The following is a 72,089-nucleotide window of genomic DNA, read 5'->3' on the forward strand; positions in this document are numbered from 1 at the left end:
TCAAGTTCACAGTCTACACTTACCGGACTGTTATTTTAAGCACATTATTTAGCCTCTCTGAGCCTTATATTCCTCATTAGTAAGTTGGAAATTGTTCATTCCTATCTTCCCAAAGGCAAAACTGTAAGAGAAGCATCCAATCTAGTGTCTAGCATACAGTAAGAGCTTCATAATGTTAAATTCTTTTTCTTCTCTGAGAACTTTACGTTCTCAACAAGTGTAATGTTTAATGTTATGGGTCAACTTGACCTAGCTGAGATGTACCTAGAAATGTGGTCAAACAGACTTCTAGGTGGATCTATGAGGTAGAGCTTACCCCCTTTTATGTGAAAAGCCCTCATCCAATCAGATGGTGATCTCAATAGAATAGAAAGACTGATGCCCAGAGATCAGGGGGAACTCCCCTTGCCTTTCTGGGTCTTTGCTGACTTTCACCCTCCAGTCTCCAGCCTGCTACCTGGGAACCAGGACTGCACTGTGGCTCTGCTGGCTTGCCAGCTGCAGTTCCTGGGACTTCCTATCTAGCCTGTTAGTTTTGTCTGTCTGGAGGTCCTGGACTAATGTAGCGAATCTACCAAAGGTGATGTCTGGAAGTCAGAGCCATTCCAATCTGAAGGTACTGGATCCCCTTTAATTAACACTACTACACATTAGGGTTATCTAAAACTAGTGAATATTTCAGGAAAACAAAAATAGATTGATAGTGAGCCTTGAATTTGAATAGAAATTTGACAAAATTTTGGGAAAGATTTCCTTCATAAACCTAAAGAATAGCCTGAGACCCAGCATGGAGGTAGGAGGGGAAGGCAGACAGTTATGTCCAATTGGAGGGTTAATAGCTATAATATGCAATGTTCATTGGCCACTTATTAAATGAAGCTGGAACAAATCAGAGATGGTGCAACCGCTTATGAAATGCCAGATATAGGTCAGATCAGAGGTATATAGATGAGGAGACACTTGAGTCGGTTTCTGATCTGGGGACAAACACACCCTCTTCTTTGACTATTCATTAGTTGGTGTGGACAAAGAAGCTATTTTAAAAGAAAAATACTGTGACTTGAGTCTGATGCAGTGGTATATGCCTCTAATCCCAGCAGGTTTCGAGGCTGGGCAGGAGGATTGCAAGTTCAAAGTCAGCCTCAGCAACTTAGGGAGGCCCTAAGCAACTCAGCAAGACTCTGGTTCAAAATAAAAAAAAATGAAAAGGGCTGGGGATGTGGCCTCATAGTTAAGCACCCCTGGATTCAATCCCTGATACCAGGAGAAAAAAAAAATCCTGCGACTTGAATGAAAAGGAAGTCTATTCTTCTCTCCATCCATTGCCCAAAAGCAACTTGTAACAGTCCAGGGAGTATTTTGTCATTCTTTATATTTGTAGACCTTGTAGTCTCCGAATACACAGTGTTTATTATTTAGGTATCATGTTTCCTTAGTGAAGGAGACTAGACCAGGTGAGGTCCTACCTTTTCCTTTTAAGATCCTGACCGGGAAATGGCACATGTCAACCAACATGATACTGCTCAGAATTTTGTCCCATGGCCACACTTCTCTGCAGGGACATGTGCTATGCTAAAACTCAACGACTTTGGCATTAGTAGACAGCAGAGCCTGTGAGATATTTTGCAGTTTATTACAAGCTCCTAAATATAACGTGTACCTTCCACATGGAGGAGATCACATCCTTCGTCATTAGATACACACATTTCATCCGTGGCCTCTGTAAACTGCTAATTCCTATCTGCTCCACAGCCTAACACTGGACTTGGCACATCACACAGAGGATGAGAAAAGCCACTCACATGGCGTGCTGTTTAGGTGCTGGGCCATTATGTATAAAATGGAGCACATGCTATGAGTGTTCCGATAGACACACACATGCACACACACACACACACACACACACACGTTTTCCTTATAGTTGGGGATGAATATAGAAAAAGACACTTGGAGAAAGTGGATCTGCTTATGTTTTTCTGTTTGCTTTTTTTGTTCTGCTTTCTTTTATTTTTGTGCCTCTCTTTTTTCTCTCCCTCTGGTTCTTGAAATGGCTGTGCTCTGATGGGTGGCATGACCCAGTCCCTGAGGGTATGCGGATCACCAACATGGATTAGGACAGACAGAGGGATGGGCCTGGATGCCTCCTCCATCTGTTTGAACTAGTTAAACTTGAAAGGACGATGCTGTCCTTTGAGAACTCCATGTACCTTGGACCACTCTGAAGGCTGCTGGTCTGTAGAGAGGATGCTCAGTAGCAAGGCTTAGAGGTCCTTGGAGAGTCTCCAAGACCATACTGGAGGGACCACTCAAGATGCTGGGGACCATAGAGAAGAAATGAGCATCCAGGGTGGTGGCCCACACCTGTAATTCAAGTGGCTTCGAGAGTGGCTTCAGAACCAACCTCAGCAACAGTGAGCCACTAGGCAACTCAGTGAGACCCTGTCTCTAACTAAAACGCAAAATAGGGCTGGGGATGTGGCTCAGTGGCGGAGTGTCCCTGAGTTCAATCCCTGTACCACATCCCCCCCCCCCAAAAAAAAGAAAGAAAATAGAAGAAATGAGCAGCTAATAGGAATGAATAAATCTTGTCAGGTCACTTCTCAACCTAAAACCCTGGGAAGCTTACTGGTGCTCTCGATCTAAGGTCCAAAGCCCTTGCCTGGCTCCCAGTCTCCCCCACAGCCTGCATGGCTACTTCTTTAGCCACGTGCAAGATTTCTTTCCCCAGGCCTTTGGGAATGTCCACACTGGCCTTCTGTAGTCCTTCAGATGTGATTGACTCTCTTGCCCGAGGAATTTTGTGCAAATGGTTCTTCCATCTGGGGCAGCTTTCTTCCTCCACCTTTTCTCCCAGTTGGCTCCAGAATGTTCTTCCCTGCCCCTCAACATTAGCCAGAGCCCCATGACGGCACCCTTCATTTGCCCTTGGTGTTTACCACCTTCAACGGCTTGCCCCCTGCATTTTCTTCATTGGACTATACGTTGTTCCTTTAAGGCAGGCCCCCAATCTGTCTCATTCATCCTGGGAACCACCATCCTGTTCTTCTGACAGATGACACCAGCCCTTTGAGAAATGTCTCCATGCTTTTGAAGATAATTCTCTGAGCTGGTTGGGTGGTGCTACCAAAAAAATATGAGAATCCAATGTGCTCTTCCTGCTTGGTCTCTTCCAAATCCATCTGGGAAGCCAGAGGTGTGAAGGGCAGACAGACATCATTGATGGGGATCCTGGAGGAGGAATCAGCCAGGGAGCCAGGCCAGGACTCTTGCTGTGAAATAGGAACATTTTCAAGGGAAATGACCCTCTGTTGGAACTCCTCAGTTCCAAGGTGGTCATCCCCACTCTGATTGTTATGTAGTGACAATAATTCGCCTGTGGAAAACATGTAGTCCCCCGAGGTAGCTCTACTCTTGCAATTAAATTCCAACTGAAATCCTGACAATGCTCAGTTGGACTCAAACCAGAGCGCGACACTTCCCCAGCCTTACACTGGAACCTGCAGTCACACCAGCAAAGCCACCCGAATGGCGACAAGACGTCAGTACTTTCTGAGAAAGAGGGATTGGGATTTTAGAACCCCTGAAACTGTAGACTTGGGGGAAATCATTCTGTTGAAATCAGCCTGTATATATGTCAAATTGGATTTAGTCTTCAGGGTTCTGTCATTTATTCAAATTTTCTCTAAGTCATTTATTCATTCAGTTACTATATGCTGCCTTTGGGGCCAGTCATCAAAGTGTTGAAATTCTTTCTACTCACAAGAAGTCTGTCTACTTTGACAGACAGACATGGGAAAATAAGTACCACCATGTACTGGCAGAATGACAGTGTATTTACAGTTTCCAAATGCAAATGATACACCCATCACTGAGGGGAAAATGTATCCTGAACAGTCGGGGGCAACCCTGGAAGGACCAATCCTGCTCTTACTGTACCTCTGGCATCTACTATAGCTGGAGACTCTCAGTTTCTCACATGCTCCATATTTCAGTGCTGCATGGAACCATCCTCTATTCTAAACTAGCAAGCCCCAAAGGCATCATTCCACTAATTTTAGCAAATCTGTTACTTTTTTTTTTAAGTGCTTTACCTAAAACCTTGGTATTATTAGTGTTTTCAGAGTTCTTAGCAAAATATCAAATGATGCTCAAGGAAATGGTTTGCATTGCACCACTTTATGGGAATATTCTATTCAGTCTGTAGCCTTAGTGCTTGCATATCAAAGAATCTATACATAAAGTTTCAACTTATCCTCCATAACATGAGGCATTTAGGTTTAGTTGATCAAAAATTAAATTCTAGCTACATTACTAGGAATTACATTATAATAATAAATTTAGGAAGCATTAGCTCATTTGCATAATCCTATCCATATGACCACATGACTGGGGCATGGATAAACACATGTGTTAGGGAGAAACCTATATTATGGAATAGTGCAGGAGCTGTTGGAAAGATGTTCTGTCTTTTGAGGGGCTGCAGGGTTTGGTATGACGTTGGAAAGACATAGGCCTATCTATTATTGTAAGCAGAATTCCTACCACCACATGCAGATCAATGTCAAAGGCAAACTGAAGAAGAAAGTTGATTTTTAATGTAAATTTGAGCACCTCTAGCAATCCCTACCTAAAGCTACCTACCACTGGTCTTCCATAAAGTGAGCCCCAAATTATTTTTTTTTGTGTGTTCAATTCTACAAGTTAGGTTGCATGTCAATTGCAAACAAGAAACTTAACCAGTTCATTACCACAAAAGGGAGAAAGTAGGAAGAAAGCTGACCATAAGACAAGTATAAGCAACTCCATATTTATTCATACACTTTTCTTCCCAGAGAGAAAGCATACAAACAGGAATTCCATTTTAACAAATACCGTCCTCTGGCTTTATATCCTGAATTTCTATGTCCAAGGTTTGGACCATCACACCTAGTAATTAAATTTTTTTCCCTGAGAATATCAGTGCTGTGTCTTTAGCCACAGCATATCTTACCCTACCAAAATTCCAGAGAAAACAGGACTCTGAGAGTCCCTTTGGTGGTAGAAGAGGCAGAAAACTTAGATAGAATTCCTGAGAAAAAAGTTACAGAGTCAACCAGGCTGCTAATTCATTTTTACCTGGTTGTAAACTATTGTCACTTCAAAGTCTCCAGACATTCTAGAAGGGAAATTTATTTTATTGCACACCAAGGTAAACTAGCAGAGTGCTAGGCACGAAGCATATTTGCTTTTGCTAACTGCCATCTTGACATCTCTGTTTCCAGGAAAATGCAGAGCTAAAAGGTAAAGGCAGCCTATTCCCAGCGGCATATGGGAAAGAAGGAGGGAAACTCAGATAGGAACAATGAGGGGGGAAAGTGGTCATCACGTTATGTGTCCAGTCAGGCTTGCAAATGCTTCTCAAAGTGCTGTGATATCACAACAGCCATGGCCACTCACAAGTAGGGGCAGGGAAAGACTTAGAGGATTATCACCAAGAACCCCACGACAATCAAGTCAACAAAGCATACGACCCATGCCTATCAGTGTATCCAGTCTGGCACAGAGGAGAAGATCAGCTCGAACAGAGGGGTGACTTCCAGCTGCCCCTCCTGGGTTGTAAGACAGCAGTTCTGGGAAAGGGCCAGCTTGCCAAGAATGATCATTCTGGTTCTGTTGTCTTTACCCACCCATCCCCCCTACAATGGCACAATGGAATGCTGTGTTCCCTACTGAGGACTTCCCTTTTTTAAAAATAAACAAGCAAAAGTTTCCCTAATCTGTCCCCCATTCAGTGGTAGAAGGAGGCAGCTGCCTGAGCTGGGAGGAGTGGGAAAGGAAGCAGGCCAGGGAGCCAGACGTCAGGCAGGGCGTGCAGACCACTGAAGGCGGAAATTTGACAGGAAGGCTGAGCATCAGAAGGTGGTGGCACCCGCAGAGACGTCAATCTGCATATGTAAGGGTCCCAATTCTCTTTTATTTTTTCTTGGGGTACTTGTGATAGGCTTCTTCCAGGTCTTTCAAGAAGTTGGGAACTCCATTCTGCAAGGGAAAAGAGACGGTCATTTCCACGTCTTTCTGGTGATCAAGCAGGGTTCTTTGAGATGTGGCAAAAGGTGAACTATGGTGGCAAAGAGCCAATAAAGCCCCGCTCCGGTGTGAGCCCAGCATTGTCACAGATAATGACGAAAGGCCAGACCCAGAGCACAGATAAAACTAGATGATAGAAACCACTGTTAGAAGACACAGCCTTACATTTGGACTTTTGCTAATAAAAAAAAAAATCATCATTTCTTGAAAAGAAGAAGGAAAACCCAGGAAATGGAATTGGGCGAGGCCAAAGGAGTCAGGGAAAGGACTTGCGTCATAGCATTCGAAAACAGTAAGGCACTGGGGTCTGAGGGCAGGACGTGCTGTTTTGTTAATGTTGGGAATTGTGCAAGACTTTTCTTGACCATCATCTGCTCCGTGGGTAAGGAATATGCATCTCCGGTTTTAAAAAAGGAACAAATTCACAGATTTTATAAATAAAATAAGACAGTCAATAGCAAAGCCAAGATTCAAAATCACAACTATTGGACTTCCAAAGTAGACAGGCGGCTTTTCTCGCCCCCCTCACAGAAAAAAAAAAAATTAAAAAATAGCAACAATGACCAAACCACTGGTGTCTTTCAGGCCTGGTCACCTCTGGTCATCTCCAAGACCTGTCTACCCTTCATAAGCAGATACTAGGTCCCAAAGCACCATTGTTCCTAGAGGCGGCAGTTTTTGTCCAGAGGTTCCAGAATGTGATCCTGGCAGGGTCTGGGGCCACACAGCATTCCAAGCTCCCAGTTCTTTGTCTTCTGTCCCAGCCTGTGTCCTGGTTATTGGCAATTTCAGGCCTATCCGGAGTCACTGAACCAAGGTCTTCATAAAAGAGCCTCATTACGCCTGAGACAATGTGTCTCTTCAGCCTGACAGCTCCGTGCGCTGAGTCAACATCTGTCAAACACACTTCCCCCTCCAGTCTCCTGGGAACTCACCCTGGCTACCCAGTTAATGAGCCAAGACGGAATCAGGCCTCCTGGGTTATCGAAGTAGTACATGAAAACTAGAGGGGAAAAGAAAGCACAGTTCAGAACGTGAGAGAGACACTGGAAAAATACAGCAATGAGACCCTGCAAAGCTTACCTCTTCGTATCCAGGCCCAGAGAGAGCAGACGTGGCATCAAATTGCCATGGACTTCTCTCCACCAACCTGCCTTGAGGCATTTCTATATAAAATCACTTTTGGGGGGAGCGTGGTTGGGGGGTGAGGGGGTGGGGGGCATTCCTGGGGATTGAACTCAGGGGCACTTAACCACTGAGCCACATCCCCAGCCCAATTTTGTATTTTATTTAGAGACAGGGTCTCACTGAGTTGCTTAGTGTCTCGCTTTTGCTGAGGCTGGCTTTGAACTTGTGATTTCCCCTGCCTCAGCCTCCAGAGCCGCTGGGATTACAGGCTCCTGGCTAGAAGCATTTTTGAAAACATAGCCATAGGCGTGTTTTGCTTCTATTTATTAAACACCCAGCAAGTGATAGACATTGGGATATAGTCTCTTGTTTAATTACCCTAACAGCCCTAAGAAACTGACAAAATTAACCCCACTTCAGAAATGATGAAATGAAGATTCAGGAAAGTTAGGTGACAAATCTAACAAGCATCAGAAGTACTGCTCAGATTTTGCCGGAGACACAGGCCATGTTCATTCAGGTATGGTGGGTGCCATGTGACCCTCTCTGTGGGCTCTTCCCTGGGGGTGGTGAGGGGGGGGCAGGTCCTGAGTTGCTGGGCTTGTGCTGAGCAGGAGCCACATTCTCCAAAACCTTTCTGTCAGTCCTCTTGCTCAGTCTCGGGCCCAGCATATGCATTCCCAGGATCAGCCTATGGAGAATTTCTGAACCTTCTGGTTTATTTTAGTGTTCAGATCTCATAGGGACAGCGAAGAATGAGTCGGGTCAGGTCTCAACACCCACCACATGCTCTAGCCAAGTGTGGCTGGTGAATGAAGCCCTGGTCTGCTCTGCTCCTGTGCCCATCCCCTGACCTCTGGGGACAAGCTTCATGCACCTGAGGGGACTGTCCACCACCCAGCCTTCATGAGGGCAGTCCGGGCTTTACCTCTGCTGCCCGCTTTGCCGTCGCTCTCAATTGCTAGGCTCTGCTGGTACTGGTTCACCCGGATCACACCAGACCTTTCCGGAAACTGACTGCTGGAGGTGCTCTTGGCCAGGATCACGTAGATCTTCCGCCCTTCCATATCCAGCTCCCTGAGCTCCCGGATGTAGACATACTGCATCCACTGTCAAGGCACCCCATCAACGCCAGGGTTCAGGCAGGCAGGAGGAGAGCTCCCCAACCTGGGAGCGAGGGGACGTGATTCTGTGCCTTCCACTGGGTGCTCACTCCCTTCCGGTTCCTCACTTACCTGCCCTGTCTCCCTACCTGTGCTGCAAGATTGCATCTCATGCCACATACGATTCCCATTTGAGAGCATGCATTACCTTCCTGTGAATAACTCCATGGTGCTTTTAAAGACACCAGGAATCAATTTCTCCTTTCTCCCAGAAGGCACTAGGAGAGGGCAGAGGATTGGTCACTTATCAGCTGTGTGCTCCCAGGTAAGTTATTCAACCTCTCTGAAACTTAGTTTCTGTATTTAGGGGGAAAAAAAGGAGTTGTATTGCCCACCAGTTAGGCTTGGTGGGGGCGTTAGAGAAAATCGGAGCAGAATAAGCACTCTATAAACAATGGTATCGTTCCTTTTTCTGTTCTCACCCAAGCAATAATTACAGATCACTATGCATAGAAGACCTCAAGTAGTGTTAAAAATAGTGGCCATAAGAAGACACTAGAATACGTGATATTTAATAGGTAGATGTCTCCCTGGGTTAACATGGTTCACCAAGAATATCCAATGCATTCATCCCCATAAACATCGACGGAACAACCACTCGGTCTCTGGCCCTATTCCAGGGAAGGTAATTACATCCTAAGAAACGAACCTCACTGCTTCCTGTAATAAACATCACGTAGTCCACGTATATGGTAGAATGTCACAAACATCACGTATTCTACATATGCCACATCAAGGGTGACCTCGCAAAGACTCTGGGAGTATGTGGCCTGAGGATCCCTGTATTATAGTTTACAAAACTGAGTCTCAGAGAGGTGAAGGCATTTGCCCAAGGTCCCACAGTCCGGCTGGAGTGACAGGATCTGAACCTGCACTCAGATCTTGCTCCAGCACCTCTTGAGAATCTCAACGCGGGATGGGCCTCCGATCTTGAATGAGTTAACTCTACTTTGAAATAACGGAAATTGGGGTGTCAAACCAGAAAGAATTAAAAGCCTTCGGCAATCGGCACTATTGCATTTACTAAGCACACCTGCCGTGCCCCATGCCACCTCCGCACCTCTGTGGCACCCAGGCCCTCGAGTTGGACCATGCATGGTCCCCACTCCCTAGGTACCAAGCAGTGATGCACATCACTGTTTCCAGGAGAGATGGCAGTGCCCTGGCTCTGGCTTTCTTCCAAGCCTTTTATTTTTTCCTCACAACAAATATTGTTTTGCTCTCTCCACGACTTTCTCAGCTGTGGAACAGATGGCATCTGACACCTCATTGAGAAAAACTACCTTGATAAGATTGATTGAAATCCAGCTCCAGCATGCCATACGACCTGTGACCACCAGTTCGCTGAGGCCCAGAGAAGTAAAGGGACTTTCCTAAGCTCACACAGCAAACCAGGGAATGCTCTCCACAGCACAGTTCTCTGTTCTCAACCCAAACCAGGGAAACATATAGACATCTACAAAGTCTCATTGTGGGGTTATGTGGCATTGGAAAGTCATTGGAAATAGACTTCCAGGAGCTCCACGTGTCCACTGCTGAGAATACCATCTAAAGTGTCACTGTGAGGTCAGAGAGGTAAGACTGTCCCGTAGGCAAGATCACCGCTCCTGCGTACGGATGATCCTACACACCAAGCTTGCCTCAGCCACAAACTAGTTGTATGAACCTGGCAAAGTTCCGAACTTCTCTTTCCTCAGTTTTCTTGACTGTGAAATGGGGATGATGACTCATCTTGCACTTCCTTTGCCAGGATTATAGGAAACTGTGTAAAATCTAAAGGATCAAGTAACAATTTACTGAAATGTGAACCATGCGACTACAAACTAGAAGTAGAGGGATACGGTGCCAAGACAGAAACTCCTAAGGTGTCTTATCTACTGGGGGGGGGGCAGGGTCGACACACAGGCTTAAGACACATACACACACACACACACCCTCCTCCCCATCTCTACAGAATAATTATTTAGGAATACACAGATTTACAAGATGTCAGAACTGGGAAAGGTTCCTGTGACCACCTAGTTCACCAATCTTTTTTTAATTCCACAAGACTTTTGCTTAAAAGATCTTCTATGGAAATACAGCGTGAGAGACGCTGAGCTGTGGTGACTGAAGAGGGCAGTGAAGGGATCGACTCCTCGCCCGTCCATCATCCCACGGCCATCCTGCTGGCCAGGAGAATCTCCACCCCACCCTCCCAGGCTGGCCCTGAGGTGGCTTCTTACACCCTCGAGATGCCAGACAAACTCCCCTCATTCTGCAATTGCTGCATTTCATAAACAAGGATATTTAGGGGAAGAAGCATGTCCCTAAGTGTCCAGAGCCAACAGCCAGGCGGTGGTGTCACGGTGGGGTCAACTGAGCAGGACAGCAGAACAGGGAGAGTTGGAAATGAAGAGCCTGAGTCCCAGCACCTCCGTCAGCTCAGCTCTCTGGGTCCCACCTCCTCCTCCATTAAATCCAGGGGCCTGGGTTAGCACTCTTTATACAGCGTTCCTTCCAGACCCCCCCCCCCCCCAGTGCTGTGGCTCAGCAATGTCCAGCCCTCTACAACATCCCTGGAAAGCGTAATCTGCCCTCCCGTGCCCACAATCACAGAAGTGTAATTGTGCGGTCAGGCCTAGAAATCACACCCTGAGGTCTCTGAAAGCCACAGGAAAAAGCAGCAGCTCCAGCAGATGTACCCGTGAGACTCAAAGACGATGCTGTTTGCACGGAATGGAAAATCAGCCCCAGCACCCCCCCCCCACCCCCCCCCCACCCCCCGCGCACAAGCCAAGGGCGCAGACACACGAAGCAGGGGTAAGGAACCGAGCGCTTTGTAAAAGGATACGTCTCTGTTGTACATGGGGAAGGGGTACGCCACTTGCCAGTACACCAAGGTCTCTCCATCGCATTCCTTTTCATAGAGTTCTAAGGGAGAACAGAAGACGTTAATGCATCTGGAAACTTCTTTGGCTTCGAGTAACAAAATGCCTAGGTGGCTTCGTAGTGTAGATGGACCACTAACTCCTAAGATGTAGAATTAAAAAAAAAAAAAAAAAAAAAAACGAGGAGATTCATTCCCACTGAAAGCTTGCTGCCCAGGGACAGTCTAGAGGGTAAAAAAAAAAAATCAGTGACCCAGAAAGAGACCCACACACCTCATCCATCCTACAGCACCAACGACCTTCTGGCAGAGGGAACGATGGAACAGAATCAGGTATTCAGAAAGAAAATGGGATCGGTTTTCAGATCGGGGTAACCACCAGATGTCACTAGAGCACCAAGATTTTCACCTTTGAGTCTTTTCTTCCTCTTTAAGCTAGCTTGACAACAGCTTGGCTGGGACTGAGGGGTCACCCAATGCAGCATGCGCAGGTGGGACATGAAAGTTCCACAGTGTCACCCTAAACAGCCAGAAAGTGGCCGAACAGTGTTTATTCTAGGTTTCCTGCTTCTCCCCCATATTTCTTTACACTCTGCTGCAGCAACCTAATTCTCTCCTCCTGCTACTGTGGGAGGGAGAAAGCACAGAGCAGATGGCACACGCCCCTCCACCCAGGCTGTGCAGGGGGTTCTAGCTCCCCACCTAGAGAAAGAGCCCCTGAGGCTGAGGAAGAGCCCAAGACAGCCCTGGAGGAGACGCTGAGCGGGCAGGGTGAGCTGGTGAAAGGAACCTATTAGAAGCACACCCTGGATTCTGGGGCTTGCCAGCTCACTAATGTCGCAGGAAGTCGCAGGGGATCCTGGAAGGAAGGGAGGTGTGTTGTTTTTGCACACTCAGCCTTGGTCCTCTTTCTCAAACCAGCATCTCCATCTCCACCATCTTCTGGGGTTTCAATCACCTGTCCCTACTCCTCTACTGTGGGTTTTAAGCAGGATTTATTCTGTAGTAGCTTCAGGGCTGGGAACATGGATAAGAGGTAGCCCCAGGGTGTACCTAGCCAGGGTCTTAGTTCCGGCAGGTTCAGTAACTTGACACTGGAGCAAGTTTAGGCCCTAAGGGGTTCAGTAAGACTTTCAGGTGCTCATACAATATCCAGGAGGACCAGAGTGGCATTTAGGACCCCAGGATTATTCAATCAAGGCCAACTGCTCCTTCTACTGGACCCACCACTATAGCACAGGCTGTGGATGCTAGGTGGGTAGCAGGTGTCAGAAGCTCTTAGGTGTCAGGTGTCTTGGCTGTCACTGAAAAGGCATAGTTTTTTCCTGCTGCCTGCTTCCTCACTTGGTTCCTTTCCATACTAAATCAACAAGTATGTCTCGTTGGCAGAGTCTGTATCACATGGCTGCATCGTGGCTGCTGGGAGGCGGGACCCCTAGGGCAGAGTGTCAACGTGCTGACTAGGATAGGGGGATCACAATGCCCCTTAAATAGGAAGGCAGTCTGAAAACACTAAGTTTTCATTTTATGATGAATGTCCACAGGATGTGAGCAGGTGCTTCACGCTCAGCTGCTGATGGCCAGTGCTGGCACTGTGGCTTCTGTCCTAAGAAAGTGGAATTCTCTCTCCTCTGGGGTTATTATACCACAAGGATGTAATAACCTACCTCTGGAAGACATTTTTACCATGACCAGAGAATCTACCTGAGAACTAGGATCAACACACAGGCAAACATGACCTAGAGAGGGAGAAGGAAACATTCTGATAAAATGACTGAAGTTCTCCAAAGCAGCTGTCCTCGAAGCTACAAAGCCTGGAGCTTTTTAACACCATAAACCAAAAAATTCCTCTCTCTTTTTTTATACTGTCTGTACTTGGCCTTTTTGTTACTTGCCACCAGGAATCCTGGCTGGAGACTTCATGCTCTTGGCTAGCTCTGTAGGCCTATTCCACTACGACCAAGACAGCAAAGGCCACTCCTGGCTCTGAGTGGCAGGTGGATCCCATGGTTAATGCTTTTCATAACTCTGCATCTCAACAGGGCAAAAATCTCAGCAATGTGGCCCTGTAGTCCTGCTAGGCCCTTGGGGATCTGGACCCTCTACTGGCCCAGGGTGCTGGGAGCCATCCTGTACTCAGCAGTAGTAGTAGAGTCTGGGCAGGGTCTGCTGTTCTAATGAACCCAGCACACCAGGTGCTAGTGGCTTCTGAACATGCTGCTTCATGCTATTCTAACCTGACATGTGCTCTTCCTGGACCTAGAATGCCCCACACCTCTCCACCCCTTGCTCTCTGACCTCCTCAGCTGTATATATTCTCACCTGTGTAGAAATCTTCTATTCAACTTCTATAACAAAACCAGGACCCCATGCCCTCCAAGGCGCCTCTCTGGGCCACTTAGATACATGGGACAGTTACACAACCTAACAGGCAGAGCAAAGCAGCCCAGGGAGTCAACCACAGAGTGAACCCCAAACTCTGTCAGGAGCAAGGGCAAGGGATAGAAAGGGCAGCTTTCAGGCCCGCATTTAAAAGACTTTTGTGCCAAAATTTAAAAGGAAGCAAAACACAGTAGAAATCAAACCTGTTCGTTTCTACAAGCTAGAAAAAAAAATGAGAATAGATTCTACGTTCTAATAACTTAAAGTAGGCATCACTCACCGCTAACATACTGGTCCCACTGTTTTCTGTAGCCTAAGTCCATATAGACTTCTTTGAGTAGAGCTGGGGAGCAATCCTTCAGAACACCAAAGATTTTATACTTATAAAGCCAAGTACTCTGTAAAAACAGAACAGGTAGAAACAAGCTATTGGTACCAATATTGAGAAAATGCTGGATTCCATCGGTGGATGGGCTTCATGCCACATCAGGCACCAACCTCCTCTGGGGTCTTGGTGACATATGATGAGCACTATCGGTGGGAATCGGTGTCATTGCTAGCCAGGACATTTAAGTAGGATATACAAAGGCTATGTGGTAAGTGGGGCCATGGTGGGATGTCTGTTGTCAGGTGGCCGAGCAAGGCCTTGTGAGGGGTTATATAAACAGGACATCTTGCTCTCAGTGCTAAGAGAAGTAGCTGGCCATGGGGGAAGGGGCCCATTCCTGGTGGGAGGAAGGCCTTCAAATTGATGGGTTGGCAGGCTTACAGAGCTTAGGGTCTGAAGAACTCTAGAAAAAGAGTGATGGAAGCTAAGGTTAGAAAAGTTGTGAGGGAATCGCAGCTTCTTGGAGGTTTGAGGCAACAGGATTGCAAGTTCAAGGCCAACCTCAGCAATTTAAGGAGGCCCTCAGCAACTCAGCAAGATCCTGTCTCAAAATGAAAAACAAAATGGGCTGGGGATATGGTCCAGTGGTGGAGAACCCATGGGTTCAATCCCCAGTACCAGGAAAAAGGAAAAGAAGAAAAAAAAAGAGGAGGAAATGAGGAGAGGGGAAAGGAAAGGAGGGGAGAGGAGGGGAGGGGAGGGATAGGAGGAGAGGGGATGGAGAAGGAGAGGGAAGAGGAGAGGGAGGGGAGTAGAGGGGAGGGGAGTAGAGGAGAGGGGAGAAGAGTGGAGGGGAGTTATGGGGTGTACTCCAAAGGACTTCGTAAGGGGTGTAGAAAATGAATGGTTACCTTTAGACAGGGGAATGACCAGATCTAATTAGAAATACAGGTTAGAAATGACCATATCTAATTACTGTTCTAAATTCTTGCTAATTAAGAGAAAATAGAACATAAAAGAACAATGAGATTGCTTTAAAGACCAGTAAATACGCTCCAGGTAAGAGATGAGGGCAACTTGAACTGGGAGGTAATAGCAGTGATGGAGCGAGCCATAGGGGACTTGGGGATGTATTTTGGAGGTTGCTGACAGATTGACTGTGGGAGAAGGGAAACAAGCAATGATCAACTGAGACCCTCTGCTCCATTTTCCAAGGTGGAGAAAATCTGGAGACAGATGATCTGTGGGTTTATGGAGACAGTTGAATTGTACCTCAGGCAGATTGATTTGACGCTTATCAGATGTCATGTCATGCAGACACCTAGAGTTCCAGGCAGGGGCCATATGGATAAGTACCATGGGGCACAATAAAACCTAGCACATTTTTTAAGCCATTAATGGACTATTTATTTATTTATTTATATGTGGTGCTGAGGATTGAACCCAGGGCATCACACATGCCAGACAAGTGCTCTACCACTGAGCCACAACCCCAGTCCCAAACCTAGCACATTTTCAAAATCAATCCCAAGACATAATTTTTCAACAACTGCTTCTTTTTGATTGTATATAAAGGACTGAAAAGGGGAAGAAACATCTGCTTCAAATCTTACTTGTTCCTTTTGTTAAAAAAAAAAAAAAGACCATTTCTAAGGCTGGGGATATAGCTTAATTGGTAGGGTGCTTGCCTCTCATGTATAAGGCCCTAGGTTTGATCCCCAGCACCACAAAAAAAATCTAAATTCCAAGTAAAACATAAGTGTTCCCTAATTTTCACTTTAAGTCGCATCTTCCTCTGCGAGGGTTCTGGGCTCGAGTTGACACATTTCACTCTGAACAACAGCAGCTTACAATTCTTGACCTTCATCTTACCGTAAGGCTTACTTGTTAATAGTTCAGAAATGGTTCAGATTAATTTCAACACAATCACAGGCAAAGAAATGAGTAAAAATGAAGCTCTAAGGTAAGCTCTTATTTCCAAGTGCTAAGGACATGCTAAGGATTCGTGAATGCAGCCATCTCCTTAACACAATACCAGGGGCTTATATGAAGTCAAGGGATAAATACAGCAAATCTTCTAGAGATCCTAAAGCTTTACAGATCTCCAGCTCAGGTGGCATAACCCAGAACTAAACACCTCCCAGTTTAGAAATCTCAGATATATGTGAAAGTGCCTGGCAAGACATGCAAAGTAAAATTCAAGAAGAATCCCAAAGAACCTTACAGCTCTATGAGTATGTGGCTTTATACCAACAGTTTCCATCAAGCAAATGACAACCACAAATATCTGAAGCCCTTACATCCCACAGCGACAATGCCCTGACTCAAGGAACAGTCTGATGAAAGGCCTCAGGAGAAACATCTTCTCCCATTTGCTCCTCTGCGCAACACGCATGCACATCCACCCATCCATGCCCCCCACACACACACACATAATGGTGAGGGTAAACACCTACTCACACATAGACACCCATCAGCATGTTTTATCCAGAGGCTATGACAAAACACAGGTCAAGAATACCAGGGTCTCAGCAGGGTGCATTGGGCACACGCCTGTAATCCCAGCAGCTCTGGAGGCTAAGGCAGGAGGATCGCGAGTTCAAAGCCAGCCTCAGTAAAATGGAGATGCTAAGCAACTCAGTGAGACCCTGTCTCTGATAAAATACAAAAAGGGGGCTGGGGATGTGGCTCAGTGGTTGAGTGACCCTGAGTTCAATTCCCCCATACAAAAAGGGAACACTGGAGTCTCATTGTCTACACCATCTGAGAGCAAAAGGGACTCTTACAGGTCAAGACACCAAACTGCGCAGGCTGACACGACTTCACTCTGATATCTGCAAGCATGGAGACAAACGTTTTCCTTCAACGGGTCCCTTCCCTTCCTGTGTGTGCTGCAGGCTCCACGACCTCAGTCCCCCCGTGTCACCAAAGAGAACAGAAAGCCCCCGAGGAAGAGAAAAATGGAGCAAACGTGACTTCTGAGAACACAGAAGAATGAACTATTGTGACAGCTTCCTTTTAAGGCTCCCTTCGTGGCAGAACTGAGGAATGACAGAACTGCAGAGGAACAATATGCTGCGTGACACCTTTCCTGGTCCATCAATGCAACATTCTCCTCCCGGCCAGCAGCCACCACCTCCTTGGGCCCAAGCACTTTCTCGCTTATCATTTTTCCTAAATGACATCTCAACAAACATCCTCATTTTTATTTCATCTTTTGAAAAATAAAGTGAATTTTTAAATTATTATAAAATAATTCATGATAGGAAAATTTGAAGATCCTATAAAGATTTTTGGAAAGTGACACATAACCCCAGAAGCCATAAATGCCTACTGATGCTGTTTAACATACAATATTTTTTAAAGTGAATAAATACTTTTCTAAGTGACCAAATACAAATAACATGATACAAACAGTGTTTTTTTTTATTTGTAATTTGATATTATGTTGAGGCGATGGACTGTTCACACAGAAATTAATTATTCTCTAAAGATACTTCCGTTGCCATATATTTTTATGCAAATAAATGTTTCCAGAATAATCGAGCTTACAGAATATAGTTGGCTCGGGTTTCTAATTTTTCCATTAGGAAAGTTTTCTTGAGGTGAAAATATTTCAGGGTGAGTTAATATTTCCAGGGTGTTTATACTTTTTCTAACTTTTAAAAACATCTCTATCAAGAATGTCCTTTCACCAGGAGCAAAAGAGCCTCTCCTCAGGTTTGGGGACCACTGTTTGTACAAATGATCTGAGATGCAAAAGCATAAGTGTTAGCTTTATTTAGGCAAAGTCTGTGTTACTGATGTGCAAGAGTCCTCTAAAATTACAGGTATAAATCTTTTACAATATTTGTTTTAGATATTTTTCCAAGCTAATTATCATTTCAATATATGATTCCATATAACCTTACCCGAAAGACCCTGTTTTCCTGAAGCCCCTCCCCAAACCATTGTTATCTGGAGCAAAACATACTGGATACTTTTTTTAACACCCCATTTATAAGCCATTTGGTTTCTTACACTTCAAATAATAAGAGGTTTTTTGGTGGTAAAGTACTAAGAGAACTTCTATGACAATGTGCACAACTTCCCTAGTTTCTTGTGCAGGTAGTGGTAGCCATGTGACACCTTCTTCCTGTTTTAAACATGGACATGATGTTTGAAACTGCAGCGACTCTTCTGTGACCAAGAGGCAATGAACATAAGAAAGCAGAGTAGACAGACTCAAAGAATCGCTGGCATCACTGATTGGCTAAACCCAAAACAGCAACTATAGGTCTTTGAACTATTTGTGAGGTGAGCAAACAAAAACTTCTCTTTGTCTAAATTATTATTTGTCCAGTTTTTCATTATTTGCAACTTAAAGCAATCCTAATTGATACAAATGATCCTTACTGGCAATGTGGAATTTTATTTGAAGTTTGGGAATTTGAAAAACAGTGAAGGTTAAGAGATCACCCTATTCTTTTTGGTCTGCAAAACAGTTTACTTCAGAGAACCCTCTTTCCCCACATGACTTAGATCACAGATGCCCCACCTGTTGACCTATGAGAAGTCCAAAGTAGACCCTCCAATTTCCCATTCTTTGCCTCATAAATGATTAGCTAAGTTACCCGTCCCTGCTGATCAATATGAACAGAATGTTTGTCAATCAAACTGGTTGCACTTTTCTCCTTTCCCCAGGTTCCTGAAGTTCGACCCATCCTAAGCTTGAGCCAGCAAGCAGCCCCTCCTGAGTAGAGGCTGGCCTCAAGGTAGAGCTTCTCCAATCCTACCTATCTCACCACCCTTCCATCCCACTGCCCCACACACCGCTCTTCCCAGCCTTTACTCTTCTTTATAAGACCCATTTGCCTAATTTCAGAGGTGCTTGCAGATCTTCCCATCACAAGACTTCCTTCCACCACTCCTTGAACTCATCCTTTGGAATAAAAGTCTAAGTCCAGACTGGGTTTTATTCAACATTACTCTAGTGCAGAGTGACAGAACAGTGCTATTAAGACTTATGAATATCTACAAGGAAATATGATTATAGACACATTCATTAAAACAGTGCAGAAGCACATAAGCACTGCTAAAAGGCGAAGTCAAGGAAGAGAAGCAGGAGATAATGGACACGGTAGTGGACAGTAACTCCTGCCCAGAGACACAGAAGAGCACATGCCCAGGAAATATGATCTCCCTCCACTAAGGAACTCAGAAAGGAAAAAATCACTACCAACTTGCTGGGATCCAGTATATTCTTGACTCTGAAAAGTCAGGCACAGGATTCCCTCCTTGACCTTGCAGCAGCTCAGAATGTGTTTCTCTTGGTGGTTTGTCAGCAATCATTATATAAGTCATGAAATGAATATATATATTGATTCATAAACACACACACACACACACACACACACAACTGGGAATTTAACCCAGGGGCAGTACCATTGAGCGACATCCCAAGCTCTATTTACTTTTTCTTTTGAGACAGGGTCTAACTGAGTTGTTTAGAGCCTCACTAAAGTGCTGAGGCTGGCCTTTGCCGCAGCCCGGCTGGCTGGGCAAAATAACGGGGGTGGGGGTGGGGGGTGGGGGGGGGTGGTGGTGGTGATGAACAACTTGTGTAGATTGATACAGCAGGAGTGGAAGCCGTTTATTTCAGGACAGGAGCAGTATTTATACATTCCACACAGCTTATCTAATTAGCATAAACTAGATACATCAGTCAACCAATAAGGAATCTCCACACTTAATGGCTCGCTGGTGTTACTTCACAAACCACTCCCTCTGGCATTTTGCCAGGCACCATCCAGACTTGTTTAGAGACTCTAACATTTCCCTGGCAAAATGCCAGGTGTTATTTTGACTTGTTTACAGACTCTAATAGGCCTTGAATGTGCAATCATTCTGCCTCAGCCTCCCAAGCCACTAGGATTATAGGTGTGCACCACCACACCCAGCACAGTTACAGTATTTTATATTTGAAGTTTTTCAATCATGTTCACGTGCCAAGAATTCCTTCAATGATCCTAGTAAATTTTTTTAAAGCCAGGTTCTGTTTCCAAACAATTTCATATTCCTTTTCTCACATAATCGTTGACATAGATGTAGAAGCTAGGTTGTCTCCACCTTTATGAGAGGAAATGAAGCTCAGAGAAGCTCAATTTTTGCCTTGAGTCCAACAGCTGGCACTGGGACAGACTGAAAGAGAAAGTGAGTCTGACACCGGCCCCCTTCCACTCTTCACCATGTCTCCTTATTTATCTCTACTCGCTCTGCATGTTTCCTCCAAATCACTCACTGAGGATTAAGGTGACAAGGACCATCACTTAGGCTAATGGAGAAGGAAGGGGCCATGGATCACTTAGTCAAAGATGTCACTGACTGGCCAAGAGTCAGCGGTCCCTCTGCTTCCAGAAGCTGCTCTCCAAGCTCCAGACCACCCAGGATGGCCCTGCATGGAGACGCTCCCCTCAGCCTGGTGCACTTGCCCAGAGGGCCAGAAGAGATACCCAGATGCTGCTTCTGGAGGCTCCAACAAAGTCCTGAGGAAGGGCAGCCGTGGAGTCAGGGTGAATACGGACGAGGTCCTGTGCCAAGTTTTTCCATCTATTATTTCTAAGAGTCTTCTCATAAACCCTGTAGCCCCAGAAGAGAGCCTGATGGTCACAACAGGCTTGAAGTCAGTGCAGGTAGGGTCCAAGTTCTCCCTACTCACCTACAAAGTGGGTTTTAATAAGAATCTTAGCCACATCAATGTTTATAGCAGTTCAAAGCACAATAGCTAAACTATGGAATCAACCTAGGTGCCTTTCAACAGATGAATGGATAAAGAAAGTGTGGTATATATATCTACACAATGGAATTTTACTCAGCCTTAAAGAACTAGGAAACAATGGCATTTGCCAGTAAATGAATGGAGCTGGAGAATATTATGCTAAGTGAAATAAGCCAATCCCAAAGAACCAAAGGCTGAATGTTTTCCCTTTGGTTAGGGGAGAACAGAGTTACTAGGGAAAAATAGAGTTATTTTAGATTAGATAGAGGGGAGTGGGGGGAGGCAGGATAGTAAAATGAATCAGACATTATTACTCCATGTACATATATAACTGTATGATTGGTTGGATTCTACATCATGTACAACCAGAAGAATGAGAAATTATACTCCATCTATGTATGATGTCTCAAAGTGCTTTCTACTATCATGTCTAACAAATTAGAACAAATAAAATATTTTTAAAAATTTAAAAAGAATTTCTCTTTCGTGAAATGATTAGACTAGATACATCTAAAGGTCTGGAATGGGGAACATATAGAGATGATGATCTCCTTTTTTCCAGATTAAAGAACTGAGCATTCAGAACCATAACATAATCCACATTTTTAGGGAAACCAACATCTATGATGTACCTTCTCTAAGCCAGGCACTGTGCATGGTAATGAAGACTCAAGGTAATCCTGTGAAGTGAACATCGTTAGCTCCACTTTATAAATAAAAAAAATGGAGGCTAGGGATGGGGCACATGACTAGGAAATTTGCTACTAATATCATTTTTTTGGTTAAGAGGATTGAACCCAAGGTCACTTAATAACTGAGCCACATCCAAGCACCTCCCCCCAGTTTTAATGTTTTTTTATTTTTTATTTTGAGACAAGGTCTCATGAAGTCCTCAGGGACTTGCTAAATTGCTGAGGCTGCAATTTAGGCTGCAAAAAACTTGCAATCCTCCTGTCTTAGCCTCTGGAGTCACTGATATTACAGGTGTGCGCCACCATGCCCAGCCTGATATCACTAATTTTTAAGATATGATTCTAGCTATCTAGTCTAAATATCAAGCCATTATTTTTCTTAGCAATGGTGACTCTAATGCATCTTTTAAGTTGTGCAATTTATTGTCAATTGCATTCATAAAGTATCTTGAAAAATATTGGTGCAAGTACACTTATTTGTCCTAAAGAGAATAAATTCTGAAAAAGCAGTCATATCTTAACAAAATGCTTGCAAGCGACCTTTGCAATCCCCATTTGGGAGGATCTCCTGTGAGTGCTGGCTCCCCACCACATCCGTCCTGACCTGACCTGCAGAAAGGTGCCCTTCGTGCCATTCAATTCATGGTGTCCACCCATATTTACAGGAGTCTTGAGGACCCCTGAGGAGTCACATTTCTTTAAGCCTGTGAGTGTGCCCTTGAGTGTGCATGGACTTTGCTTTGTCTCACATAGAAGTGCTCCTTTGCACTCCTCTGGGAGGCAGGAAGTCTCCCGGGTGCACATCTGTGGAAGCTGGCCACCTGTGGCACTTAAAGATGCAGATGGTATGAAAACCATCTAAGAAAACGTGATAGGTTAAACCTATCTAGTGAAATAATAATGATACCTAATATTGATCGAGTACTTGTGAATGCCAGGCACTGACCTGAGTGCTTTACGTAAATTATTATTCCACTTAATTAACATGATAATTTGAAATAAGGACCATACTTCATATTATTGTGTGAAATGTTTCCTTACTTTTCTGACAAAGCTTAAAGATATTCTGGGAAATGTCCAGAAATGGCAAATTTACAGAGATAAGAACCTCTATGTGGCCATTGTTAGATCCTCAGACCAAAGTAACCCCATTTTGAAAATCAGCACCCATCCACGCCTGATCTTCTCTTTAGACCTGCCCCCCCAAAGTCCCTAACTACCAAAACCACAGCAAAGACACCAAATAATAATCACAGATCCAGATGGGTTATTTTTTTAACTACTCCATTGTATATGACTATATGTTGAGAAGTTTTTGTTTGTTTGTTTGTTTTTCCGGTCAGGCTGCTGAGCCTTGTAGAAGGGCAGCCTGGCAGATATTCTCTGTCAATAAACCTCTGCTTGAATTCAGAGCTGTGTCTCTCATGGATATTCGTGCCAGCTACCTTAACAGGCATTGCCCCAATTCACCCCTGGTTCATCTCAGGTATGGGTATGGTGTTATCCCAGGATCCAGAATGTCCAAATCCTTCACTACTACTCATATCTCTTCTCCACATTTTCTAAGCCTGAGTGAAAATTCAGTTTCACATTATTATTAGCTAATAACAAAATCTCCAGGCAGGGATCTAGTGAAAGGTGAGGTAAGAGAGCAAAGCTTGACCTGCCCCTAGAGACAGAGCACTCTCTCCCCTGCATTCTTGTGCTCACACCCATGTGATCACCCTGACAGGGAAGTGAGGAGACTAGAACCCAGCTGCTTGCATATCTACACAGGGGTATGCTCATGGGAGACAGAAGAGAAGGGAGAACTTGCCTTGGTCTCCTGCAGGAAGTAGAAGAAAGCCACAGTGGATGTCTAGCTTTCAGACATAGTGGCCCTGCCCACTGGTAAAATACGGCTCAATAAGTGTCCTGAGTTTAGTCTTTGTCCTTTCAATCACACTGGTAACCAGAAAGGTAGAAGGGAGCAGAATAGGTCTGTTAATCCTGAAATAAAAGAAGTTCATAATGCAAACTGGATTCTATTCCATGGGGGCAAAGATGGTGGGGGACACTCGTAGAAGCTTCTTCTCTGTTCTCAGTGAGTTGAATCTATGGTCCCCTTCTACTGTTCAACTGTCCTCATCCCTCCTGAATGAATGCAGCTTTTTCCCAGTTAGACTGGACTTCGAGTAGGCTAACAGGTCAACAGCACAAGAGAGAACAGTACCTGGGAAAGTTCTGTTTGCTACTCACCCAGATTTTCAATGAGAGCCCTATCCAAGGACCAAGGCACAAGGAACACATTTAGAACTAATTAAATTAATTAATTAAATGACTGTGCTAGGAATTTAGAGTTAAACACTTACTAAGTCAGCCATCAGCTAGATCTTTGCAGCCCAATATTTAGTTATCTAAATGGAAGCTGGGACCCTCGGCATGCTTATGCACAGTCTATGGGCATTTGGCCTGGCTGTGGCCATCATGATGCAGCCCAAAACTCCTGCAGATCACAGGGAAAGCATTCCTAAGTGGCCCATGGCACTCTTCCAGGAGAGTTTCTCCTCTTTGCTTTGAGGATCATGTTTACTTCCAAGAGGCCATTCATCTAAAAATCAGGGAGAGCCTCTGAGTCTTACAATGGACACTGACACTGTCTAAACTATTCTTTTTTATTATTATTATTAGGTCTAATCAGTTCTACATGACAGTAGAAAGCTCTTCGATTCATTGTACACAAATGGAGCAGAATTTTTTCACTTCTCTGGTTGTGCATGAGGTATAGTCACATCATTCGTGCAATCATACATGTACCTAGGGTAATGATGTCAGTCTCATTCCACCAACTTTCCTACCTCTTTCCCCCTTCCCACCTCCCTTTTGCTCCATCCAAAGTTCCTCCACTTATCCCATGCCTCACCCCCCAATATGTATCCACTTATCAGAGAAAACATTTGGCCCCTGGTTTTTTGAGATTGGCTTACTTCCCTTAGCATGATATTCTCCAACTCCATCCATTTACCTGCGAATTCCATAATCTTTTTCTCTTTTAGTACTGAGTAATATTCCATTGTGTATATGTTCCACAATTTCTTTATTATTTATTCATTTATTGAAGGGCATCTGGGTTGCTTCCACAGTTTAGCTATTGTGAATTGTGCTACTACAAACATTGAAGTGGCTGAGTTACTATGCTGTATGCTGTTTTTATTTAATAAATGGGATGGATTTAAACTAAAAAGCTTCTTCTCACACACACACACAAAACACAACTCAATCAATAAATGGACTAAGGAGCTGAACAGTCACTTCTCAGAAGAAATATACATTTGATCAACAAATATATGAAAAAAATGTTCAACATCTCTAGTAATTAGAGAAACGCAAATCAAAACTGATTTCATCACATTCCAGTCAAAATAGCAGTTATCAAGAATACAGTAAGTATTGGGGAGGGTGTGGGATAAAAGACACACTCATACATTGCTGGTGGGACTGCAAATTAGTGCAACTGTTGGAGTCTGTAAACAAGTCAAAGTAACACCTGGAATTTTGCCAGGGGAATGTTAGAGTTCGTAAACAAGTCTGGATGGCGCCTGGCAAAATGTCAGAGGGAGTGGTTTGAGAAGTAACAAAAACAAGCCATTAACTGTGGAGATTCCTTATTGGTTGACTGATGTATCTAGTTTATGCTAATTAGATAAGCTGTGTGGAATGTATAAATACTGCTCCTGTCCTGCAATAAACGGCTCCTACTCCTGCTGTATCAACGTACACAAGTTATTCGTCACCCCCCTGATTATTCTGCTGCAGCCGGACTGCGGCAGATGGTGGCCCGTTACGGGGAGCCCCGGGACACTCGGGGGTAAGTGACGAAAAAAAGCTGCCCGTCCATAGATAGGACGGGAGCAAATCTGCTCATCCCTAGGCAGATAGGGCGAGAGGAAAAATGACCATTTCGAGAAAATGGAAAAGATTGATACAGTATGTTTGTGTCTTGTTTTGTCTCAGTGTATTGTATTGTCTTTGTGATGAAAATATGGAAGGGGTGAGAAGTAAATTACTAAGGGAAGAAGGCACCCCAGTGGAACCAAGAATAGTTAGGGCATGTGTTGATAAGAGCCCAGGAACTCTAGTCAGAAAGAAAAAGAAAGTGCAGAAGAAGAAGGATTATCAGGAAAAAAGTTGCAGCAAAAGGCTATTACTAAATACTTTTCGTTACCGGAGGGTGCGTGAAGCGGAGAGGCGGCTGCCGAGTGTGCAAGCTGGTCACAGCGCAGCAAGGATTTTCCAAGAGGCGGTGGCGACTGGCTCTTCCCCGCCCCCCACCCGGGAAGCAGAACGCCACTGCGAGAGCCCAAATCTAGACCTGACCTGGAGGCTGATAAATAATGAGCACTATTAATGCTTATTTCAAATGCAAAAAAAACCTTGAGATAATGTACTAAATTGTTCAGAAGGTTGTTTTCTTAGTAGAATGCTACAGGATTTTCTTTAGCCATCCGGAGTTCCTGCCTTCGTCCCAGTGCCGGTAAAGACCAAGGTGGAAGAATTTTCAGTGTTGCTGAAAATCGGACGAGACTTCAGCTGAGAAATGGACGAGACTTCGGATCAAGCTAGTTGCCTGCAGAACTTACCTGGACTGTGATTTAAGCTAGCTGCCTGCAGAACTTACCTGGACTGTGATTTACCTGGACTGTGAGTTAATCTATTGAGACACTGCTTTACCTGGACTGAGACAACAAACTGTAATCTATAACAAATTGTAACTCGGTATCTTTGCTAACAGTGTCATTGCTGGTATAATTTTTCCAAGGGCTTCTTGCATGGAGCCATCAATTGGCTTGGTATTGTGGCATTTTGTATCCTCCCTTTCTGTTTGTAGCAGGTTATTTATGGTGTTTCTGTAAAAACCACTATGGTCATTATTTAAATTAAACAAAAGGGGGAAATGTTGGAGTCTGTAAACAAGTCAAAGTAACACCTGGAATTTTGCCAGGGGAATGTTAGAGTTCGTAAACAAGTCTGGATGGCGCCTGGCAAAATGTCAGAGGGAGTGGTTTGAGAAGTAACAAAAACAAGCCATTAACTGTGGAGATTCCTTATTGGTTGACTGATGTATCTAGTTTATGCTAATTAGATAAGCTGTGTGGAATGTATAAATACTGCTCCTGTCCTGCAATAAACGGCTTCCACTCCTGCTGTATCAACGTACACAAGTTATTCGTCACCCCCCGGTTATTTTGCTGCAGCCGGACTGCGGCATGCAACCTCTCTGGAAAGCAGTGTGGAGAATCCTCAGAAACCCTGGAATGGAGGAGCTACCATTTGACCCAGCTATCCCACTCCTCCTTGGTCTATACTCAAAGGAATTAAAAGCTATTCTTTTGTTTCTCACCCCTCCCCCTTCCTGTTTCCGTGGCTTCTGACTCTAGGGGGCTCTTCTGCCTCTGACTTTACCTCTCAGTCAGAACCCCCTCAGGTACCATGATAGATGCCCCCATTCATCAGGGGTTCTCAAAGTATGGTCCGTGGACCAGCTGCTTCAGCATCCTTCACAAACTGGTTAGAAATACAGTGCAAAAAAGAGAAAGAGAGAGAGAGAGAGAGAGAGAGAGAGAAGCAACTCTCATGCTCCCATACCATTAACAGAATCAGAAACTCTGGGAGTGAGATCTGAACTATGAATATTAACAGACTATAGATGATTCGGATGGACACTCAGGTTTTGGGAACCACGTCATTGCATTTAGTCCTCGCAACAATCTGAAAGGTATTAGCCTCATTTTACAAATGAGGAGCTTAGATTAAAAAAAAAAAAAAAAGTAATAGACCCCTCCTAGGGAGCAAGTGAGGCCTGTGTACTGGCCACTGTCAGCCTTAGCCACCCTCAGTTCTTTCAAGCTTCTGGTTCTTTGCGGAGAATTCAATCAGAGCCTGGCTCAGAGACCAGCACTCAGTGTTCCCTCTGCTCCAGGGATCTACAAGCCAGTGTGCTCGTCTGAGTTTCCTGGGAAACTTTTAACATTTTCTTAAAATAACATTTTACTATGAAAAATCTCAAACATACACAAAGAACAGATAACCAGCCCCTACATGAAAGGGGAGATTTTAAAAAGGACCACCCAAGCCCCGGCCCAGGACAGTTAAATCTGAGTCCCTAGTGTCATTTTTAAAGCTCCCCAAGTAATTCTAATGGACTTGAGCTTTGAAATACACTCTTGTAGGTTTCACCTCCAGATATTTGCATGATTTAATCTCTTGCTTCCCTTTGGTCTCCACCCGAATGTGGCACCCTGGAGAAGTTTTCCAGACTCCACTATCTGAAGGGTGTCATGCCCCTGCCATGCTCCTCTCCACCCTTTTATCCCACTTGATTTGCTTCTTAGCATCTTTGTGAACCAACATTTTGTTTTCTCCTGTGAGAGTTATTATCACCAATGAATGATTCGTGTTCAAGAGGCCTATTCATTGAAGCAGCATGCCCGTCTCCCTTGTTCACCCCTCACCCATGTCTGCTGAGGCACCAGCCCTTGGGAAGCAGTGGATGATTATCTCCGAATGAGCCAATGATCAGAGCGGAGTTGAGATTTTAGACCAGAGCCATCTGACTCCAAAAATCCATGTTCTTTCCCTGATACCACATGGCTGCCTTGGATTGGTTCTGCTTATCAAAGTACACTGGTACATGCTAGTTACTAGCTAGGAAGGGTTTGGGGGCTCACCTAACAACTCTGGGTCTTATTTCCATTTTTAAAATAAGAAACCAAGCAGGGCTCTGTGGCGCATGCCTGTAATCCCAAAAGCTTTGGAGTCTGAGGCAGAAGGATAATGAGTTCAAAGCCAGCCTCAGCAACTTAATGAGATGCTAAGCAATTCAGTGAGACCCTGTCTGTAAATAAAATACAAAATAGGGCTGGGGATGTGGCTCAGTGGTTAAGTGCCCCTGCGTTCAATCCCCAGTACCAAAAACAAACAAACAAACAAAGCAACCAAGTCATCCTTGTCTAACTTCCAGATCTAGGTATCCAGGGATAAATGACCTGTGGCTGTGTTTATAAATTGGTATATCATGTCAAGGTACGTTATCACCCTTACAACATGGGGAAGAAAGAAGAGGAAAAAGGAAGAAATTGAGTAAGAAAAGAAGGGAAAAAGAAAAAGATGGTGATGTTAAACTGACTGGTTTAGAAGAAACTAAGTCTAAATGTTGGGATTTAATAGGAGAAAAAAAAATACATCAAAAGTACTCATTTGTCCAGGAACAAGATTTAGATTCATTTGTGTCTGCTACAAAAAGGACACAACCTTGTTTTTTTAAATTAATAATATGATTTGTTTGTTACACTGAAAACTCTTTCAAGTGCCTTTGTGTTTATTTCAGTCTTTTCCAAACACATCAGGGGAACGTGGTTACAGCCTCACTTAGACATGATCAGTTTTGGTTTTCTTCATCCTTGTTTCAAGACCTGTTATAAAGAGCTCCAAGGAGCTACTTGGCCTGTCTTGGGTTAGTCACCTCTGATGCTGAGTGCGGGAGGCCAAGCGAAAGGACAGCAATAGCCACCTTCCTGCCACACCGTGGCAAGCATGCCGAGCACAACCAGGTCTTGTTTCCATCAACTTTTCAACACTGTGACTAAAATACCCAACAAGAACAATTTAGAGGAGGAGAAGTTCATTAGGCTTATAGTCTCAGAGTCTCAGTACATGGTCAGCTGACTCCATAGCTCTGGGCCCAAGTGAGGCAGAACATCATGGCAGAGGGGTGTGACAGAGAAAAGTAGCTCAGCACACAGCAACTAGGAAGCAGAGACAAAGCTCAGCTTATACCAGAGACAAAATACAAGCCCCCAAAGGCCCCCAGGGACCTACTTTCCTTCAGCTACACCCTACCTGTCTACAGTTACCACCCAGTTAATCTACAGGAGTGGATTAATCCACCAATTGGGTTAAGTTCTCACAACTTGATCATTTTGCTTCTGAATATTCTTGCATTGTCTCATTTTGGGGGAACAACACATATCCAGCCGGTAACAGGTTCATAAAGATCCATTGGTGCAACTGATGCTTCTAACTTCCCCATAACTGAGACACTAGATTCTTCAGGGAAGCAACCTTATCTTAAATCCATAGTATTCCATTTAATCTACTGCAGTCCTGCCATAAAGACTGAATGAATTATGTAAACAAATAGTCATCAGACTCTCTTGAATGCCTCTAATAATGAGGAACCTACTTCTCCTAGCCCATTCCACACACTGGGGAAGCTTTTTATTGGGCAAAGAGTGTGTGTGGCATGGGGGCGGGGGTGGGGGTACAGTGGCTTCATGGGCAGAAGGACTTCATCTAAGTTCCTGGTCTGTCACTTCTTGGACATGTCCCTGGATGTGCCACTGACCCTCCTTTAGCCTTAATTTCCTGTGTGTATAAACAGAGGTTGGTGCAAGTGCATGGAATGAGATGGAGCTGGAAAGGTGAGTTGAGACAACACTAGTTTAGTATACATACCCCCAGGCATCTTTTGCCCTCTGTTCAGAGAAGCACAGTATTTAAGACACAAATCTAAAGTCAGAAGACTGATTCTGATCCCAGTTCAAATCTTGACTAATCAATGTGAGTCTGGACTAATCAATCCATGCCCTCATTTCCATATGGGTAAAGATGTGACAATCACTGAGCCTTATCACAGAGTTGATGTAAGGATGAACTAAGTCAGTACTTGCAAAGCATTTAGTCCTTGGATTGGCCATTATAATGGCAATGATTAACATTGCAATCATTAGTGCCATTGAAGAGGTGGAGATAAGATCACAGCCTTTGGGTCAGGTACTTGCTGTATAGGATCCAGGGGAGGAACTGTGTCACTGCAATTCTAGGTGACAGGTGCTAAGAATCCAGAGTGTCAAAGGTAAAGAGAAGAAAATGGGTCAGATGCCAGGTATGTCTGAAAGTTGAACAAAATTTGGCAAATGTCTTGATCTGGCTGGTAGGGGAAATGGAATCATCAGGAAGAAGCTAGAGGGATTTATTTTGAAAACGTGTCCGTTTGCACACTGAGGTGTTTAAGTTTCATTAGAAAATAATTTTCCCTGCTCTAGACTGAAAACTTCTCATTCAAGCTGTTATAACCAATGGCCCTGGTCACAGTGGGCTTTCAGAATTTGTTGAATGAGTAGCTGCCATCCTCATGGAGACACAAATGCAGCACAGGGATAGGTCTTCCCCTGGAGGCCTTTGAGAACAGGTTGGGAAAATACAAAAGACCTGGTAGGAGTGCTTTACACCTACCACAGTTTTAACTGAAAATATTGAAAGAGGGATCCACTTCATGCTTTTAACATAACACTTGCTGTTTATTTGTAAATAAACACTTTTTCCCCTTTATCTTCTCCTCTCTCCCTCCCTAAACATGGCAGAGCAAGATAAATCTTCTTCCCACCCCAGACTGAGTTATCTGTCCTTAAGCACACACACCACAGGAATGAATTCATTCAGACCTTGGGGATGGTGCAGAAGACCTAAGAAACTGCTATCTTTCAGGGTTACAAGTGAATTATGACCCCTGACAGAACACACCTAGAACATAGACTTTGAATCACCTCTTTAGTAACCCTCTATTCACCATAACAGTCAGAATCCCAGCCTCTAGGACAAGAGTCTCTTATGTTTCTCCTTTGCTAGCAAAGCAATAAAACTTCTTTTGCCTTCTTCTCAATACCATGTCCTCACTATTGGATTGACATAGGGCTGCAGGACTAAGCTTTTAGTAACAATATAAACAAAGCCACCACCAGGCTGATAATTATCACCAGGAGATTAATGTCCCTAAAATGTCAGGGACCTAGAGTAGAATTTCATATTAGAATTTCATCAGGTCAGTGATGCTCACCAAAATATAACATATTGAAAAAATTACATGTGACGGCACACCCATTCCAGTATCTAATTTGTTCAGGATGATGAAAGGTCCTTATCAATTAATTTGTAAGTGCCCTAGTTAGCATATTCTACTGTCCCAATAACTGGGGAGGGATGAACTATCTTCAAAGGAAATATGTATGTTTTAAGAGAGGGAATGTCTTCAATATTCTGTTATTTTTATAATTTCTCAGACTTGACAATATATTATAATTTGGGGCTGGTTAATCTTTCAGTTGGAGATTTGCCTCGTGCATTGTAGTGTTATATATAGCTCTCAAAGATTTTCACACATCTGACAAATTTGAACCTCTTAATTCCTGTCCAACAGATGAGCAAATTCTAACTACTGCTAATGTCTGCTTTCTGTTTCAAAATGTGAAAATGTTAAATTTGCTGTACACTAAAATATAAATATTTCATAAATATAATATTGCTTTAAAAGCTACCACAGGTTCAATAGTGCCAACATCAGGAACCCTCCAATCCCATTTCTGCCATGAACTTGGCTGGTCCCCTTGGGAAGCTGCCCCACTCACAACCCAGGTCTATTTCTTTTACCTGTGAGCCAAGGTTGATCCAGGGGAGAGTTAGAGATCCTCCCTGCTCAAGCCCTATAATGTCCTGGATCTCTCCCAGGAATATTTCGTTTCTACTTAAGACACCTTGAGGTGACTTTTAACCTGCATGGCATACAGCTCCCATCACACAAAGCCTAAGAGGACATTCTTGGTTGCAATGCCTCCCACTCAGATGGCTACCTGGTTCCAAAGGCCTCCCGTAAAACCCAAGAATTTCTTAATAACCAACGGCATCCCTTCTATACTTTTGGTTCATCTTTCTGCCTCAATCAAGTTATTAGGTGCAATTTCACAATCAATTTATGAGGGACAACTTTAAGAAAGGCCAAAAGAAGCAGGTCACTAATATGACTAGAGATATATATAGTAGGTTCCTTCTCTGCACTCTGCACATGTGGTCCCTGAAAGTCCTGTCCCTTTTCCACCTTATCCAAGCTCTGGGATACTCCCCTGGCCACCACCACCACACATACACCAGGGCACCCATTAAGCAGCGGGGATCCATGTCCTTTACAAGTATGTGCTTGGCGGGGGGGGGGGAACCAGCCCACCCACCAGCCCACCCACGTTTTAACTCTGTTGTTAACTTCTAACAAACTGCTTCCTGAGTGGGGCCTGACCTGAGGCTGAACTTGATGACCTCCCAGTTCCCGAACTGCTGTATAGATCAAAGTCACTCGCAGGCACTGCCCTGCGCTCGCCCCAGAGCTCCTCCCGGAGCTCCAGAGGACCTGCAGGGACCTGTCCGCGGTGGCAACGCCCAACTCCCGCGGGGTGCATGGCCCTGGCTCTCCGGGGTTCCTGTGATACCCCAGGGGGCTGGCCTTTACCTCTTCCAGCAGCCGGTAGACGCTGATCCCCGAGGTCTCCAGCAGCAGCTCCCATTTCCCAGCCACTGCTGGCTGCTGGAGCTCGGCGCTAGCCTTCCAGAACTCCTCGTCGGAGAAGTTGCCCCCAGCAGCTGCCATCATTAGGCAGCCAGACCTGCTAGGCCTGCAGCTCAGGCAGGGGACAGGCTAGGTTTGTGCTGGGGGGGGGGGGGGCGGGGGGGGCGGGGTGACAAGGTGGCCACAGCGTGATTGGCAGGGAACAGAAAAGGCGGGACTTAGGTAGGAGGTGGGGTCGAAAGGGGCAGGACCCTAGAGGGTGGCCCTTAAAGTGGGCGGGACTGGGTAAGGTGTGGGAAGGCTGGAAAAAGTAAAACTAGAGAAAAGTTGGAATTGATCTTGAGAAAGAGGGAGGAGCTAAAGAACTGGGGCGCAGGGGTGCTGGGGGCGGCGGCGACTTTAGAGTTAAAGGACAAGTGAGAGAAAGGAAGACACTGATGTCAATGCGAAAACACTTCACCAGGAGCCCATCCCATACTCTTCTGCCATATCCTCCAAACCTGCGTGGGGGGTCCCTAACCTCTTTGAAGAACACCGAAAAAGTCCCTCTGGTAGACTTGGGAAGCAAGAAAGGCAGACCTGAAATGCTTAAAAATCTTAGGGGTCAGATGCTAAACCGTATTACAATATTACTTCTCTTTTCTGTTTTTCATTTTAAAGCATTATTCCAAGAAGGGATCCATGGGATTCAACAAAAAGCCAAAAAAGAATTCGTGGCACAAAACAGTTAAGAATTCTAATCCACAGTGGATGTACAAGGTTACTTGCCAACCCAAAGGGTAAAACTTGATCTAAAAGGCTTCATGGCATTCACCCAAGATTTCTGCAGCTTGCATAATTTAGATCTTTGTGCATCTCAAAGATCTTTTGCTGCTTTGAAGTCCCTTGGGTATTACTATATTACCCATCAAAAGGTTCTACCTGGCTTGGAATACAGTAGGTAGCTGAAACATCAAAATGATGTAACAGCCACAAGAGTGCCAACACATTCTAGAAACCAGGTTTCCCAGTCTCAAAAATGGGTCAAGAATTGTACTACCAGCTAGCATTGAGGTAACCGGACGCAGAATGTATTTGTCCGGTGCCTGTCATAGCAAATGTTCAGTGAAATCTTCCACTTTTTTTACATTGCTATATTGAAATGTCATTCTTTCTGTACTTGAAAGAAAGTTAATGGGAAATTCGGTTTATAACAATTTACACGAAGGGAAACAAGATCACATTTGACAGGCTGCTTCGACACAGATAAGTAACTGCTCAATTGAGTGTCATTTATGTTTTCTTGTAGAGGAGTGGAAGAAAGGAAGTGGTATTTTCCTAGACTAAATACCCAAAAGATTAGAGACATACTTTCTTACTTTCATACTTTAAAAAGCAATTGCATCAAAAACCATTGGCTATAAAGCTTTCTTTTTGGTACCATGGATTGAACCCAGGGATGTTTAACCACTAAGCCACATCCCCAGCCCATTTTATTTTTCATTTTGAAACCAGGTTTCACTTAGGTTTTTCAGGCCTTCACTAATTTACTGAGAATGGCTTTGAATTTGCAATCCTCCTGCCTCAGGCTCCTGAGTTTCTGGGATTACAGGGGTGCACCACCATGTCCAGCTTATTATGAAGCATCTTGAATCCACTATAAAGGTGTCACTCTGATGAAGCTACAGTGTTATCATCCTACAGCAATTGATGGATGATAACAAGGCCAAGAGTATAAATGGCTTTATACAAGATATAAGAAATAAGGCATGGAATGCAAATTTCATTTACTACATATCTTTAAAAGTTTGTTATCATGAAACTCAGGATAAAAATGCATATACGTTTGGATATGTTGAGATTTGCACACATATTATTTTATTAAACACAGGACAGAAGAATGTTAGGATTGTATTTTATACAGTCTGAAAGATTTAGAAAAGACTTAGGAAATTTAGCCTGTTGTCCTTGAACATTTGCCTTAATAGGCCAGCCAGTTTCCAGGAGCGGAGTGGTGGTGGGGCAGAAACTCTCTGGAGAAACTTCTGTCCACATGTACTAAAACCCTGGCATCAAACATAGAAATGCTGGCTGCGCATGGTGGCACACACCTCTAATCCCAGCAGCTGGGGAGGCTGAGGCAGGAGGATCACAACTTCAAAGGCAGCCTCATCAATGGCTGCTAAACAACTTAATGAGATCCTGTTTTTCAATAAAATACAAAAAAGGGCTGGGGATGTGGCTCAGTGGTTGAGTGCCCCTGAGTTCAATCCCTGGTACTCTCCACCAAAAAAAAAAAAAAATGACATGGAAATGCTGGATAAAATATATCCAGAATAGTTTTGAATACAGATCTTAGCTGAAGAAAAAGTTCCTTCCAGATTTCAGAAAAGGAAGAGGGAATGAAACCCAGTGACACACACACACTAGATATTCTTAGCATGGATGAGCCCTGCTCCCCCACCCCATGTCCTCCTATGGAGGAACTTCCAGCAGGGAAAGTAGTACTTTTGGCCTCACTCATTCACTGAACTCCTCAGAACATGGTGATTTAAATGGCTGATGGGTTTAGGAGAAGGGACGAGAGGCCAGGCTGAATCAATACTTTCTGGTTCCTTTCTGGCAGCTTTGTACTGACTTTTCATCTGTCTCTGTTGGGTCAAGGGGCGGACTATCATCCTATTGTTGCCAAAGAGCCAAGGCCTGTTCTCTAAACAGGCTTATAGTAATCAAGGTGAAAATCGGCTCTGCTTCAGCATCACAGGTAGGGAAGACAGAACTGTTATTATAAATCCAAACAGACAGAAGCACTAGGGGTTGCAGGTTGAGGGTTCATGATTCACACATGAACAGAGGACAGGAAGCTGGGCACAATGGTGCACCCTTGAAATCCCAGCCTCTTGGGAGGCTGAGGCAGGAGAGCAGCAAGTTCAAGGGCAGCCTGGGCAATTTGCCAAGACTCTGTGTAAAACAAAAATTAAAAGCATCAGGGACATATATATACCTCAGTGGTAAAGCACCCCTGAATTCAATCTCTAACACTAAAAAAAAAAAAAAGAAAGAAAGAAAAAAATTTAAAAAATTAAGAAAAAAACAGAACACACGGATCTGGGTCACAGTGTTGGAGAGATGGACCAGGGGTCTCTCATAGATCCTGAATCCTCCAAGATCTATCCATGTCCTTCACATGAAATCACAACACTCCCATCTTCTAGGCCATGGAAACTTCAAGGAAGCTCATGTTCTTTCTACAGCCTTAGAAGAAAGAAATAAAAAAGCACTGAGAAAACTTAGACTATAAGTCTTTGTCAGAGGTGGGATTCAAATCTACATCACCTGCACTTTACCTGTTACTGTTCGGGAGCCACAGGTTGTCCCATTAACACAATATCTGGATCAGGACCATTGAACCCCTTGGATCCTGCTAGAATCAAAACCAGGACAGTTTCACAATCAGGACACATGGAGTTACTACAGAGAAAACAACATCCACAGAAGGCGAATGTGCAAGTCACCAAGACCTGAGGAAACCAGCTGGAGATGGAGCACTGGCATGGGTGAGTCTCTGGGTTCTGCTCCAGCAACCCCCCCAAACAAATAAATAAGAGTCTGTTGATTAGAAACAAAGAACTACAGATAATAGACCAATATAAAAGTGATCATTTAATGTATTTTTAATGAACAAATAAAAGAAGGTCCAGAAACTATAATAAAAGAAGAGAACCTGAAGAAAAAAGATAAATGACTTTGAAAAAGAACAAAATACACTTTCCACAACTGGAAAATAGAGTCATTAAAAATTGGAGAGAGAAAATAGTTAGCCTAAATTCAAGAGAGAGAAGGGAATAGAAGATGTCAATGAGAAAATTTCCCAGAAAGTAGCAGAGATAAAAAGAAACGGAAAATGTAAAAGAGTAATGCTGAGGGCACATTGAAGATGCCAAATATTTCTGACCAGAATTCTAAAATGAAAGAGTAGAGGGTTTACGAAATGGGATTGGTAAGTCAGTAAGCAAAAAGGAAAAAAAGGGTGGGGTGCATACAAAAACAAAGTGGAGCTAAAATTCCCAACAGCAATAATCCTTAAATAGGGGATAGTAAGGTCAGAGTTTTGTTTAAGAGATAAATAAGAGATATTGATTGATTTTAGAGTAAACTGTGTATATAAAAACTTAAGGGTATGAACTCTCAAATTTCAATGATAACAAAACAAACTATGCAATAAAAGTGGGGAAACTATTTAAATAGACATTTCATTGAAGAACCAATGGCAAATAAAGACATGAAAAGATGCTCAACATTATTGGTCCTTAGGTCATTAAAACCAACTATATAGATATCCCCATTAGAATGATTAAAATAAAAAAGATTGATCAAAGCAAGTGTTGGCAAGGATGTGGAAGAACTAGGACACTTATACATCCAGGAGAGCAATGTAATGGTCGAGATACTTTGGAACTATTTAGCAATTTCTTAAAATGTCAAAATACACCTACCATATAATCCAGACTTTCCATTCCACCCAAAAAACTATAAAGCATTGTTCATACCTACATTTGTGCACAAGTATTGATAAAAGTTTTATTTGTATCAATAAAACACTGGAAAAAATCCAAATGATCTACAGTGGGTGAACAGACAAAACAAGTTGCTACATATTTGTCAACATAGACTAGTCATCAAAAAGATAGTAAGTGATGAAAGTATGTATATATAACTGTTCTGGGTGTGTAGCTGTCTCTGTTCATTAAAAAATGGTGTAGTAGCCAGATTCGGTGGCACACACCTGTGATCCCAGCTTCTCAGGAAGCTGAGGCAGGAGAATTGCATGTTTCAGGTCACCTTTAGCAAATTAGCAAGATCTTGTCTCAAAATAAAAAAATAAAATAAAAGGGGCTAGAGATATAGTTCACTGGGTTCAATCACCTATATCAAATAATAATAGCAACAATAATAATGTAAATAAATAAGGCATAGTAACCTAGAAGAATTGCCCCCCTCCATGATCTCTGTCATCAACGAACACACCCAGATCTTGATTTATAAATCTTGGCTTCTGCATATCATTCTCTAATAAAAGTTTCTCAGAAAAACAACCCATTCAAGGTCTGATACAGGGAACTTGCAGGTAAGCCTTAGACATGTTGTGACTGAGAGTAAGAGATGCTCACAGACTAACTGAGTCATGTCAAAAGATACAGGGGTGGACTTGAAAGAGTTTCCACTGGCAAAATTCTGAGAAAGATGAGATTGAAATTGAATGTTGGCAGTAATGGATCACAGAATGCTTTAAAAAGAAATCCTCATGTCCAAAGTAATACTCATTAAGGAAAAAAAATAAGGGAGAAAAATGAATGAAGGCAAGGAGGAAAAAAGATCCTTCTTTGGATAAGAATGCCAAATAATTCAGGCAGAAAGAAAGAAAGAAAGAAAAAAAACCCTCAACTTTCCACCCCCAATATAGTAATTGATGGATTCGGGCAAGGATCACCAGTGGAGGCTACACCCATTGGAACAAAGGTTGTCGGAGATTCACCTGGTCTCAAAGTGTCTTCCACAGATTACTTTCTGCTTATGGACAGGAAAGTGTCCCTTAATAGTAAGCTGTGGGGTTCACCACCTTAACCAAGAGATCAATAGCTCCACAAATACTGGTGCACCTGACATTGCAGCCTTCCTGAAATGATGGAAGAAGTTTACAACATCAACCAAAACATTTTTGCGGAACTGTTTGACTTGTAACTCACCAATCAGAAAAATAGAGAAAGTGGAAATTTTTTTAAGATCTGAAAAAATTCTTCAGTCAATAAAAAAGAAACTATTCTAAAACTCAAGAGAAATAGCAACTACACATGATGCATAAATCTTAGTTGCATCATGAACACATGAAAACTATTAAAGGACATTTCTAAGATAATTAGGGATATTGGATATGCCATTTTTAGATGATATTGTAGTATTTTTTAACTTTTAGTTATAAAAATGGTATTGTATATGAGTGGAAGAATGTTTTTACTGTTAAGAAATGTATGCTGAATTATTTGGGAGTGAAATAGCATGATGCACATGTGATTTACATTCAACCACTTCAGACCAAAAAAATGTGAATAATATGTAGATAGAAAGAGGAGAAATGACAACATATAAAGTATTCAACTTATCTGTATATTTGAAATTGTTCAAAATAAAAATTTAGGGAAAATTCAGCTATATGTGTTCACAGTGCACTTAATTACATAATTACATAGAAATGTGAAGGTAAAGGGTTGTAAACTACACACAAGTACACCCAAACTGGTGGGGCTCTAAAAATATCACACAAAACAGACCTTAACGACAGAGGAAAACATAATAGAATTTCATGAATTAATGATTAAGAGGATAACACTTTAGGGATCCTGGGTGGTTAAATTTGAATCCATTTCTCTACATAATCTCAAATATGTGAGGCAAAAGTTGGCATCAGCACAAGGAGAAACCAGCAAATTCACTACCGTAGTGTAACATTTTAAGGCTTTCCCCCCTGCTCCCCGCCCTAGGAAATTGATCAATCAAGCAAAGAACAAAAAAAATGGGTAAAGATATAGTAGATTTGAGCACATAATTTGTACGTTTGATCTTAACAGCATTATATAGAACCCTCAAGAACTAGAACAAGCAAATTATTTGCAAGTTCTTATAAAATATTCATTATATTTTTCACAAATATTTGCAAGTTCTCATAAAATATTCATTATGTTTTTTCACAAATTGAAGCTCACTTGTTAAAATTGACAGTCTTATAAGCCACAAAGAAAATACTAGTCATTCCCATTTTTCTGATGACAGTGCCAAAAACCAAAAAGAATTTAACAAAAGTTGAAAACTAAAAAACCAACACACAAGGATGAGGATATAGCTCGGTTGGTAGAGAACCTGCCTCACATGCACAAGGCCCTGGGTTCAATCCCCAGCACCACACACACACACACACACACACACACACACTTGGTTCAATCCCCAGCACCACACACACACACACACACACACACACACACACCAAAAAAAAAAAAACACTTATTCCAGGAGCTAGAACAACCATCAACTCCCTGTATCAAATTTCTTTCTGCTTAGATACTACAGAGTTTTTGCTTTCTGCATTGACACCTGACTGATATTTTATTTATGGATTAGTATATTTAATATTTTTAAATTAACATTTTGATCAATTCAAAATACAAATCCAATGAGATTTGAATAAAAATTCATAAAGAATGTGCAAGGCACTTGGCACACCAATTCTGAGATTCAGAGGAAAGATCTAAGAGTCAAAAAATTTGAAAAAGTAGGAAATCAACTTCTGTAAGTAGAGAGAGAGAGAAAAAAAGAGGAAACCTACTTTACCACATATTAAAATTTATCATAAAGAAGACAGTGTGATATTGATTCAAGACTAGAAAAAAATAATTATGAAACAACTAAACAGCTTTCTAATCCAGAAACAAATCCTTGTGCATATTGAAACATAGCACATGAAAGAAGATGGCCTATTGGAAAAGTGGTATTAAAACAATTGTCCTTATTAGTAAAAATGATATTTTCATATCAATCACATATAAATGTAAATTCTATAAAATCATTAATTATATAAAGCATGATGTTGAAACTTTTAGTTGATAATAAAGCAATCAATCTTTATGACTGTTATGGTTTAGATATGAGGTATCCACCATAAAAGCTCACAATAGATAATACAGAAATGTTTAGAGGTGAAATGTTTAGACTATGAGAATTAAAATCTAATCAGTGGATTAATTTACTTGATTGATTAATTATTTGGATGGATTATTGGGCAGTAACTCTAGGAAGATGGGGCATGACTACGAGAAGTAGGTAACTGGGAAAATATCCTTAGGAATTATAGTCTCTCCCTAGCTCCCCTCTCTCTCCCTTTCTCCCCCTCCCCTTCTCTCTCTCTCTCTCTCTCTCTCTCTCTCTCTCTCTCTCTCTCTCCCTATTGCCATGAGCAGAGAAGATTTCTTCCATCATAATGTTCTGCCTCACCTGAGGCCTAGAGTGAGCTGGCCATGGATTAAGACTCTGAAACTATAAGCCAAAATAAACTTTTCTTCCATGAAGTTGTTTTTTTGTCAGGTATTTTGGTCACAGGGATGAAAAGCTGACTAACACAATGACCCGAGAGTTTAAAAGATTTAAAAACATTTCAAACCATAAAAGAAAACATGAGCTGTTGTCTACATTAAAAAACAAATTATACACCATATATAAATTAAAATTCAATAGCTAGCTTGATAGAAGACATTTGTTGATAGAAGATATTTTATGTATATGTGAAAATATACATAAAACTCTAAGAAATCAATGAAGAAAACCCAACCAATGCAATTGAAAATATTAACAGTGAAAAAGTCCAGATGGCACATAAATAGTAAGTATTTGGTTCTACTCACAAAATAGTTGGGGAAATGCAAAATAAATTAACCAATTTATTTATATAAATTTGACAAAATCTTAAGAATATGACATTAACTATTAGAAAATATATAGGGAAATAAAAGCTCTGACATAAAACATCTGATTAAAGTATAGTTTGAAAATCAATTTGACAAGACCTATTAAGTTTGAAGATGCACACGTTATCAGCCCCTGAACATGCTATCTGCTTCTGATTACTCCTGACATAACTGTGGAATATTGTATACAGGTGTACCTGGTTTAGTGGAAAAAAAATTGTAAACAACAGCAGTATCCAACCACAAAATAAACAGGTTAATTGTGGTATATTCATTCCATATCTTTCGAAATGAAGAAAAAAAAAGAAAAGTCTACTAGTATATCATGGTTTAACCTTGATATGAAGAAAACAAGTTATAGGAGGATGCATAGAGTAAAATAACTCGTAGTGTCTATGAACTATTCATATACTTCAAAACATCTAGACGCTTATGGGTAGGATTCCCATGAACATCAACAGTAGCTGTAACATTTTATTTCTTTAAAAAATTATTAAGAAGTTTCTCTCTTCACATTATTAATTCCTTTGCTGTGCAAAAGATTTGTAGCTTGATGCCATCTCATTTATTAACTCTGGGCATTATTTCCCAAGATTTGGGGATCCTATTGAGAAAGTCATTGCCTGTGCCTGTACACCGAAGTGTTGACACTATGTTTTCTTCTATGAGTTTCATGTGAAGAGAGGACATACAGAATGGGAGAAGAATCTTCTGGGTATGCTTTTGACAGAGGATTAATATCTAGAGTATGTAGAGAACTCAAAAAAACAACACCAAAGAAACTACCCAATTAATAAATGGGCAAATGAATTAAATAGACACTTCTCAAAAGAAGAAATACAAATGTTCATCAAATATGTGAAAAAATGTTCAACATCATTAACAATTAGGAAAATGAAAATCAAAACTACACTGAGATTTCATCTCACGTTTAATTGGCCCCCTGACTCCTGAGCTTCAGAGACAGCCCAATAGTTCCCAGGGAGAAGCAGTGTGGGGCAGTGGAGCACATGGGCAGCATGTATGGGCCACAGCAGTGTGGAGCCCGCCATGCCAGCACAGGCCCAAGGCATACAGGGCCAGCACCAAGGTGAACCGAGGTGTGCCAACCTGTCACTCCATGGTGGCCTGATCCAGGCTAGTGCAGATGCCCATCACAAAAGCCCAGATACCACTGCAGCCCCAGATCCCGGGCATGCACATCCCACTCTATCCACCCACTTTAACCTCCTGGAAAGCTCTGATTGAAAACGAGCAATGAGAAAATGGAAATGGAAAAGATCTGAAAGGAAGTTTAGACTCAAGAGTTAACCAATAGCATTACTACTTTCCCAAACCCTTATTATCATAAATTTGGACCAATAGCATGAGTACTTTTCCACTTCCTGATTGGCATGAGGTTGGACCAATAACATTGATCCAAGTGCTGTATAAACCCCTAGACTAGCACACTCAGACAGCAACCCCTGTCGAGTCCCCTCTTGCCCTATTGGAGTTCTGTTTCTACACATGCTTGAATTAATCCTACTCTTACACTCACTCATCTTTGTCTGTTGATTGCATTCTTCGAATTCACCAGACAAGAACCCAGAAAGAAGAAATGGACAGAGAGCTGCTGGGGTCTGCTGCAACACTGGAAGACATAGCCTTCTGTTAAAGGGGGCAACACCATTTCTTGGCTTCAGGGCCCTGCAGCTTTGTGCAGACCCCACCTGCTAGCAGAAGCAGAGAAATCCCAGTTTCAACACCATTCAGAATGGCAGTCATCAAGAATGCAAACAATAATAAACGGTGGGAAAGGAACACTTTTACACTGCTGGTGGGATTGTAAATTAGTGCAACCACTATGGGAATCAATATGGAGGGGCCTCAAAAGACTAGGAATGGAACCACCATATGACTCAGTTACACCACTCCTCAGTATTTATCCTAAAGAATTAAAGTCATCATACTGTAAGGACACATGCATACCCATGTTTATAGCAGCACAATTTACAATACCCAAACTATGGGATCAGCCTAGGTGTCCATCAACAGAAAATGTGGTATATATAGACAATGGAGTTTTATTCAGCCATAAAGAAAAATGAAATCATGTCATTTGAAGGAAAATGGATGGAACTTGAAACCATTATATTAAGTGAAATAAGCCAAACGCAGAAGGTCAAGGGTCATATGTTTTCTCTCATGTGGAAGCTAGAGAGGAAAAACAAAAAGAAAGGTGTGTCTGTGTGTGGAGGAGGGGGAGAATCCCATGAAAGTCAAAAGGAAATCAGTAGAGGAAAGGGACCGGGGAGTGAGAGGAGTGGGGGGAGGGAGAAGTGCCAGGGAGTGATATTGGGCAAATCATATGGTTATATTTTGTGAAGGTATGAATATGTAACAACAAATCCCATTATTGTATACAACTATAATGTACCAATAAAAAAGTGGAAAGAAAAAAATTATGAAGTAAATAAGATACAACATTAAGGTATATGCTGGGTTATGGATTTGCAAATGTTTTATTATCCTCTTTGTCAGTAAGCCTGATATATGCTTGATTTCAACAAATACACAAAACAACTCTAATAAAGGTGTCCTGTTATTGCCATTTAAAATAGCAAAAGAAAAGCAAGCGCTATTCTGGAATTTCATGAAAAATACTTGAATGAGTGAATGCTCACAAATGCCTAACTTTGCAGAGAACACATTCATAGATTACTTTTTATGTGTGTAATTTATCAGTGTTTATTTAAAATTAGAGGGCAAAAGTATGTATGTTCTTATTTACTAGTAAAAAATGATTATGCACCAAGCAACAAGTGCATGAAATATATGGTATCATGGAGAGAACATCTGGTAAAGGTCAGAACTTCTCCCTTTCCCTGGGGATATAGAAATCTGGGTTCCAGACACTTGTAAACACCAGGAAAGCCATTTTTTCATTTTTAAAACCTGTTTGCTCAATAGACATATAAAAATAATAATATATACTCCAAGGGTTTGCTGAATTGATTAAGCATATAGTATAAATAAAAGCACTCTGTAAAGTGAAAATCAACCCTTTTCAATGGGAATTTCTGAATTCTAGGAGAGTTTATTTGAACCTGCTTCAATTGTCATCTCAAACACTTTTAATCCATTCTATTCTATTTGTAGCATTGTGTTATGATTTGGATCTTAAATGTCCCCACAAAGTCCACATGCTGAAGGCTTGGTCACCAGCCTATGGAGCTATGGAGGGCGCTAGGGGGTGGAGCCATTAGGAGGTGGAGCCTAGTGCAAGGATGTTAGGTCATTAGGGGCCCACGCCCTGGAGACCCTGTCACAGTTCTCTCTTTCTTTTGTTTCCCAGACACCATGAGGTGGACAGGGTCCTCCATTGTGTGCTTCTGTCATGACCACAGACTCAAAGGTAGTGGGACAAACAGACAATGGAACTGAACCCTCTAAAACAATGTGCCAAAGGAAACATTTTCCTCCCTAGAAGTTGATTTTCTCAGATATTCTGTCACGATGATGTAAAGCTGACTAACACATGTCACCCTGTTTGCTCCTGTTAAATGCTCACAGATTTTCTCATGTTAGAAACTAGGGAAACACGGGAGGCCTGGCACATTGTCGTTGGCATCCAAGGTTTATAACATAACTCATAATCAGTTAATGACAGTTGAGACTTGCAGAGGCCTCAGTATGAATGAGCGCAGCGTTTTCATTTAATCCCCATAATGACATCTAATATCAGTTCTATTATAATCTCTGGATTTTTCATGAAGAAACTGAGGTTTATAGAAACAAAGCTTCTCGTCTAAGGTCTCATGGTGGGTCAAAGCTACAGCTGGAGTTTGGAGGCAGGTCTGTTGGACTCTAGAGCTCACTTTTCCAGATTTCTTCACCTATACTGGGTGTAGGATCTAGGGCTTCAAGCAGTGAACACAACTTCTAACCAGATTATCTTTCTTTTTTTAAAGTTCATTTTAGTTATACATAATTTGAGGGTTCATTTTGACATATTATACAAGAATGCTACATCATTTATTCTAATCCAATTCCCAATACTTCCCCTTTCCCTGCCTTCCTCCCCCCACCTTTCCTCTACTCTACAGATCTCTTATTTGGTTTTCAATTAGCGCCTTGTGGATATACATGAAGATGAGATCACTGTGGTATATTCACGTATGTACAAAGTTAGGTCAGATTCATTTCATTGTTCTTCCGTTTCCCCATCCCTTCTCCCTCCCCCTTAATCCTCTTCCTCTATTCCACTGATCTTTTTTCTGTTTTCATGGAACTCTTCCCCCAATTTTCTTTTCTCTCCCACACCCCCACTTATTTTGGACTAGTTTTCACTTATCACAGGAAACACTTGACCTATGACTTTCTGGGTCTGGCTGATTTCATTTAGCTTGATAGTCTCTAGTTCAATCCATTTATCAACAAATGCCATAAAGTCATTCTTCTTTATGGCCGAGTAAAACTCCACATGTATGTATAAATGCCACATTTTTCATTATTTATTCATCTGTTGATGGGAACCTAGTTTGGTTTCATAGCTTGGCTATTGTGAATTGTGTTGATATGAACATAGCTGTGGCTGCATCTCTCAGTATGCTTAATTTAGATCTTTTGGATACATACCAAGGAGTAGGGTAGCTGGGTCACATGGTGGTTCCATTCCTAGTTTTCTGAGGAATCTCCATATTGCTTTCCAGAGTGGTTGTATTAATCAGATTACATTTCTAAAGGTCTTCTTTCCTAAAACTTTCTTAGAGCAAAATAATAAAATTATTAACTTTCAAACTGATAAAGGTTTCAAATATCACATTTAATTTGTGTTTTATATATTCATAGCCCATTTATACATTAATAAAAGTGAGCACCTAACTGATAAAAGAATAAATTAATGGCAATATCTGAAATCTCCTTCAGTATGAAATTTTGTCAACTTATGTCCATAAAAACTATTGTATAGTACAAACCAGCATCAGGTATAAATCCCATCCTTAGCCAGTAGACCCTATGAACACATGAACACAACAATTAATTAGAGAAATTATTTTATGTATGTGTTATATATTGTCTAGTACTCTACTTTCCTTTTATAAATAAGGGAATTGAGACACAAGAACCTTGGATAATTGTATTATTCCACTGGTCAAACTGTGTTGTAGATTCATAAAAAAGGCTGAGCATTCCAAGAACATGTGAATCAGTTATCGGGAAAGATGAGTTTACAGTTTTGCCTGCCAGTACAAATACACTCTGAGAAACATTAACTGAAATTGACAGTTCTGAAAGCTAGGTTTCTTTGAATCCTGGAAGGGATCAGAGACTAAGTCATCATCTCCCTTTGTCCCAGTAAGGGGGTTCCAGAGACCACCTAGACATACTGCATCGCCCAGTCCCATCCACAGGGGATCCAAGGTCAGCCTCAGCATGTTTCAACCCAAAGTCTAGAGTTCCAATGGGGCTCTGGTCTCCAAACTGCAGAACTACACTCTTACATTAATCCTCATCAGTGTAAGGACTTTCCTCCTGTACCTTTAACTTCTCTATAGTGAATTCCCTCAGTCTGGGTCCGAAGCCAGGCCATCTCTTCCAGAAACAAAGACTAGTCTTTGGGTGACTTCAGCAGAAGGGAAGTTATTAGGGTCCCCTCTACTGGTTGTTTGGAGATTTGGAAACTGTACAGAGGTATTTCTCTTTCCTGCAAATCCCATATTTAACTCATAAACAATTTTTTTCCCATTTGTGTCATAGGTTTCGAACCTGCTACATAGTTTTGGGTTTGTTCACTCTTTTCTTCTATGTGTCCTCCCCACCTAACCTGAGCCACCATCACTGTTTCCCTGACTCTGTGTTATTCAATGACCTGCTAACCATCTCTGAGTCCACTCCTCATGCAGAGGCAGAGGGAGCTGCTGCGTTAAGATGCTAAGTAGATCAGGCCTTCTTTCCCCTCCCTCTCCTTACAACCCTCTGATGGATGGCTTCCCATGGAATTAGGTGCAAATGGAACTCTCATTCATCTCCTCAGACTGGTCCCTGCCTGTATCTCCATCCTCACCTTCTCTGCCCTCCCATCACTCTCGAGGCTGTAGCTGCTGTTATTTAGATTCTGGGTCAAGTCCAGCGTTTCTTCACCGTGAGAATATCGCCTGTGCTGTTTGCTCCCGCCTCACCTGCTCACCCCACATTCTTCTCCCATCCACCTCCTTCAGGAATCAGCCGGCACAGTCCTACCATCGTTGCTGCCCCTCCCCCATCCCATTCTCCTTTTCTTTTTCTATCTCAGCCTTTTCTTTCTTATGCACAATTTGTCTGTGTTTGTCGTTGGACCCTTATCCCAGTGGAGGCAGGAAAACAATAAAAAGTAAATAAATGGCTGCTGAGAGCTTTCCAGCACGGACCTCAGTCTGTAATTAATTGAGCATCTGTCTCCTCCCTCCGATAATAAGCAGGAACCTGTGTGTCCCACTTAGCACTGTAACTCCTGTCACTAGCATACACCTGGTATTTAATAAGCATGCAAACACTTGTTAGCAGAATTCATGTAAGAATTCTGTATTTATAAATACACGTGCATATATACATATATAGAGATCTAGATCAATATAGATAGATATTTCATATATGTATGAATGAATTGGCTACCTTACTGAATGCTTTTTTTGTGGTTGTTGTACATATCATTAGTTTTTAAATGCTCTCCTCAGTTTTCTAGATAATCATACTGTCAGAGAGGGGAAAAAAGATTAACTTGTCCAGTGGCTCTACCAATTTATTGCTCTTTCCCATGCTAAGGTTTTGTTGGTTTTCTATACTGGAACTCTGAAAAAAAGACTTTATGAAGGGCAAATTGTTCTGCTGAAAGCAAACTTGAAAATCACAGGGCTAGAATTTCTACAACAGTGTAAATAGACAAATCATAGCCCTAGTTGTTTTGTCTCTCAACAGCCATTTGTGGACTGTTTCATGAGCTTCGGGGTCTATGCTCAGTACTTGAAAGTACATTATCTCACTACTGATGCTTTGAGTTATGTGTCAATATTTCCATTTAACATATTGTTTAGAAAGACTAACATATCCATAGAAACATAGGAAGAAAATGTTACAAACAGGATTCAAATCTAGATCTTTCTAATTCTCACCACTTCTCCTCATAATGATTAAGTTACAGAAGCTCAAGTATTTGGAGACTTTAAAATGCCTGCTTTTTTGTTTTCTCAGTAAATTCAGAGGTGCACTAATTGATTTTATGAAAATGGCACTAGAAAATCTCTCACCCCATATAATCTCTTATGATATGACTCTATTAAGAAGTAGAGACTTGATCCCCATCACCTCTGGTTCTATCAGAAGTGGTGTTCTGTGACCTCTAAGACTGAGTCAGGAAGAATGGCATGCTTCCTGTTCCTGTTGGCACTCGCTCTCAGAACCCAACACCATGACATGAGAAAACTCAAGCAGCCCATCACTTACCCAGGTCCAGAGGTCCTGGCCACAACCCCTCTAGGCTCCCCATCAGTAGTTAGTACCAACTTACCAGCCATTCAAGCGAGTCATCTTGAAGAGGAGCCCTCCAGCCCACCCATCTCTCTAAACCCTTTTGAACTTCTCTAGCTAGTGCTGCTGAAGCAATTCACCATTGTGTTCCCCATAAATTATACATTCACAACAAAACAAGTAACTATTATTCTTTTAAGCCACTAAGATTTGGGGTACTTTGTTATGTTGCATTAGATAACTAAAATAGAACACATGCATCCTACATATCTGAATTTCAAAAGAAGTAAAAGTAGAAAGGAAGAAAACAAATAAAAAGAAAGAAAGTCCTACTAAGGATAAACTTTAAATTTTTGATTACGCACTTGTTGGTAGAAAGAAAAAATAATTATTACTGACTTTGTCTGCATAACATAAATGAAGTGCATTTACACTTTATCTTATGAATATCTGCCATTTCTCAGATTGCTTATATTGTTTTTGTAATAAAAACCTGGATAAGTATTATTGTGGCTTAAAATATGCATCTTTTCTTTAAAAATTACATTTTTACATTCGCAAAATGTTTTTAAAGCATGATTTCATCAATTGCTTTAGTACTTTTTACTTTGTCTTCTCTATTCTGCAGTACTTAATTTGGATATGTGCTCAAAATTTTGTAAACATTGCATGGCATTCAGCATTGGGTAAAATGGCTTGACTTTTGTTCCTATCAAGGATACTTGATTTGTTTTTCTTTCAAAAGCCTCAATTCTCATAGAAGGTTTGACTTGCATTTAATTTTTGTTGTTGTTACTGGAAATTGAACCCAGGGGTGCTTAACCACTGAGCCACCTCCCTAGACCTTTGTTTATGTTTTATTTTGAGACAAGGTCTTGATAAGTCCTTAGGGCCTTGCTAAATTCCCAAGTTTGGTCTCAAACTTGTGATCCTCCTGCCTCAGCCTCCTAAATTGCTGGGATTATATGTGTGCATTATCCCACCCAGCTTGATTTGCCTTTTATATTCACGAGTTTTGCCTGGATATGCTAGGTAGGTGTTCATTTTTTTTCAAACTTGAATATTTCTTTACCTTAAATTTTTCTTTTGCTTTCATTTTTGCATATGCTAAGTTTCGGGTTTTTTCTCCGAAATTCTTAGTTTGAAAGACTAACCTCTTGGATTAGGACTTCTTATTTCTTATCTTTTTAAAATTATGTTCATATATTTGAATTTTTCCTTCTTCATGTCTAAAAATATTTTGAGTCTTATAAAACGTTTTATCTTTCTTAAAATGTTCATTCTTTATTCGTTATAATTATTTTAATGCAATTTAACAGAAAATGATAAGCAGTGCAGGAAATGGAACATGGCTAGAGGAATATATGATAAGACAGTATATATATTGATATCTGAGTAGTAGTGTATCATTTTTAGCTCCTCAATACTAATTATCAAGTGTTGTTAGTGTTGGTTCTAGCTTTTAACATATCTTCATGGAGCTGAGACATGAGAGGGAAATAAAAAAAGAAAAGAAAACCTGGAAGCAGATTGAATGAGCACCATAAACCTATTATGGGACATCTCTGCAATGAAACACTATGTGGCCATTCCTGATCATTCCTTTCTTGACATGGAAAGAGTTTGCTATATGTAAGTATATGTAATGCTAAAAAAAAAAAAAAAAAATGTGAAAATTGTATACAGTATATACTTCTAAATAAGTACTAAAAAACTTTGTGAAAATTGTATACAGCATATGCTTTTAAATAAATATAACAAAGATTTAATGAAAATACATTAAATGTTGACAGTTTGTTGAAGGTAGAATTAATAGTGATATTTATTTTCAACCTATGTTTGTCTACACTAATTTTTTATATTCTGACTAGATTTTTCTGGTGCCATTCAAACCAAAAAGGATGACACCATGATTTATTAAAGTGATTATTTATGTCATTTTGATTTTTGGTCCGAGGCTGGCAGTAAGGTGATCGGTCATGTTTAAAAGTTCAATTTGCTAATTCAATATCTGCTTTCGACCAGTAGAGGGCGCAGAGAAACAGAAGGACTAGGGCAGGCTGGAGAGAGCTGGGTTGAAAGGTTTCATAACACTGAAAAATTATTTTGCTTTCCTTTTTCTCATCCATCCAAGAAATTTTCTAAAAGATCATAGAAGCACAATTTTAGTTTGGCTTTCACTTATGCTGCAAAATGTTTGGCATCATATTATTTGGAGAGTCAAAACATACTTTTAGTGGGTAAAGGAAATTTTAAAAAAATCAAATACCTATTTTATGCCAGACCCTGAGACATATATTCTCATTTTAGGTATTGTTATCCCTTGTGTAAAATTTATTTTGCTAAATTTAGCCAGACATTATAAACAAATTAACACAACCTTGATGGGGAATATTTTTAAAGTATAGTTAATGCGCTAAAAAGGAAATACTCAAATAGAAGTTCACATGCCTTTTTTAAAAATCACAGCAAAATACATATTTTTCCCAAGTGAACATGTTTTACTGAATTACATGGTAAATGGATTTAATTCTAGTCAACAATAATGTAAATACCAAAGTTTTCTAAGTAGATGCCTTATTAAATATTGACCACAATAAAATTTATAATTTATAAATAAATAGAAATTTATAAATAAATATATTAATAAATGAATAAACAAGCAAGTCATAGTTAATTCAATATATATATATATAGAGAGAGAGAGAGAGAGACACACACACATATATATATGTATATATATTCTTCCATAGCTAGATTCACAAAGAATCTATAATAATTTGCCCTTAGTTTATTTCCAGATGTCTCAGAAATACTCAAAATACTGAATTTACTTTTTTTTTTTACTTAATATCCTTCCAAAGTGAAATTCAAGAAGGCATAGAAAATAGAAGTGGAAACCCCAGATAATCTTCCACATCCTTGAAAGTAGGAGCTACTCCCATTTTCCTAAATTAAAATCAGTGAATAATAATCAATAAGCCTTTCTCTCAGGCATTGGTGCAAGTGTCCATTCTGTAACAGCCTTCTACAGAAAGTTGCTTATATGAATAAACAGTTGACTTAGCTCACATTTTAAAACCTGTGTCTGGCATGTAGTAAAGTTTTCATTTTTGAAAAACCCATCGGTTTTTAGAGGCACTGACACAACATCACAGTCACATACAACTTTTAGGTTTATTCAGTTTTTAAATTTATTGTTTTTTTTTTTTAATTTTAGACCATACTCTATTAAAATACAGACTTTTATTAAAGATGAAGAAGCGAGTAACTAAGGGGATTATTAAGGAGTTCAGCAAAGTGAGAGATTCTCAAGGCCAGGCCTGTGTGTTTGGGTAAACGAGTTTCATTATATTGTTTCTTTAATAAACTAGGAATCTTCCTATGTAAATAGCATCTGGTCTCCCTAAAAAAACCGCACAGTAGGAGAAACATTTATTGTTAATACCAAATAAAGAACTTTGGCCCTCTGTTGTTATATTTTTATAAAAAACAGGATTTGATTTTATATTTCAGGATTATAGCTTTTGGATTCATTGTTCTAGATACGGTGATTTCCAAATGCCAATTGAGAGACTGTCACTCCAAAGGAAGTGAGGTTCCAGCCTGCTGGTTGTTTTTACCCTGGAGTACTCTTTTCAAGAAATTCTTCTGATGTGGAGGAGAAATGCCTTCTCTTTTTTTTTTTTTTTTTTTTTTTTTTGAGTACATGTTTAGCAAAACAAAAATTTGAAATACTGTCAGTCTCTAAGACCACCACAACCCCCCCTCCTGCACCTCTTTACTTCCCACTGATTTCAGTCCTTTGGGAACTATCTGCTTGGGTCAGCAATGTGTGATCCGAGACTCTTGGGCTGCAGCAGCTGCCAACCCTCACAATGAAGCCCTTGATGAGCAATTCAGGTAAAGGCGGGCATCCCTACTGCATGCTCCCCAAAATTCTCCAATGGAAAAATTTTAGTGGTTAATGAGAGGGGCATATTTTCTCCATGGTTGTTTTTTCATAAACAGATCTAGGGGTTCTGCAAAATAATAATAATAATAATTAATAAATAAATAAATTTTTTTAATGTAAGAAAAAAATTTAGAATAGAATAAAGCTATTTTCAAATTGCATGAAATTGAAAAAAAAAAACAAAACATTTTCTTTGGGGGTGTAGAAACAAAAAATAAAATAAAATAAAAACTTGCCCATCACTCTAAATCTGTGATACTATTTAAAAAATAGAGACACAAAACTCACTATTAAAACAAACAAACAAATAAAAAATCTTTCACCTCTCAGGAAATGTTGCTAGCTCTATGCTGAAAAAAAAAACCATTATTTTAAGCACGAAGAGAGAATCCCGAAATGTAGTCAAGGAAAGGGTGAAAAATAATGATTAGCCATGAGGCACTAAAAGGAAACCGGAATGATTCCCACTGGCTTGTTGAGATGGTCAGAAACTGGAAAGAAAGTAGTAATGAGTGAGTCACTTAACAGAGGCCTTTAGGCTTCGGTATTCCCAGGCTCAAAATAAAAGAACCAGATTAGATGATTTCCAGGCTCCCCTTGCAGCCCTAAAAGCATATGTGGCTGGGACTTTTGACCTGCTGCTACAGAATTTTATAATTCGTAAGTGCTTTTGCAGTCCACGTGTTCAGGGCAGGAAGTGGTTAAGGGGAAAGCCCTGAGCAGCTGCAGCTGGAGCAGGATAAAGGTGGCACATGGGGTATCAAGTCCACATTTCCACGCCACGGGCTCTTAGCAGAACTCAGTCCGAAACAAATTCTGCTAAAAGGAGGGCAAGAGATCTATAAATCAGCTACCACAGTGCGGGGAGAACAGGCAACAGTGACAGAGTGCCCAGCGTGTGAAATGTGAAAGGAAGTCATAAAATAGGTAAACAGAGCGAGAGCAAAGGTGAGGAGCCCTTCTCACAGGCCATAAATAACTGGAGAGGCCATTCCATGGAGGAACCACCTAGGAGAGTCGCTACTAACTGAATTCTGAGCAGTTGCAACTGCAAAATCTGCTCATTTACTATCACCAGTATTAGGGCTCAGAAATCAAGGGAGTCGCCGGCTGTCCCAGCAACAGATCAAAAAGGAAGCAGAACAGAATAGAGTGCTAGGAATGGGATGCAGGACCCCTCGAGGACACAGTCAATCAGACAGGTCTAGAGCAGAAATGATTCCTTTGGCCTGGCTGAGTCTTTCTCAGGAGGCATTGCTGAGATGGGAGCGTAATGCAAAGCATTATGACCGGAACTGTTCAGGAATTATGTCAGTCTGGTCCCCTATTAGAGATTCAATTGCTTGTTAGTTTTTCTTGTATTTATGATGGTCTTTTTGCAGGGGGTAAAAGGGTCCTTCTGAGGATTGAACCCAGGATCACTTTGCCTGCCATTGAGCTAGGACTCCAGCCCTTTTATTTTTATACTGACACAGGTTCTATCCTTGTTGCTTAGGGTCTCCCAAATTCACAGAGGTTGGCCTTGAACTTGGAACCCTCCTGCTTCAGCCTCTGGAATCTTTGGAATTACATGTGTGTGCCATTGTGCCTGGTGTATTTATGATGTTCTGCAGGAAAGGAATTCTCCAGATGTTTTTATAAAGTATGATACTATCTGGGTGGACCCGAGTTTGTAGTGTTTTCCAGACTTTGTGCCCTGAGAATGTAAACACGAGAGCAGAATCCCTTAGAACATGCTGCCTTGACCAGGCTGCTTCCTCCACTTTACCCTTCAAAGCACCCGCTCTGGTTATATCCACTTAATAGCCCAAAGCAGCAAGACTGGTGTTATTATTCCCCTTTCCTGAATGAGGGAAACTGAGGCATAGACATGTTAACTAATGTATCCCCAGTCACATTTTAAGCTGATTAATAAAACATGCTAGAGTTTCTGATGCCCAGAACCAATAAGAGTTTTCTCAAGAAACACCTATTATCAGTTTCGCCATACACCTGGTGCTATCTTTGCACAGGAGACATGAAGAGAAGGTTTGTATGCAGCCTACTCTTGAGAAGCTCTCAGTCTCTCAGATAAGAGTTAAACAAAAAGCTACTTTCTGCCCTATTTGATGAGAGTCAGGGTATGGGTAAGCACAGGACAGGGTTCTCAGCTCAGGACAGTTTTGCTCCTCAGGAGCTATTTAGTAATGTCTGAAGTTCACTCTGGGTTGTCACAGCCGAGGGGGGGGGGGGGTGTTTACTACTGGCATCTAATGAGTAGAGGCCAAGGATACTGCTAATTATTCTGCAAGAACAGAACAGCCTTTCACAATAAAAGAATTTTCCAGTGTAGAAAGTCAAAAGTGCCCAAATTGAGAAAGACTGGCAGGGAGTATCGTGGGAAGATCAGGAAAGGAGTTCAGGCTGACCTAGTCTGAAGCTTCCTAGTAAAGACTTCTAGCAGCAGGGGATGCTTGAGCTGGTCAGGAAAAGATGGATAGATTCCGAGGATAAGGGCCAGAGAGGCAGGAGGATCCTGAACAAGTCAGTTGTTTGTGATTTGTAATTTGACCCAAGCTGGAGCTGAGGCTAGAAAAGAATGGGGAGACAGCTCCTGGAGGGAGGTCTTGTGTGTCATGCTGAAGGCGAACCATTGATGGGTCTTCACCAGAGGAGTGGTCTAGCTAGGTTTATACCTAATAGTAATACTATATCAGTATGGAACAGAGGATCTCAAACTTTATCAGGGATATAAATCTAAAAATGCAGATTCCTGACCTACACACACACACACACACACACACACACACACATACACACACCATAGAGCAAATATCCTGGTGCCATAATGCCATCACATAGTAATGCAATGGGATGGATTCCAGGAACCTGTATTTTTTTTTTTCCCAGCACCCTGTGCAATTCAGGTGGTCCCAAGTCTTTGCTGGTTTATGGGACATATTGATTGTGGTAAGTTTAGAATCGCACCAGGAGGGAAATAAAAAGGAATTCTAGAAAGAGAGGAGTGCACAGAATCAGCCTTTTCACTGCTTCAATCCATCATGTGAGAGTCCAAACTGGGAGCTCCTAAAGAGATCGGCTGCCTGAAGGGAGTCACACCAGAGCACAGCTGCTTTTGGATTCTGGGGGCTGGGAGAGGAGAAGCTCTTAGGAAGTGCATGCTTCTTGTGACCAGAGCACCCCGTCTTGGCAGCTTGCAGGGAGCCCAGTTGCTTCTACAAAGCCTGTCAAACTCCTCCGTCCAAAAGCCTTGTTGGTACAGCGGGAACCTGCTTCCTGTTCCCAGAGAGATTCACCCTTGGGCTTTCCTCTCCCTCTTCCCTAAAGTTGGCTTGTCCTGTGTCCTGTCACATAAAACTGTGAACTGAGGTCTCGGACTTACGTCATGTCAGTCACAGCAGAGGGAGGCTCCACAAGTGTCTCTTCTGGCCCCTGCTGGGGCTTTACTTTCAAATTGAATTGGCATTTTATTGAGTGCCCCGACACACCCCAGTGTTTCTCACTGCATTGGATTTTAGTCAACAAGAGTGGAAATCAGTATGCCAACACTTGCAAACCTCAAATTTCTGTTCAGAATTGGAGAAAATTTTGCACTGTAGTCTGTCCCTGAGCCAGCCGCCTGTGACTCTTCACAGGGAAATAGATGGATATCCACAGTGCGAGGTCAATGGCTTTGCTGACAGATGTTGCACCAGGGATTTTTTTTTTTTTTCCATTTTTAAAGAAGAAGCTTCCTACAGCTGTCCTTGCCTGAGTAGCAGGGCTAGCTATTTCCTCAAGTTGTCTTGTCTCAGTTCTCTGATATTCGGAGCTCACAGAGGATTAAAACGAATAGAATAAAAGGAAATATGAGTAATGGATCTTCAGACAGAGAACCCTATCCGATGGGACACTCAGAAGTTGGTGGGCTTGCCCATGCCACAAAGAGGAAAGAAGATTCCAACCCAAGTTTCCTGACTTTCAGTTCATGGCTATTTTCATTGCACAACAGACGTGGAGAGGCAGAAATGTTCATTTGATTGTGGAAGTGATCCAAACGCTGATGCTGTGACCCTAGGGGAAAAAATGAGCAAGTCCTATCAACACTGTAAGGAAAGTTTTCCAAACTAAGCTTCACTTAGAAAAATGAAGAGCAAGAAATAAAGCAGGGGAGAGAGGTGCCCTGGGGCTCCCGAGTCCATCAAATTGGAATTCCTCCAAAGTTTATCAATGGCAGATTCACTGACTGGGTCCAAGTGGCCAGCTGGAGTTCAAAGAAGACTTGGTGCCCTCCCTGTGCCCCGATGGAAGAAACATCATGTTCTCATGCCGTGGCCACACGCTCTCCTGGGATCCTTGGTTTTACTAAGTTCTACGTTGCTTTTACAAAGACAATAATGCCTCTTTCCTGTGTAGTTTATTTAAGTAAACAAGAAGGAGACAGCACGCTGCTGTCTCCTTTGCGAAACAAGACTTTACAATTTTTATCTAAAGAAAGAAAGCAAAAGATCTGTTCTCCGCCTTGTTCCATAAGATAAGTTTATAAGATAAACAGTTCTATTTTGACCTCAGTTCAGCTGGGCAAATTGTTCTGTTTCCCACTACCCACCCACGTTGTGGACATCAAAGACTTTCTAAGTGGATCGAAATGCTTTCAAAAGCTTTCTTGAGCTGGTCCTACCCTTCAGCTGCGAACCACTGCAAGGGATCTGTGGCAAGGCAATTGCATGTTTTGTTTTGTTTTCTTGCAACATGATCATTTTCAAATTCAGAAAGTTTATTTTGGGTTCAGTATTTACTCCTTATGAGCCACAGAGAGTATACACATTGTCTGAACACAGAAACGATATTCCACAAGGGTCAGGAGGACATGCTTGGGTCAATTGGTTCAAGTCTTGGGTCCAACCACTTTCTAACATATGGCCCAGGGTAGGTCCCTTAACCTCATCACTGTTGTCATGGAACTACTTCTGGCACCTACCTCTTGAGTTATTTGCATAAAATGAAATGATCAATCTGTAAAAGTTGTAGAGCATAAAGTAAGGACACAATAAATATTGACGCTTCTTACTAGGTCAAGCTTACGGGTGGATCTACGTGGATGGCAGATGTTATGGATGACAAGAAATGAGACAAATGCCAATAATAACAGGATAATTGAAATGGAATTATAATTATAATAATGTTCTATAATTATGTATTATGAAATATACTATAAATTATTGTAATAATCACAGAATTGGAATTATAAGGCATAACTAATGTACTTAGCACTAAATATCTGGATCCCTGAAATAATCTCTTTGAGTCATTATCTGAGTTTTCAAGTTGACATTTGGTTTCAACATAAAGTCATTCTTTTGCCTATTTGAGGAACTTCTGGAATATTTTCCATTCAACCTGACATTTTAATTACCAGAAAACATATATGGGATTATGGGATGCTTTTTCCAGAACTGGCATTATAGAAAAAATTGTATATATATTTTTTTTTCTGAGAAATTTAATATTGAACATATACTTAATATATTCTTTGCATAGAGTCGGTACAAGTAAAGGTACAAATCGGAATTCTTAAAATATTTTCTTGTTTTTGCAGAAAGTTAGCCATCTTGAATCATGTATGTGAGTGTCAGCAATTGTGTGTGTGTAATAAAATGAGATATAAAGCCATTCATAATTTTAGTGGAAAATTCACCAGTGAGCCTGGTGATAAGATTATCTAACAAATCGGAAAATAGAGAATAAATCAGTAGTCAAGTAGCAAAGTCAACTTTCTTTAGCATTTGCCTCTGCAATGGAGAAATGAACAGTTGTACTGATAAAATTAAGTCTCTACCCCATGCCCCACAGCTACTCTTTGTCCTGTTCCCTCTATTTCTGCTAACAGTGCCACCAAGCTATTACTTACCCAGGATTTAAAACCTTCCACACTGTTTTCTCTTGATAGCCTCCCCCAAAGGAAGTTCATTGCCAAGTTTGGCTGATTCTAACCATTGGAGTAAGTTCCCACCTGTCCATATTCCTCAGTACCAAGTTCCCAGTGCCTCTCACCTGGTTAGTCACAAAGGTTTCCTAGCTAGTGTCCCAGCCCCCAGCCCCCTTCCCTGTATTGACTTTCTCTAGAGCATTCTACCAATTCAATGCCAGGCCACTGTTTACAATGCACAGAGCTGAGTACAACATCCTGCTCAAAACCACATTGCTCTCAGAATAAAGTCCAAACTCATCATCTGACCATAAACTATTTCCAGTTTTACTTTGACTGCACTCTGCTGCCCTGGGCTTTCTAAAATTCAGCCAAATCAGCTATTCAACACTCCACATAGAAGACTTGGACTTTTTAAAGCTCTGTTTGTATAGAGGCTATGCCTTCCACCTAGTATCCCCTTCTCTGCCCCTCTACTTATAATGTCAAATATCTGTCCACCTGGCAGCATCCGAGCCCCACCCCCATTCACACCCATACACACCTAGACCAGAACTGATTAGAGTCCTCCCCAGCCCTCTCATAGCATTTCACTCTTCATCCACTAGTACAAAGATGATCTACATGACCATGGCTTTCCTGTTCTGCGCTGTAAGGTCTCTGACAGTAGAGACTTGGTTTTGGCCACTGATTTTTATCTGCTCAGCTAGAGCATTTGGCAAGTACCTGGCCTCCAAAAGGAGTGCAGGACATGATGGTGGAACTGAAGTGCTTCTGATGGCAGAAGAACGGGCTGGGTGTCCCCTGAAAAGGCCCCACCACTATGCCGTCTCCCGTAGACTCTGCACATGCCATCCTGCACCTGTCCTAGACTCACACCTACCCAAATCTGCTGAGTAGAAAAACTCCATTTCTCAATACTCAGATGCATATTTGGCCAAATACATAGCTTACTCATTAAACCTCTTTCCAGAGAACTAGGGGGACCCCTGTTGAAGTAAGTGGACCTTTTTTTGGAGTTTGTTTCCAAGATTAAATTCAATGAGACCATGTCACCCTGTACACAAGAAAATGAGACTGAAGCTAAATCAGGAATATGCATATAATCTAATAAAAATCAGTAAGCAACGGTGTCCTCATGGCATTCCATAGAATGAGAGGGACCTCGGTGGGAACCCTGGCTCTGTCTCTTTCCCTCATAGTAGACTAAGAAATTACTTCACCCTGCTGAGTTTTAGTGCCTTCATCAGTACAATAAAAACAAAGTCCTGAGATAGGGTCTGTGTGGTGCATAATAGATGCTTGGTAAGCATCTGCTCCTTTCCTCTTCAAACTGAGCACGCATGCGTGTGTCCACCCAGAATGAGGGAACCCTGGACCTAAACCCAGCAACAATGCCATTCTCTGGATTTCCATTTCTTTCTCCACAAAATGGAAATAATAGAACTGCTTAATGGGAAAGTATGCTTGAAACTTGTCTGGGCCAAGCATAGAGCTCACAGTCTATGGTTTAAACTGAATTTTTCATTATTTGGGGGAAGGGCAAGTCCTGATGGCCCATCTTCAGCCATTCATTTTAAGACCACTTCTGCATTATATGGCATATTGAGACAAATGTATTCTGCTCTATGAATGTGGAACTGAGACAAGCTAACTGACTTACAGGGAGACCATAGCTGATTACTTTTTAAAAATTTTTACACATGGCAGGATGGTTTCAAATCCCAGCACTAGACTGAAACCTAAAAATTATGTGCTAGTTAGGTGCTGGGAGCCATTAGCCAAGTAGGTATGACAATTTCCTTGCCAGCGTACCCCATGTTGCAGTGACATTGAATGTAGGTGACCTTGCTCAAGGACCAAGGCGGATTAGGGCGTTCCCCGTTTAGGTTCCAGGTTTAAGGTTTAAGATTATTCCTGCTGGGAATAGGGCGTATCCTGCTGCCTGAGTTCCCCTTGAGTTCTCATGGGATTCAGACAGTATTCTTTGGGAGATAGAAGCCCAGTGGAGGTGGATTTGGGCAGAGAACGTGGATTTGGGCAGAGAACGTGGATTTCCCCAGAACGTGATTGTAGACGGCTGGTGTGAGTTTGGGAATAAAGAGTTGCTGTTTGAATCTACAAGCTGTGTGGTGGCTCGTGATTGTGTGCCCAGCCAGACTGCGGCATTTGTGCCCAGCCAGACTGCGGCAGTTAGGGGTGAACTGGTGACATGTAATGTTTGTATACAGCATTTTATGGACAGGACAAGTGGCATTTGTCACCAAGGATTGGAGGATTGCTTCCGTAAATAGGGCAGAAGTTACCAGGAATAGAAAAGAGTGAAAAGGTTATTGTGGTCTTATCCCATTCCTTTCCTGGGAAAAGGCAAATGTGGGTTCTTACAAGTTTCAGCAATGGGTGACCTACAGCTCACTACAGGAGGATGAGACTAGAGGTATGCACTTGTCATAGCAAAGTGTCCTCCCAATTGGCTATAACTCTTCTTCTGTGCTTCCTCATCATAGGCCTCCAAAGAATAATGTCTGTAAATATAAAGGATTGTACAAAATGCATGAGGATATCTCAGAAGCTCAGAGATTTCAACATATATTTTGATTTCGTGTGGGGGGAGATACCAGGGATTGAACCCAAGGGTGCTCTTCCACTGAGCCACATCTCCAGCCCTTTTTATTTTTTTATTTTAAGACAGGGTCTCACTAAGTTGCTGAGGGTCTCCATAAGTTACTGAAGCTAGCCTCAAACTTGTTATCCTCCTGCATCAGCCTTCCAGGTCACTGGGATTATACGTGTGCACTTTATGATTTTCAAATAAGAAAATCAGTTCTTCTCATCTTCAGCCAGAATGACAATTGATACCCTATTGAAGTGAGAGATGATTTACTCAGCACTCCTTAAAGTCTGTTGTGTCATTTTGTTTCAGTGAATCTGGGTTTTTTTGTTTGTTTGTTTGTTTAATGGTTATGTGTTTTTGTTGGTTTTTTTGTTTTGTTTTGTTTTGTTTTTTTAGTTTCTCAGAATGAAATGAGTTCATTCAGGGGCTGGGAGGTGCATTTTAAAAGATCTTTGCTGTCCTTTCTGTACCCACATGGGTCTTATAGATTTCCCAGTGACTGGAAAAGGATCAGCAAATTATAAATCTTTCTTTCTATCTAAACCATATCCCTTGTTCTTATTGTTACTACCAAATCTTTCTTTTTAATATGCTAGGCCTCAAAGAAAAGTGCCTTGGGGGGAAAATGGGGGTGGGGGAGACGATGACATGACCTGCTATCCAAAAGGAACACAAAAGCACAGATTGCTTTCCAAAATGTCCCTGATTTCAGAACATAACTGTGCACACGCCCTTAAAAGAAGCGGTAGAAAGGAGAAAACCTGGCCAGCTTCCTGCATCTCGCTGATCCAACTGGACGGGGATGATGACCAAAATCAAAGGCGCGTGGTGATTGGACAGAGGACCTAGAGGAGCTGGCATCTTCCAGGCTGCTGGAAAGGAGCCAACTCAGCCACACCAAGCAAAAGCAAGCTGAGAGCACACAGGGGCAGGTAATTGAATGCACATGGGGCGCTCGGCCCAAAAAATGCAAAGTTCCTGTGTTCCCAAAGGAGACTTCAGGTCCTCAACCTCCCTCCTTTCCTTCACTGGCCTCCAAAAGGAGTGCAGGACATGTTGGTGCAACTGAAGTGCTTCTGAAGGCAGTAGAACGGGCTGTAAGTCACTTTGTCTTATTTCTAAGAAAAATGATTTTTTTTTTAATTGGAAGGGAATTCTCTCCACAACACAAAGTTCCTAGCTCTGTTATTTCTGATGCCTTTGGCAACCTCAGTTCCCAGGAGATGTGATTTTCCAGTATGTCCTTTCCGTGGTGCCTTGGCATCCTCTGATGAACAGCTCCAAGTAGATCCTTCCCCTGACCTTAGGGAGAGGACTTTCACAGGCACCCAAAGTCATTTTACTATGAGCCTTATCTTCCTCCTATTCTTTTTATTATTGGTATGATATGATATGGTCCTGTTTCCCACCCCCACACACTCCCCAAACCCTATACCCCGTTAAGAGTGCAGAACAAAGATTACAAATTCTTTTCTGCTGGTTCACAGAACTTTAGAGGGATGCATCAGAATGGGAACTTTGGAGAGGGAAAACCTTGGAAATGAATGTGAATTGGGATATAAAAAGACAAAACGGAGGCAATGTTGTTTCAACTTAGTGCTTTAAAAAAAAAAGTATGAATTACATTCTCATAGAGGAAAGGCAGAGTAAAATACAACAGGGTTTAAGGGATTTCCTCTCACCAAATTGTCTCCGGTCCCTTAATGGTGTTTAAGCCTCACTGAGTACTTTGTGTACGATCCCTAGCGTGGTGATTTGCATCCCCCTCTCCTGGTTGCTCCAGGCTGGGGCTGGCAGCTGTCTCAGTCTGATTCTGGCTGAGAAAGGTAAGGATCTCTTCTTTGCTCTTTGAAAGAAATGTTGAATGCCTGCGGGGGAGGCGGGGGGGGGGAGGGGGGGTGAGGAGTGTTGATATAATTCATGCATTTGGAGGCTTTCAGAAAAGTTCTCCAAACTTACAAGAGTCTTCTAAAGCCATGTGCATTATAAAGAACCAAGGTTCCCTCTCCCTTCGGAGGGCTTGCAGGAAGAAGCCTGCTTGCACTGTGAATGAGATTTTGGATTTGGGAGCAGGTGTCCCCAAAGGGTTCCCAGCCTGTTTCTTGCCTTCCAGTCAAGAGTGGAGAGGGATAAGCAATCAGGAGGACGGGGGAATGCTCTTTGAATTTCAGCTTGAAGGGAGAAAGTCAGGTTAAGCTGCCTGTGTCTGGTTACAAGGAGAGGTACCTGTTCTGATACCAATTGCATTTTGTCCTGAAGCTTTCTCCTTATTTATCAGTACAAATCCTCCGTGTGGAGCAGTGTATCTGTGTATCTAGGTGCGCGCGCGCGCGTGCACACACACACACACCACAGAGTGCAGGAGAATGGGGTGAATGAGTCACCTGAAGCCTGAGAGGGTGAAAGCTTTGGTGTCAGAGATAGACAAAGCTTCTTCCGTCCTCCCTCCTGGGAACAGCTACCTCACCTTGTTTTGGATACAGCCCAGGGCTCACCACCCAGGGCTGAGAAAAGGTGCTGCTGGCCTCTCTAGAAATTCAGAGCATGGACCTTTGACTTGGTAACAGGGAAACATGATCTTCAATAGGAAAAGTGGTACCCAGAGTTTCCTTGGAGTTTCTGTGCTTTTGCATTGTGTGTATGTGTGAGTGTGTGTGTGTGTGTGTGTGTGTGTGTGAGAGAGAGAGAGAGAGAGAGAGAGAAAATGACTTGCACCAAGCAATAGACAGGAATTGCCCTCTAAGGTGGCAGCTCTCAGGTGGGGAAGATCGCTGCTCTGTTAGAAACCTCCAGTTAATGTAACCAGGTGCCCCACTTCACCATTTCCTGGGGCAACTTAGGCAAGTTCTGAAATACCCTGGTTCTACATATCCCTGATCTCCATCACCAAGTGACAACTCCCCCTGTGCATAGTACTTGTTTCTTTAGGTCCATCTTTATTTAAAACTGAGGATGTTGTGGCCGGGGTCTCCAGGTGGCCTCCAGGTATCTGTAGCCCTTTGCGTGTGGGCTCCCCCACTCAACCAAGTCTCAAGAAGTTTTTAACTTTTTTTTTTTTTTTTTTGGAAGTGAAAAAGTCTCTCTATGGCCTCCATTCTAGAAAAAAAAAAAAAAGGAGGAGGGGGTTCTGTTTCCTCTGTGACAATAGCATCAAGATTTTCTTTCTAGAGGAGGCTGGAAAAAGCAGGGTACCTTAGAACAGGTGAGATCTGGAAAGGACCCAGACCCTCTGCCTGCTGCTAGAGAAGTCTAACAATCCCACAGGAAGGAGGAAAGCAAACCTCTGCCAGGAGTTAATGGGGATTTGCAGATTCGCTGTATTAATTTAAAGGAGTCAGTAATACTTGTACAGATTTTTTAAATGGGGGACAGGTAACTCTGAGCTATAGAAGCATGGGAGATCTAGGGCTTTATGTATTTCATATACTTTAAAATATCACATAGCTTGTCTGTAAGGAAGCATAAACCTGTAAGCGACTTTTTGATGATGGGAAGTGTGTGTGTGTGTGTGTGTGTGTGTGTGTGTGCATGTGTGCACGAGGGTGCTGGGCATTGACCCCAGGTCCTTGCTCATGGTAGGCAAGTGCTCCACCACTGAGCTACACCCCAGCCTGGAAATAGACTTTTGACTTTATTGTTTGAGAATATAATGTGTCAAGTCATATATGTTTGAATGTTAAATTACCTTGCTCCTTAAAGCAGGCCTAGACATAAGCATAGGTGAGGGGCTTGTGACAGACTTTTGTGATTCAAAATCTACAAACAAGCACCCCTGCCAGGTGATTTATCTACCCATTAGAAACCAAGGGTTTCTTTCTGCCTGTGTGACCTTTGTCAGTTTACTTAACCTCTTGGAGCCTTCATTTCCTCATTTATAAACTAATGAGAACTGATATTAATGTGTGACATTCCTTAATATTATGCCATACCCATAATAGTTGTTCTGTAAATAGTGGCAATGTGGATGCTCCTGCTAATGATGATTTTAGCATGCCAAAATGCTACTTCTACCCTAAGAAGTAAGCAATCCTGTTTCAATCAAGATGATGGTTTCCCCCTTAGCCACACACATCAGTAATTTTCCACCCTCCTTCCTCAATGAATTAACATCACACTAAGGGAGTGAGGATTAAGCTTCAGATGACCATCACACACATATAATTCAAGAGTACTGGCAAGACCTAAGAACACGGACTCTTGCTGGCATAGAAGCTGTACTCAGTTGCTGGTGACTTCACAGCTGTGTCTGCCTCCCCGGCGCGGTGCATCTGTCCCCTGACTCTGTCCCCTCAGCTGGATCTGCAAGGCTGACTCTGGGATTCTCTTATGAAAATGCCTGATGGGCTGGAGGTTAGCTGGGGAAAAAATGAGTAATTCAAAGCAGCCTGCTTAGTAAACGCTGCAAGAGAAATAAAAGTAAAAGCTGACTCCTGTCTCTGGGGACTCTAGAAATGATCCTGACTTATCATGTCACTGAGCAGAGTTGGGGAAGCCAAAACTCGGAATCTGCTGGCAAGGAAAAGAAGGAAGGAAAAAAAAAATAGGGAGGGCATAGGGAGGGGCAGACTGGAGGGGGAGGGAATAAAAAGAGGGAGGGAAACAGCACTTAGAAGCAGAGGTAGCTTGAAAGAAGAGTTCCAGGCTTCAAGACCAAACCAACAGCAAAGTACGTTTCTGTCTTTTTCTTTTCCCCAGAAGAGATCCAGACCTCTCATTTGATTGACAGCCCTGCCTTAACAGCCTGTTTCCCAGAAGTTTTACAAAGGCGCGCTCAACAGTTGCAAAGAGTCTTGATTCTTTCCTTCTAAGTCGAGTGATTTCCCTGGTAATGGATTGTCTCTCTCTGAGGTAGGTGTGAATAGTTTTGGGGACAGAGTTTCATTTTCGGGTTAGCGCAGTCTCCGCTGTGGGAAGACTTCTTTTTTGTTCTTTATTTTCAGAGTGTCAAATATCCTTTAACTGACCTCACCAGATCTTAGGGTATCATTGAAGAGCAGTGATTAATTTGGTGATTAAAATTTATGTGGAAGTAGGCAGCCTTAATAATTCGTTTCATTGCTTAGGAATTGATATTTTGACCACCTAGGGCTACAAGGAACCAGTGAGGTTTTATTTGGGCTTGCATTTTATTTTCAAATGATGCTTAATATATTTAAAGGAGGAATCTCATCTCAAGTTTCTTCCCGTAAATTCTTTCAGTAACTACAATTGTTCAGGCCCTGGAGATCCAAGACAGCGAATTCCCTTAGCATGCCCAAGCAGCAGATGAGGTTTCTCAGTGATTCCTCATAGAAGCATTTCCATTAAATGCTTTTGAACAAGGGTCTCAAGTTTTGTCCTGGAATTTCCAGTTCAAAAATATTTAGAATGGGGCAAATTTTATACCCAAAGGATTGGAGAAAGGAAAAAAAAAAAGAATTTGTCAAATTTTGCTGACTACTTGGCATGCTTATTTGTTTAAGAAGGTCTTCGTATACATAATATCAAAATTCCTGGTTGAGGTTAGTAGGAAATTGCTCTGACAGTTGATTTTGATCTATGAACATGAGAAAACCCAAAATTATACTCCATGAATTTGTTGAATTATTTCTTGCTTTTTTTTTTTCATTTCAAATGGAAGGAGAGTATTGCCACATTTCTGAACTCAAATCCTTGCCACGTTGTCGCCAAACTTTTTGCTGAACTGCCCATCTGCAGTGGGGTGGGGTGTCCCAGGCACATGCTGTACTGTGTTTAACAGGAACGCAGTAAAGACTCACTGGCAGTCAGTAGTTAAGGAAGAGCATCATCTGTACGCTGGCCACTTGTCTTGACACTGATTTCACGAGCAGTGAATGGGTGACAGTTTGGAAAGAATGCCTGTTATACCCTGCAAAATTGGCAGAGCTTAAGTTGCTCTGAGCTGTGGAACTAACGGTTTATAATGTTGTCTCCTCTTGAATGAGGATGTCTGTGAATTAGGATCCAGGCTCCTCTGTGTTTAGAGAAAAGAAAAGCAATAGACAAAGAGGAAAAGCTTATTAAAATAGAAAACATTTGTGGACCACCAGGGAATATTAAACACTGTAAAGTGCTTCCTGCTTTTTAAAAAATCTTCCCTTTTATGTTTATCTTGCTTTTTTGCTCAATGCAAAGACAACACAATCAATCAGGAGAAAAAAAAAATAGTTGATTTTCACATGCATCCAAGACTCCTGCAGAGGAGGTGCGTTTGCAGTTCTTTTTCAGTTCTTCTTGCTTAGCTGACATCTCCTGTTTCCATCTCCACAGTTTCCACCCTGCTGAAACCAGATACAGCCTCTGAACCCCGCTAGAAAGCAGCAATGGTAAACATGAATGAAGAGCCTGTGAAGGAGAGCCTGGGAGCCCCCAAGTCTCCCATGCCAGTGACATCGGAGAAAAGCTCGAAGAGCGAGGTGGTGATCAACACGACCCCGCTGGTCACTGAGGTCCAGCTGCTGGCCGCCACCGGGGGTGCGGAGCTCTCCTGCTATCGCTGCATCATTCCCTTTGCCCTGGTGGTCTTCATCGCCGGGGTCGTGGTCACCGGCGTGGCTTACAGCTTCAATTCCCACGGCTCCATCATCTCCATCTTTGGCCTGGTCCTCCTGTCATCTGGACTTTTTTTATTAGCCTCCAGTGCCTTGTGTTGGAAGGTGAGACAGAGAAGCAAGAAAGCAAAGAGACGCGAAAGCCAGACGGCGCTTGTGGCCAATCAGAGAAGCTTGTTTGCTTGAGACTGAATGAGACCAAAGGATGGCTCTGTGGCCCCAAAGCCCTGCTCTAACTTAATTCATCCAGAACCAGTGATGGAATGGGAGTGGCTTGGGAGCAGACTAGAAAAAAAACCAGGGAGTGGGGATTGAAGGTGGGGGGAAGGGGATTCCTCCTTTGTGAGGAGTCACCTGTCTTCTTCAATGCCTTCTTAGTGACTCTCTTCTTTAATGACAACCTTAATCCTAAGGGCTATTTCTAAGACCGAAGAATCACATCCCCCCCCAACACAAACCTGCAACAAACCTTTCTGGGGTGGTGGAAGATGGCACAGCATTAGGTAACATTTGGTTCACCTTGGAAAGCAGCCAAGAAGTGATGAGAAAATAACATGGTCCTAGCACACCAGACATCTGCCTCCAAAAGAAATACCCTGCACTCCTTCTTAAGAAGTCTGTATTAGAAACAGGTTCTGCTGAAGGTCTGCTGCATTACCTTGGACTTCACATGCATCTATGAAATTCTGTCACTTTTTTTTTCCCCAGTAAGTTGATTCTCTGACATCTGTGTTTATCTTTCATTTTCAGTAACTCAGCACTGGTGGTACTTTATCATGAAGAATAAACTAATATTTTTTATATATATTTTAACATTAGACAACTTAAGGTGATTTTAATGTTGTCTCAGAAGTGAACATGAAAGGTATAGGTAATAGATGACATGGGGGGGTTAAATTAATATTAAAATAATCCAATATAGCACTTTTAATGATTTTTATATAAAAGTTTAATGTATATTTCATTCAAAATAATAAATACTCATTGCTGCTGAATCTTCTTAAATGATTATTTGTTTTAGTTATTTTTACTGTGGTCCCAAATTGTCCATTTTCCTTTGGCTCATTTGCAAAGTATCAATTAATTGTGTTTCTCTCAAAAGGACAAGTTGGTTTTTTTCTTTATTGGAAGAGTTATTTTTATTTTTTTTCATTACTTTTAAAGAACAGTGTTAGTTATGTTTACTATATTCTAAAGGATTTCTATGCCATTTTAATTAGGAAATCAATGCCTGGGGTCAGAAATTTTATAATGTTCTGTTAAATGTGTCACATTTTTGTTGAATTAGTCACTAACTATTGCTTTAACATCTTTTTAAACAAGTTTTTAAGCACAGACCATAAGACAGGCATTATGTAGATTTTTCAGGCTGCTTATGTACTTAGTTCCAATATTAGGCAAATAAGGTTACTGCTAGACTCTTCTTTGGACATTGAGCTATTCCTTAACTCTAGCCAGAAATATTCCTCTTTTATGTTGTCAAACTAGAGCAGAAAGATAGTTGGTCATAAAAGCCTTAAAATTACAAGAATAAAACAATAAAGCCTAGCAGAGAACATTCCTTGAAAGGTAGTCTACTGAAGAGTTTGATTAAATATGGCAGGAGTCTTCTGGCCCCCACTACTCCTGGGTACTCAGGCAGTTTTGGTAACTGGAAACACCTTAATGATTTTGGAGGTCAGATGGTGACTGTGAGGATCAGCACTCCTCCCAACCTACTGCAAGCCAGTGAAAATGCTCAGTGCAGCCCCAAGGAGGCTGTGTTTTGAACACACCTTTTCTGTTTAAAGATAGTCAAAGGCTCTTCATGGCTTTATGAGGAAAACTCTTCAGCAAGGCTGAAGTTCTCCAATCTGCTCTAAACAGATGTATTAGCTTCTGTTCTCATTCTAACTCCCAAAGCTCCTAGGACTTAGCTTGGCTAGACTATTCCCCGTCCTGCCTCACGCTCTGGTTTTCTTGCCTCTCTGTCTTTCCTGTCTCTACACTTCTCTTTCCCTTCCTTTATAATGATATGCCATCTTCTCCTCCTCCTGTTTATCCAAATTGCTTCTCATCAGCACTCAAGCTCACGGGCCCCTCTTCCCAGAAGCCCTCCCTTTTATCTGAAAGTAGCTGCTTTTACACTATTACACTATTACACATTCACCCTTAGGATACCTTTCAGTTTCTAGCATCTTGGTGATATAAATATTTTATCTCCCTCCCAACGTTCCCAAGAAGTGTGTGACGTGTGATGATGTAACCTTTTTTTAAAAAAAGTTCAGCATGATACCTAATATAATGTCTTGCATGCAAAAAGGAGCTCAAGGAGAACAAAATTGAGATGCTAGGTGAATCAAGAATGAAAAATGAGAAAGCAGTTCATGCAGGTTTATGTACCATTCTTATCTCTTGACAGAAAATACTTGGTTCTTGACTTTCTGCTCTGTAGGTCACCCGACTCCACCCTGCTCCTCCTGTAAGCACCAGGTCTAAGTGAGTATGAACTATCTTACTTCTTCAGCTAGACCTCCTACCTTTCCAAATGCTTGAAAAACAAACTCATGAATCATTTCCGGCCACCAGGGGGCCTCAGACAGCTACCATGTCCCCAATGAAATACTTTGAAAGATTTATATTGTAATGACTAAAAGGGGATCATATCCGGGGATAGCAATATCTGTCCTGGCTGTGAGGAGCTGGAGGAGAGTCTCCATTTGACCCACCCCTCCCCTTCTCCAAACCACTTGACAGTGGGTTCTACCATGGGAAGGACTTGCCCTGTCTGGGGAACCTCCAGTCACATTAAAAAATACAAACCTGTGCAAAGCTCTAAGGCACAGAAAGAGCCCTATACATTGTGAATTTCAACTCCCATGAGAGAAATAAACTAGACTTGACTTATAATCACAATAATCACAATTATCTCATAATACATCTTCATTGGGCAAGGTCTATCTTTACAAATGGTTCTATTATATACAGACAAGCACATGTTAAGTGTGTGCATAAGCATTCAAAAATGTATTTAAAAAGTCATCTGATTCCACCTTGGATCAACAGTAACCAGTGTGTCACTTGGAAGGATTCCCCTTAAGCCCCACACATAGAGTGCACAGGAACAGCTTTTACCCTTATCCTGTGCAATGGATTTCTGGTCCAGGTGAGAACCACAGCTGCTTAGAGGTGCTGCCCCTGCCACCACTTCTTAAAGGTGCTTGCAGGGGTCATGTGAATACAGCAGATAGCTGAGACCAGAAATAAATCCAGCAAGTCAGAGGCCAGATCACAAATCCTCAAACCTATCTCTTTCTCCTGTAACACCCGAGAGAGAGAGAGAGAGAGAGAGAGAGAGAGAGAGAGAGAAGAGGAAAAAGGACTAAGAGGAGGAGGAAAAGAAGAAAGAAAGAAAGATAGATAGATAGATAGATAGATAGATAATAGATAGATAGATAATAGATAGATAGATGATAGATAGTTATCCTGATCTCCTGGTAAGTATTATGGCTTTAAATTTGGAAGATTTGGTCATGAATGCCAATTTTCCTATTCAATTAGCCAAGTGATCTTGAGAAGTTAAGCCTCATCTTTAAAATAAGGTTTGCTATAAAGAAATGATTATTTTTCAAACTATAAAGTACTCTGAAGTTACAAAATTTCTAGGTATAATAGTATCTAACGGTAACTTCATCTTCTTTCTCTACTTACTGTTCCAGTATGTAGGAAGCATCAAGCAGTCGCTGTTTTGATTAAATGGCTTTAATCAGTCACTTTAACTCTGACTTGTCCACAGACTTTTGAGGCCCAAAATAATCTGTTCTGAAGATGAATAGTAACTTACATTTCTTAATCTTATTCTAATTTCCAGTGCTTTTCACATGCACTGGAGTTGTCAAAAGGTGTATTTAAATGGGGAAATTTTCCTCAACAAAAAAGAGAGAGACAAATCCCCCTGCCTTGCCCCCCCCCCCCCCACCTGTCATTCAAGCTGGTCCTTGACACTCTACAGAAAGGAAGACCATGGTAAAACTCTACAGAGAGGCAAAGTAGTAAATTCTTGATTCTTGGCTTTTTTGAGCTTACCAGGGCCTGTATCCCAGTGATATAAGGCCTATCTAAGGAACTTTCATGAGTAATTTGATTACTTTTGACTTTCACATAATTCACTGACTATAGTACTTGATCTTGTGTATAAAAAGACTCAACTGCACCTAATATTAGTGAATCTACCCACACTACCCTGAGGCCAGGAGAGTAAGTGCCCACTTTATTTTGAATTTGAGTTCACTACCATTCGGGGACGTTAGGTGACTTGTTCAACCAAGATCTCATTCCAAAAGAGG

At 41.9% G+C, this 72,089-nt stretch overlaps 2 protein-coding genes across 4 annotated transcripts; one reads left to right on the forward strand and one right to left on the reverse strand.

The window, feature by feature from the left end:
• Positions 1–5,933: 5,933 nt before the first annotated feature.
• Pctp (phosphatidylcholine transfer protein) lies at positions 5,934–32,899 on the reverse strand. The gene is made up of 6 exons (XM_027950258.2): positions 32,700–32,899; positions 13,889–14,006; positions 11,191–11,270; positions 8,123–8,294; positions 7,002–7,069; positions 5,934–6,018 (listed from the first exon to the last, which is right to left on the reverse strand). Exons 1-6 carry the CDS (start codon positions 32,838–32,840, stop codon positions 5,953–5,955), a joined length of 645 nt encoding a protein of 214 aa, XP_027806059.2. The 5' UTR covers positions 32,841–32,899; the 3' UTR covers positions 5,934–5,952.
• A 29,285-nt stretch (positions 32,900–62,184) lies between these two features.
• Positions 62,185–68,769, forward strand: Tmem100 (transmembrane protein 100). 3 transcript variants are annotated; one of them, XM_071604015.1, is made up of 3 exons: positions 62,185–62,310; positions 65,909–66,061; positions 67,484–68,769. In XM_071604015.1, exon 3 carries the CDS (start codon positions 67,537–67,539, stop codon positions 67,948–67,950), a length of 414 nt encoding a protein of 137 aa, XP_071460116.1. In that variant the 5' UTR covers positions 62,185–62,310; positions 65,909–66,061; positions 67,484–67,536; the 3' UTR covers positions 67,951–68,769. The 3 variants fall into 3 exon arrangements, with proteins under 3 accessions (XP_071460116.1, XP_071460115.1, XP_027806163.1); XM_071604014.1 differs by lacking the exon at positions 62,185–62,310 and adding an exon at positions 62,987–63,039; XM_027950362.2 differs by lacking the exon at positions 62,185–62,310 and having other exon boundaries at positions 65,804–66,061.
• Positions 68,770–72,089: the final 3,320 nt, after the last annotated feature.

The sequence above is a fragment of the Marmota flaviventris genome, chromosome 17 (assembly GCF_047511675.1).
Source record: "Marmota flaviventris isolate mMarFla1 chromosome 17, mMarFla1.hap1, whole genome shotgun sequence".
NCBI classification, from domain to species: domain Eukaryota; kingdom Metazoa; phylum Chordata; class Mammalia; order Rodentia; family Sciuridae; genus Marmota; species Marmota flaviventris.

Bases quoted from the DNA above. Each gene is read 5' to 3' on its own strand.
- Tmem100 (XM_071604015.1), top strand. From the start codon at position 67,537: ATGGTAAACATGAATGAAGAGCCTGTGAAGGAGAGCCTGGGAGCCCCC.
- Pctp (XM_027950258.2), bottom strand. From the start codon at position 32,840: ATGATGGCAGCTGCTGGGGGCAACTTCTCCGACGAGGAGTTCTGGAAG. The intron at 14,007-32,699 runs GTAAAGGCCAGC...CTGTTTTTACAG, and splicing joins TCTACCGGCTGCTGGAAGAG to AGTACTTGGCTTTATAAGTA. The intron at 7,070-8,122 runs GTAAAGCCCGGA...TTTCCCCTCTAG, and splicing joins CGGCAAAGCGGGCAGCAGAG to TTTTCATGTACTACTTCGAT.